The sequence below is a fragment of the Sebastes fasciatus genome, chromosome 3, assembly GCF_043250625.1.
Source record: "Sebastes fasciatus isolate fSebFas1 chromosome 3, fSebFas1.pri, whole genome shotgun sequence".
Lineage (NCBI taxonomy): Eukaryota > Metazoa > Chordata > Actinopteri > Perciformes > Sebastidae > Sebastes > Sebastes fasciatus.
The window spans coordinates 24,468,800-24,540,888 of record NC_133797.1 but is presented as its reverse complement, the minus strand read 5'-3'; the positions used below and the strand labels follow the sequence as shown (position 1 = coordinate 24,540,888).

General features: G+C 39.3%; 3 protein-coding genes and 1 long non-coding RNA gene across 5 annotated transcripts in view; 2 read left to right on the top strand and 2 right to left on the bottom strand.

Annotated features, from left to right (window-relative positions):
- The window catches only part of LOC141764487 (intercellular adhesion molecule 1-like), an 8,829-nt gene extending 3,243 nt beyond the window's left edge, over positions 1-5,586 (top strand). The window contains exons 3-7 of the mRNA XM_074629764.1: positions 561-636; positions 2,019-2,157; positions 2,240-2,572; positions 2,850-3,080; positions 3,279-5,586. Coding sequence (XP_074485865.1) covers positions 561-636; positions 2,019-2,157; positions 2,240-2,572; positions 2,850-3,080; positions 3,279-3,349 — 850 coding nt within the window. The 3' untranslated portion in view covers positions 3,350-5,586. The remainder of the gene's footprint in view (positions 1-560; positions 637-2,018; positions 2,158-2,239; positions 2,573-2,849; positions 3,081-3,278) is intronic.
- A 1,109-nt stretch (positions 5,587-6,695) lies between these two features.
- LOC141764486 (ubinuclein-1-like) lies at positions 6,696-17,502 on the bottom strand. Of its 2 annotated transcripts, none has more exons than XM_074629762.1 (14): positions 17,161-17,501; positions 15,644-15,748; positions 15,393-15,491; positions 14,801-14,935; positions 13,895-13,986; positions 12,698-13,298; positions 12,489-12,559; positions 10,980-11,109; positions 10,759-10,886; positions 10,088-10,213; positions 9,163-9,306; positions 9,004-9,054; positions 8,269-8,869; positions 6,696-7,092 (listed from the first exon to the last, which is right to left on the bottom strand). In XM_074629762.1, the coding sequence occupies exons 1-13, from the start codon at positions 17,383-17,385 to the stop codon at positions 8,284-8,286; spliced, it is 2,493 nt and encodes an 830-aa protein (XP_074485863.1). In that variant the 5' UTR covers positions 17,386-17,501; the 3' UTR covers positions 6,696-7,092; positions 8,269-8,283. The 2 variants fall into 2 exon arrangements, with proteins under 2 accessions (XP_074485863.1, XP_074485864.1); XM_074629763.1 differs by lacking the exon at positions 6,696-7,092 and adding an exon at positions 7,169-7,581 and having other exon boundaries at positions 17,161-17,502.
- Positions 17,503-38,982: 21,480 nt separating this feature from the next.
- LOC141764484 (homeobox protein unc-4 homolog) lies at positions 38,983-46,025 on the top strand. Its single transcript, XM_074629761.1, has 3 exons — positions 38,983-39,712; positions 40,831-41,006; positions 44,547-46,025. The coding sequence occupies exons 1-3, from the start codon at positions 39,445-39,447 to the stop codon at positions 45,663-45,665; spliced, it is 1,563 nt and encodes a 520-aa protein (XP_074485862.1). The 5' UTR covers positions 38,983-39,444; the 3' UTR covers positions 45,666-46,025.
- Positions 40,394-42,841, bottom strand: LOC141764485 (uncharacterized). The gene is made up of 3 exons (XR_012593269.1): positions 42,217-42,841; positions 40,733-41,070; positions 40,394-40,702 (listed from the first exon to the last, which is right to left on the bottom strand). It is a non-coding gene; the product is annotated as an uncharacterized LOC141764485 (long non-coding RNA).
- Positions 46,026-72,089: the final 26,064 nt, after the last annotated feature.

The window sequence follows — 72,089 nt, the reverse complement described above, 5'->3', positions numbered from 1 at the left end:
GGAGGAGATTTACAGTCCTGTAGTGTTTTGAGCATGTTAATGCCCCAGACACACCAAGCCGACATCAAATAACTAGCAGCCCCGAAGGCGTATGATACGTACATCAAACAAAGAAGCTGACCATTTGTGACCATTTTCACACCACTCTCGTTCACCACTTAGCTTCATTCCAAATGGCCATGTCATTGTGAAAATATCTGTTTGTTGGAATGATCAGGTGAGATGAAGAGTTTAAGCTGAACAGCCAATCAGAGTGATTTCACTCACCGAATGGCGGTGCCGCTAATAGAACATACTGAATCGGCCGAAAAACCTCCGACACTAGCGCCGACGGTGCGGGACACACCGAAAAAACAAGGGCCCAAACTATCCACCGCCGACCGTCGGCTTGGTGTGTCAGGGCTATTACCCTTAGAGCATTGGACTGCCTACATTGATAAGCTTAGCTTAGCTTAGCTTTCTTTCTTTGCTTTACCACGGACCTGTTTGGGAAGCGTACTTTTTCCCTGTTTCTGTGTAAATTAGTGACAACTAATTGTGTGTAAACTCTCCTCTCACAGGTTTGGAGATCCAGTCACAGCTAACTGCTCTGTATCAAGGATGGGTTTTTCTGCTCTTGGTTGGGAAGTCTCACTGGTAAGGGCATTAATGCTCTCTAATATATAAAAACCCTGTTGGTTTGAAGGGGACATATCATGCTCATTTTCAGGTTCATACTTGTATTTTGGGTTTCTACTAGAGCATGTTTATATGCTTTAATGTTCAAAAAACTAATTTTTCTCATACTGTCTGTCTGAATATAACTGTATTCACCATCTGTCTGAAAGGCTCTGTTTTAGCACCTGTCTCTTTAAGCCCCCATCCTGAAAAAGTCCAAACTGCTCTGAGTGGCTTGCGAGAAAAATATGGTGCACCTTTTTAAAGGTAGTTTTCAAGCTGTGGGTGATATATTCTAATGAGCCTGCATGTAACATAGGAAGGGGAGCCAAATCTGAATGGTTTGTGTACCTGAAGGCCAGCTGGAGAGTGCAAAACCGTGGTACCACCAGCGCCGTCTGACTTCAGTTGCTCCTAAAGTAGTGTTATTATGGTAAGGATGACCTCTGAGCAAGGCGAACATCGTAACCACGGTTTTGCACTCGGCGGCTCACGTTACCGCAGTCTTGGAAAGGGAGGAGTGAGCAGAGGGATACTCGGTTGGTTGCAATGTGCAACTACACCACTAGATGCCGTCAAACCCTACACACTGTACCTTTAATGCCTTAGCAAACCGCATGAGCAGCACGTGGCGGCTGCACAACCTGTTGTTTTCTATTTCGGTATCCATGTAAACAGGTTAGAGCAGCCACACAGCCGGCATGAGACGTGCAGCTCGGCTGCGTGGCAGCTGTGTCTCTTCTAGAGATTTGAGATCTCGCCTATTTTTACCGTGAGGACAGTGTTGTAGAACATGCAGTGACTTGCACGGATAGTACAAGGTTTTAATTGTGGATTATTACTATTTTTTTTACAAATTACCATGTTTCTTAACCTTTTCCTGTCCAAAATAAATATAAATGACATTTATAATGAAATTAAATGGCCATTATGAAAGGCAAACTCTATGTAGAAAGAAAGGGCTGGCAGCAGCAGAAACGCAGCTGGTAGGAACAACCAACGCGTGAATCACGCAGTAGTTCAGCGAGGCAGCTGTCAGGCGCTGCTCACGCGCCCTGTGTGTCCAGACCGTTAGGGAGTACGAAGGTGGTGCGCTCTCCGGGGCCACTCCCAGAGACTCCAAGAAGGCCGGATAATCTGAACAGCCAACGCTCTGAACAGCCACTCGGCACATAGTCACAGACATGATCATCATCAATGCCAACAAATAACCAACATTATAAGCTTCACAAAGATGGGATTTATTTCATGTGCAGGTTTATCTAATAAACTAGTGCCACCCACATAGCAATATTCTATAGTAGATACCATTTAAACAGAATCCTAATAGCTTTGTGATTTGTGACCTTTTGCAACTCCAGGCAGCTCCTGCACTCACGATGGATCGTTTTCTGATCTGGAGTGTGGACGAGATGACTGATTGGAGCATCAAGCCTACGTGCTATGCTCTGTCTGAACAGGGAGGCCAGTGCTACATTGATCTCCCTCTAATAGTCTACAGTGAGTTAATACGTTTGTCTTTCTGACATGTTAGAGAATGAATCCTTTTCTGTGTGGTTTATATGTTGATCTGTCTCCACAGAGCCTCCTGATAATGTGTCCATCAGCTTTGTTAATCTCACCGGGCAGATGTCTGAGGGTCACCAGTACACTCTGCAGTGTACAGTACAGGATGTGGCTCCTGTTGAAAACCTCATTGTGACCTTCTACAGAGGACAGACAGCACTGGGTCAAGGACAGTCCAAGAATAACACAGAGAAGACACCAGTGAATGAGACCTTCACTCTGAACATCACCCCGAGTAAAGAAGATGATGGAGCCCAGTACTGGTGTGATGCAAAGCTAGAACTGGGACCTGAAGGACCACAGCTCCCTCCAGTGGTGATGTCAAAAAAACTCACTGCCACGATCCTCTGTGAGTGTGTTTAATTTTTACCTCTATGTAATGGGGCATTCACACCAAATGCAAAGCAAACTTTTAGTGTGGTGCGATTACATACAAAGTCAATGCAAAGAGGCGAATATGCGAAATTTGCATCATTCGCAGGAGTTAAAAGCAAGAAATTCACATGATACCGATACCGGTATTGGAAAGGTTGCCGATACTGCCCAAAATTTGGGATCGGGTATCGGCGAGTACACCAGTCTATGCACTGATGCGATACCATAGTTTATTAACCCTTTTCTCTCAGTTGGTCCACAGCTCGTGTGTCCTACAAAGCTGCAGGTGAGAGAGGGAGAGAGCCTGAGCTGTGAGGTGAGAGGAAACCCTCAACCGTCAGTCACCTGGTTCAGGGATGGACAGGTGGTTGCTCTGCCCACTCACTCAAGCAGAAAGCATGCCGGGAAATACACAGTCTCTGCAATAGGACTTCTTGGACAGAAAAACTTTACAGTGGAGGTGGAGGTCCTCACTGGCAGTGGTAGGTTTGTGTTATCTGCAGTGTTATAAAATGAATGTTGTTGCATTTCAGGCTGTTCTCATACACCGTTCGTAGCTATACCTACGAAAAGTAATGCAATGTAATTCGTATATATCCCAAAAAAATCTAATCAGATGCAATCCATGTAATCGTGAGTTTTTATATGACCCATGTTAATTTGTCTCTTCCCTTTTCTAGGAACTACAAACAGCTGTAATAGACATTTCCTGTTGGCAGTCTTGCTCATTCAGATGATGAACTGGCTGTAAAAGAACTCTATACGTGACCTGGGATTCCTCTTTCCATGCTGTCTGGATGCACGGCTCCTGCTGCATCGTTTTGTGTCTCTCCATTTGTTCAAATGGATCAGTTTTGTATTTGTGTGTTATTGTGCATCTTTATTTTCAAAATCTCAGGTCTCATTAGAAACAGATAGAGTTCTCATTTTGAGCGCTTCTGCCCAGGTACATTTTCTAACACTAGGTCTCTTTGTAATCTGAAAGCTGCTCTAGAAAGAAAGTCACAAAGTCTTGTACAATTTAATAATCAAAAACCATACTGTTATAGGTCTGTGATGGTGGTATGCTTTCTCCCTTGCCTGTTTTTTTGAGAGGATGTTTATGAACTGTTTGAACCCTTTGCCAAACAATGTTACGGTGTCTGTCCTGTGTATTGTAGTAGAAAGAGCTACCACAGTGGGGTGTCTACACTTTTAACACTGCAAAGCACCAGGGGTTGTATTCATAAAGCTTCCTAGTACAAAAAGTTTCTCCTAGTGGTTCAATTCTAAGAACATTTTTAGAATTATGTTTTCTAAGAATTTCCCCTTACAGTTAAAACTATATCCTGGTAAAGAAATGTTATTTACAAAGCATTTTAGCCCTTAAGAGAGCTCCAAAGGTGAAACACTGTTAGGAGTAGGGAGTAGGACTTTTAAAGGTAGGGTCGAGTACACTTAAAAAATGATCCAACCGAAACACCGAGCCCAGTGTTGCCATCTCTTTTCCATCTATAGTAGCTAGCAGCACTAGCTCCAAAAGTCCCTAAATCTAGAGAGATTCGGCAACACTGTCCCTTCAGGCCTCCCTCTAAAGCCATTCCCCCAAAATTATCATTATGAACGTAAACAACAAACATGACTATTGTTAGTAGTCACAGCTGAGACAGGCACATGAAATGATTGGACAGCTTTACTACAGTCCTGCAACAGCCACAGATACTTTTAGACATTTCTTTTCTTTTGTTTCAGTCAGAGCATTTGATTTATTAATTGCTGTCGGGATGTAATGAGAATCTCAACAAATATATAACAAGACTCGCTCAAAACCGAGTACATGTCTGGACAGTCTGTGAATTTGTGGCTAAATTGTTCTACAAATAGTCAGTGGTCATGTCTATAATGTTAAATCCCGCGGTACGTGTCCACCAGGTCTGGCGAGGACACGCTGCTCCACTGAACTGGCCGTTCAAGCGGAGACGTACCCTTTCGTGGAATTCAACCGATTCGTCCCTGGTTTTCTGCTCGCCATTTCAAACAAGAAACATAAACGTTGTGTTATTCCGTCTAATCGATCCACCAAAATCTACTTCTGAAAACATTTTAGGCAAGAAATAGGCTATGCCACTGCTGAATATCATTTCATTTTAGAACTACATCGCCTAGTTTCACAGCTTGGTCCAAGTTTCATGGACCGGATGTGTAGCATTGGACAGGCTTATTTGCATAATAGACTGTTCCCGCCTTTTCATTTTGAAAGAGCAATGGCCAATGAGGAAACTCCAACACTCGGCCGTCCAATCGTGTAACTTTATCATGCAGTCACTCAATGACAGACTTTTGCGTTTGTAGGGCTGGCCCTCTGCGGTCCAACCAAAAACATGTACAGTATTTGAACATCTTTACCAAACCTACCTTTAAGAGGCTTAAGAGTTTCTTAAGAGGAGAAAATGGTGGAAAGATAAATGCTGAGTGACAGTGAGCTAAAATTAACGAGCATGGTAATAAATATAAGCAAATAGATATAACAACTATCAACATGTGAATAGGCTGCTCCACAAGTAGGCAGGCCTGTTTTCAACATACTTTTAAAGTATGGCTTACAGTTTATTCAGCAGAGATGTTCTTTACATAAAATATTAATAATTACACCATGTCTAAATACTTATTTCTATGATTATGCCTATCGATTTCACTGTCCATTCTAAGCCCATTATCACTAAGAGTGCGATTTTATTTATTTTTTGATCAACCAATCACACCTTTTTAAAAGAATACAGATTCAACCACACCTCCTCAATATGGTTAACACTTCTGTCCCCTTCTTGCTCAGAGTTGCTCTGATCATTTTCCGAAATCCCTCCTAAGATGGGACTCCTTGCTAGACATTTTTAGGCTGAATTAGGAGCTCTCAGAGAATATTCTCTGAATATTTGTGAATACAGCCCTAGGTTGTCTTTTCTTTCAACAAGGTTACGTTCTTCCTGCTGTGCATTAAAATGCTAATACCATCTTGTGTCCAACTGCAGCCCTTTCTTGCTTTAAACTTGAATCGCCTTGTTCATTCTATATTAACAAAACATGGTCAAAATTAACTGCAGATCAATCACTGATACGATGTCAAACATGAGTGGCAAACAGTTTGATTATAAAAAGTGTTGAAACTGGTAACATGTCTTAAAAGTGTGTAACTGAAACTTACTTTCTGCTGGCCGGAGTTCACACCAAAACCAAAACATTGATTTAGCAAGTAGCGCTTCAGTAATACAGACTAAAAAGTGGACAATACTCCGTAACTACAGAGAGGAAAGTCCCGCCCCTTCTGGTGCACCACCATGGGACCTTATTTCAGAAAATATATGAACAGTAGTCAACAGTGAGACAATTATTTTTTTTATCCTGTTTGAATTGCGCCATGAATCACACATATGATGTTTGTCAATTTAAAAGATGATTTTGCAGGTCAAGAAATTCTCAGTTTGTCGTAAAACCGTTTAAGTATCAGACTGTGAAAATATGTAATTAGAAAAACTACATACCCCAAATTCATGCAAGTTACATCTCCCTCTCTGAAGCTACGATGCCTGTGTGTTTCGTACTGGGATGTACTCACACCAGCAACAGGTCTGATAAAAAGACCAAGAGTCGCTGGATAAAACACATCAGGTAAGAATTAATTTGTGCGTGGAACATAGCTAAGCTAGCTAGCTAGTGTTGGTGACGTATATAGTGCGAGATGAGATGTAGTTCACTGAGCAGTTTCACACAAAATCATACGACAATCTGAAACTTTCTTGACTTGCAAAATTAGGTTTTAAATTGACAAACATGTTTGATTCATGTCACAATTCGAACGGGATCAAAAAAACGTTGTCTCTCACCATTGACTACCGTACATATTTTTTCCAAAATAAGGTCCCATGGGGTCCACCGGAAGGGGAGGGACTTCGCCTCTCTATAGTAGTCAGGCCACTTTAACTGTTCACACACACACATTTTTTTTCTAAAAACTAGTCTATTGGGTGCACTGCATCAATACTAAAACATAAGGCTCAGAATTGCTTCAGTCGCTCTACCTCACAAGACATTAAGCTAAAAACAAATAGCTACACAACATGTAAGCTCTATTATTATTTATTAATTCAAAGTAAATCAGTCACAAATACAAGTCAGTCAACGGGTCATCGTCACAGGGGATTTTTGATGTTTCTCATAAGGTTTGATCAGAAACAGATAAGTGGTGGGATGTCAGTTTACGTCTCATTGGTAAAAGTGCCACTTCTCCTTTCAGGGGTCAAAAACCACAAGTATTAATCCCTTAAATTACTTCCCATCTCGGATGACATACTCTTCTAAATACTAGTGAAGATGACAGAAAGCACATCTTCAGCCGAGTACCACAATTTATCCGATTAATATTAGCTCATTTCCACTGCTGACGTTGGTATCGTAACTGTTTGTGTTTGTTAGAATCCCATCATGTGTCCAGTGCAGCTCCAAGGAAACTGCTCCCATCTAGAAAGAAAAGACAAATGCATAAAAGTCATATCATTTTCTATTTTCCAAGTCTACAAAACAAAATCTTTGGGTTGTACTTCGGCAAAAAATAGTACCCTTCACTTGCTTTGCTTGTTGCATTGTTTTCATCTTAAAAAAAAATGTCTATTGATGGTAATTTAGCTGTTCGTCAGCTTCATGTTTTTATTACCAAAATGTATATAAAAAATATGAATTAAAGATTTACTGACTAGCTTTTTCTTGAGCTTTCAATCAAATCTAATGTAGGCTGGGAAATGTAGATTGCTTTGATTTTAAAGGTATAATTTGGATGTTTTGAAGTGGGGTTGTATGAGGTACTTATCCATAGTGTATTACCTACAGTAGATGATTGTCAGCACGCCACCAATTTGGAGAAACAGACAGGGGTACCAGCACGGGAGCAAAGCAATGAACTGCTGTCGACAGGGACAGCAGCAAAACGTATTTTAGACACCTAAAAGAAACCTAAAAAAAAAAAAAAAAAAAAACAGTTTTAGAATGTTTTTGCCAGTTTACCTTGTCGTGAGACAGCTATACAATCTATGTTTCCGACTGGGAACTGAAGCCGTCATCTATGCTGTCGCCAGAGCAACCAGACTCCATTGGAAAAAAAAACAGACCAGCAACTCACGTGTTCTGCGAGGTAAAATTACTGTTTTTTGTTTCCAATGGAGTCTGGTGGCTTTGGTGAGATTATAGATGGATACAACAGCTTCAGTTCCCTGTTGGAAAGGGCTGTCTGACGGCAAGGTAAAGTGGTGAAAATATCCAGAATATAGCATACACTGAAACCGATATGGATTTTTTAAGTGAGCCTTTCTTGTAGGTGTCTAAAATATGTTTTGCTGTTGCCCCCGTCCACAGTAGTACATTGCTTTGCTCCCATGCTGGTACTCCTGTCTGTTTTTCCAAACTGGGGGCGTGCCAACCGTCATCTGCTGTACGTAATACACTGATTATGGATAAGTACCTCATACAACCCCACTTCAAAACACCCAAACTATCCCTTTAATTGATTCGTTTTTTAAAATCAGTCTCTTGTAAGTCACCCAACTTTATAGAAGTGCAATACTAAATAACTGGAGTTCCCTTTTAAGGAAATAACTTTAAGGTCACCCAAAGTTTTAACAACAAAATAGGAATAAAACTTACTGTGTGTAAATGCTGTCATTGTATAGTGATGTCATCATCAGAGATGACCTGCACATGGTCAGCATCCATGTGCCTGGCAAAGTCTCCAACCGGCAGCAGCTGGGGCAAAACAACATGACACACCCCGCTCAGTGGGAACCCGACAGGGCTGGACTGAGGAGGCGGAGGAGGATGAGGAGGACTTTTGGTGTCCACCCCAAAGCTCCAGTGCTGAACTGAACGTTTGTATTTTGCAACGGCTGCTGCAAGGAGCTCCTGGGAAATGGAGAACGGTTGCTCCCGAGCCAACGCTTGATCGGCAAGGAGATCCAGGAGTGACTGAGATGGAGCAGATGTGGCGTTGACCTTCACAGGTGTAGAGGAACCAGCATCCACTGCCACTGTTTTACCCTCCGCTTTTTTCAAGGCAGTAGCTTCCTTCTTCTCAGTACCAAGCGACATAGAGTTGCAGATATTTGAACACACGATAATGACGTCGTCTTTTTCTTCTTTGGGGAGTCCTTTCGGTAATGGAGGGCCCTGGAGAACGCTGCAGCCATCTGACGTAGCAGGAGGACCACTGATGGACGGCTGCTTCTTCTCAGGCCGGGTCCTCTTTACTCTGAGAACACATCAAGTAAATTTGTGTTTGACTTCCTTTTACAAAAAAAAATAAGAAAAGAGCAGCAGCTTTTAACTGCATCTAGAAATTCATACAAATAAAAAGAGATAAAGTTACAGGTATATTGTACTCACGGTAATGTCGTAAAAAGGTTCAACATTTTCCTGCTCTCCCGTATCAGCACCCTGAACAAACAAATGTCGAGTAAGGGCATGTCTGAATGTACAATCAGGTAAAGAAGAACTTCTAAAAGTATAAAACTGAAGGTGTGAACTTGCACCAGTGTCACATACCTAGATTGCATCCACCCCTTTGGCCAAAGCGGTTGGATCTCATTGTCTAACAAGGTCTTCAGGTGGTTCTCCATCTCCCGACTCCCTTTACTTTCCTTTTTATACCTCTCCATTTTCAGCTTTAACACCTGACACAAGCTCTCCCTGTGTGAGAGAAAATATGATTATGTTGACACAAAGTAAACATGGTATAATGTGCACTAAAGCAGGTTACTTAATTAAAGGGTGGGTCCATCTGTGTTCCTTTCTGTTTTTTCAGCTGTTGGCAAAAAGCAGTGATGTAGGTTTCCAAAGTAAGCTAATCAATAAGGTTATGAATAATGTAGACGCTAGCACTAGCTGAGTTAATGTTAGCTGTGCTATGTTTGGAAATAACTGAAAGGGTTCGTTTTTTTAAGTGGGGTTGTATGTATTCCCTGTCGGAAAGGGCTGTTTGATGGCGATGTAAAGCGTTGACAATATTCTAAATATAATGTGCACTTAAACTGATATTTCTTTTACGTGGCTAAAATAAATCTTTCTGCTGCTCCCGTCCAGAGCTACTTTACCTCACTAACGTGGCGTCCACACAGCGGTACATTGCTCAGCTTCTGTGTCGGTACTCCTGTCTGCTTCTCCAAACTGGGAGCATGCTGACTGGCATTTAAGTTGCTGTATGTGACATTAATACACTGACTAAGGAGGTATATATACTGTATACGTAGCAGCGTCATCATTTAGAAACCTACGTCAGGTCACATGGGAAAAAGTTTGTAGAGGGGCATGGGAAAATAGCATTTTGACGCTAAAACTTACATACTTCAAATCCGAACATTCACATTTTGGTCGAATACATAAGGAACACCACTGGGAAGCTACAGAATGATATATAATGGACCCTTTAACTAAAATTTCACATAATCTAGTGATCTTCATTGTATCTGACCTGATCTCTTCGTTCCATTTGAACGACTTCTTAGGACCTCCTCCTCTTTTCCCACCTTTCTCCTCCACATTGTCCTCTGGGCCAACATTCACTTTCTGTTTGCCTTCTTTCTCCTCCTCTGCTGCCCTGAAAGATAAAGATACATCTCCAATGTGCCCAAACCCTATTCGAAAAGAGGCACACTGCATCAAATTATGTATAGGCTACAGCAATTTTTGGATGCACGGACATGTTTGTGCATATAAAAGGAAACAAATAAGGCTTTGAAATTTCAAATATCACCGATTCTTCTAATAAGATCTAGAAGATAAAACACACACTTCAGGATTGAAACCTTAAGAGGGTGTCACGGTCTCGATTGAAGGAGGATCAGTAGACAGATTTTACATTAATAGATAAATGCCACCTAGTGCAGTTATTCCATCACATGTTTTTGGCAACCTCAATTCAAGTTAACGTTTCTAACGTCATGTCAATCAGTACGAAATAATTGATTTCTGGCATTTTAATTACATTTTTTTTTTTGGAAGAGAACTCCCTACAATGTTGTGTTTTTGAAGTGGCGATTCAAGTAAAAATGACCACTAGCAATCTAACAGTACGCGTCAAAACAAGTAAATTAAATTATCTTTTTCCATTACGCAAGATACAGTATATGCTGATGAACTTACTTTGAAGCCTTGACTTGCTCGTATACTTGGCAGTTTTCATTGAAACATGCAATCTGCTCGGGCATAGCTCTGCCGATGGCCTCCTTCAGTTTCTGCATGGGATCCTCCTCATCAGTGGGCTCCTCCTCCTGGTCAGTGTCACATTCAAGAAGCGAGTCACATGCAGATATAAAACTTGAACAACTACCTGTAATGGATTCAAGCATTTAAAACACACTCACCATGTATGCGAGGAACAGTTTCTTTACGCGTTTGAGGAGTGTGTCTCTGCTGCAGGGCAGGAAAGACGACAGGTGTGTGTACACCTTGGAGCGCAACTGGACGCCCTGTTCCCGACACTGCACCTCAATACTGGATCAAGACACAGCGAGAGAGCTGAACTACGCACGTAAAAACTGTGATTAATATTACTATGGGCAGCTAAAGCAAGGAACACACGATTCAACGCCTGATTTATAACCTAGATGTGTTTTTGTTTTTTTCACCTTTACTTATTCATGGGAGGTCCACCTTTTTCAGGATCACCCTGATCACATTCACATCTGCCCAGTACAACCACATTTTGATCTGCAGGTAACGGAGCAGCGGTTGGAGTTAAGGGCCTTGTTCAAGGGCACCTCAGTGGTGGTAATGAGGGAGGGGCAAGTGCTTCTTTTCTTCACTTTCCCCGCCCAGATTTATCCTGCCGGTCCGGGGGATTGAACCGGCCACGAGCTCACTTCTCTTCACCTATCCTTCCACACCTTTAGGCCACCACTGCATGTGAGACGGTAGTTCTTGACCTTGAGCAAGACACTGCCCCTAATGAGCATTTCATCATCGTATGAATGCGTGTAGGTATGTAAAAGTAGTATTAAAAAGGGACAGTTCACCCCAAAATCTAAAATCTTAAGTTTAGTTTTTTAGCATGATAAAATTTGCCAAGTAGCAGTAAACACACAGTACAGCTGAGGCTCATGGGAATGTCATTAGTGTTGCAGGTATTTGATCATAAACCATAGTATTGGAAAAATGTTGGCCTGACGATGGCATTAAATCAAAAATGAAATCATCAAAGTTACTACAATTCATCCGGAGGGGACATGAGGCTGTGTACCACATATTTCACTAATATTCCCGTTTACATGCAGCCATGTGAACACAACCTTCCTCTTTCATTCCTTCAACCGCAGTTGAAAAGGTCGGCATTGCGATATTTGTGCATATCCAAAAACCTGTTGACATGAAGTCTTTCATAATGTTTAAAAGTAGTGGCGTTTCTCCTTCCTACCAGAAATATGGGCTTTTATTTTGGGCATGCATCTCTACAAACTGTCGGCTAGTTGGTTTGTGTACAACGCACAGAGGCCGTGCATCACAACCCCCCAAAAAACACAACTGAGACGCATATTCTGAATGCGCTGTATACATGTCCAAAGAATGCTCCTAAAACCTGAATAATATCAGCATATCTCACATGTCTGAATGAGAAAATGCTCCATTCTGAATAAGACCTAATTCAGAATAGCCAAACAGAATATGCTGTTTACATGACTCGTATAAAATTTTGATTATTGTCATATTCAAAATAATAGTGGAATATTAATGTGCACGCATCTTTGATATCTACAACTGGATTCCAGACAAATCCGATCTGATCTTGAAGTCTAAACTGGTTAATGATTCCCAGAATGCTGCTGGTTTAAGACAATAGTTGCCAAAATGCAAACATGTGTTTTTGGATGACTCACTCTAGCAAGATTGAGTTGATTTTTGGAGTGAAAAACTTGAGTTTCGACTCTCCCTCCGAGGTCTTGGCAACCTGAAAAATGAGCACACGTCATCTGTGCATCCATCCTGCAATTTACCATTTACAATTAATGGTATTCACAGGTGTTTAATCTGTCAACAATCTGAAACATCCTCGCTTCAGCATACTCTAATAACAAAATGACCTTACCACCATGAGTTTTCTAATGCTGTCTTCCAGTCGTGGTGGAAGTCCCTCTGGCAGCGGGACACACTGATGAGCTGAGGTGGAGCTGGTTTGTGACGGGAGCTGGATTTGCTCTGACTGAGGCTTCAGCTGCAGATTGGTCTCTGTATTTGGAGGTTGGACTTGAGGAGCAGCATCAGACGCGGTCAGATCATCCGTTTTAGGTCTGAAAAGCTGCGCTTCTGTTGTAGGTTGAGGAGCCATCTTTGGTGACGAAGTCTCTTCAGTGACATCTAATAAAGAGTCTAAATCGATATCAAAATCCACCGCGTTGGCTGCTTGGATCAGAGTGTGGTCATTGGTGGAGCCAATTAAACTGAGGAGAGGGTCGGTCAGTCCTGAGCCGCCACCGCCGCCTGCGTCTGCCGGGCACAGAGGGATTGTGATGGCACCCAGGAGTGCAGCGCTCCTCTGATTTGCTTTCTCTATCTTCTGTTGTTCCTTCTCCTTCTCTCTTTGGAACTTTTTCAACATGCTGGTGACGCTCAATGTGCCAGCAGCCTTTTTCTTCTTCTTCTTCTTCACTGTCATCATCTCGTCATTCGGTCCAGTTTCAGACAAAGTGCTACAAGATAAATATGTTACGCTTATGAGAAAATCATTTTGAGAATTTTATTAAAAGGTCCAGGGTGTAGGATCTGGCGGTATCTAGCGGTGAGGTGAGGAGATTGCAACCAATTGAAACCTCTCCCGTGTGCCGAGCGTGTTGGAGAGCTATAGTGGCCGACGTGAAAACGCGAATGTCCCTCTCTAGAGCCATTTCAGCAGAGCCAGTGCGTATTGTGTGTGTGTACGAGGGAAGTGAGTGGTGAAGCGAGAGAGAAGGAGCGGTGGCGACAGGAGCGAGTAACGTTATCGCCTGCGGCCCAAGCAGGAAAAGTTAACAGAGTTTGGTTCGTCTGTTCTGGGTTACTGTAGAAACATGGCGGACTTCGTGAAGAGGACCTACTCCTACGTAGATAAAAACGGCTCATTCTAAGGTAACGAAAATACGATGATTCTTATCAGGTGATTATACACTAAAGAAAGCATACTTATTAATATTCTATTCTATTTATGCTAATAGATCCCCCTAATTGTTACACACTGGACCTTTAAACAAACTGTTCTAGCATCAGTCAAACTGGCTCTATGCAAGAGGTAACATTTGGTAAGCCTCACCTTGACTTAGGCTCCACATTGGTCATCATCTCTCCACCTTCTCTGCAGCGCTTCTTCTTTGGCTTCTCTGGTACGCCATTAACTTTACGTTTCTAAAAAAATCATGTTTGAAGGTGTTGAAAACTTTGGTACAAAGAACAGTTTTGGCAGTCATTCACTTATGATACATTTCTGTCTTTAAGAGGTCACTGTAAGCTGTAAAGCTGAGACTCTTGTGGATCCAATGAGCCCAATTGTATTAATGTGTGATGATGTTAGCCTCCATAGTAGCCATTTAATTGTAGTGATACCCGTTTTTTTTAAACTTGACCTCACTGTATAAAATGACCTGTGGTGACCTCTAGGATAATCACAGCCTCATGAAACTTTATAACCACAAACTAGAGACCTAGAGCATTCAGAGGATGGATGGCTTTCCTAGGTAGATTGACAATAAGGGGGTTTCTGAGCAGTTTCCAGAATAGAAGTGCTCGCCATCCGATCAACAAATATGCAATTCTTGCAGAAATTTCCAAATATCAAACGTTTTTGAAACCAAATCACAGCATGGGTTTTTCTATGGTGTTCCTCAAGGTCTTGGTGTCTTAATGTGGTCTTTTTGAGGGATTATTGAGCATTGTTATCAAACTTCTATCCTAATGTTCTAAGCCCGTATACACAATTTATTTGAATTAATTAATATTAAGAGCTGCATCTCAAAATAATCTTCAGGTTCCCAGCTTTCAGGTGATGTACACCACTTCTATGTGACATCTACTGTTGACCTGCTATCTCCCCCTAAAGACCCCCTGTACCCCCCTAAAAAAGACTATGTGGGTGTTATGGTTTAAATTGAAATCTGATCCATGAGAATATCAACACATCCATTACAATGCTTTGCATGTTTTTTTTAGATGCACTACTTACTTTTGAAGGCTCAAGTGTTTCCTTTTCTTTTGCGAGGTCCGCCGTCTCTGAAGCCTGGCGGAAGTGCAGCACGCCCGAATTTACATAGAATCCACCAAATTTGGTTGTGATGGAGGCCGGCACAAATTCGTCGTACTACAGAGACCAGCCAGACGCAATATTAGAATTTGATTATAATAGATTGTCAATTAGAAAAATATTAAGATAAGCCAAAGAAAAGTTTGAGGAAGATTGATGGGCCTCTAAATGACAAAATTGGGGACAAGTTTGAAGGGAAAGATAAAACACAGGGAACACATTTCTGAGCAGAGGACAGTCAGACCACTTTTTTTTTTTAGAATAACGCATTTGGATTTTGAGACTTGAGTGAACTGCCTTCACAATGAGTCATTGCTCGAGCAGAGAGGATATCGATCAGGGATTGAAGTAAACTGCTAAAAAGCCCCAAATTCCTAATTCCTACAGGAAAAAACAAAGACCTAGACACAGTATATCAAAACTATGTCTTTGTACAACACAACAGGTCTTCAAAGATGCTGATATAACAAATATATGATGGGTTATTGAAATGTGTGATTTGACACTGACTCACAGCCTCAGAGTTGTCAATGAAAGAATCCTCTTCATCATAACCGAATCCGATATCAATCAAGTCCTGAATGCGGTCCTTCTTCTCCTTCGGTTTGTCACCCTGCAACAAGAGGATACTTAATATTGTTGTGCCATTTGACACCATTTTGATGAAGAGTTCGCACGCACACTGGTCTTCATTTGACTAAAGCGTCCCTTGAGAAATCGGTTATATTGACCAATAATTCAGGTTTGCAAAGAAAAGCCACTCACATATTTTTCTTCCAATTTCTTTGAAATAGCAGCGACCTCATCCTCCTCTCTCATTTCTTCCTCCTCAAATCTGCTTAGTGGGATTTCATCTTTTGTTTGGTTGATCTGAAAATATGTAAAGTCTCATATCAATCACACATTTTACACAAAATAAAAACAGTTCTGTGTCTTATAGTCACACTTTTAGCTCAGTTCAAAATAATCTAGTCGCTTTAGTTTTTCATGTCATGGTTAAATGTAGTGATGTCATATTGTAGCCAGCTTTGTGTGCCTGGTTTTCCAGCAGGGCCTTTGTGTGTTGTGAAGCCATTTAGGGCAAATAAACCTTTGATATGCTGAACTTCCATGTGACATACTGTAGGGATGGGGGAAACCAACACAAACTCAATCACAGAAAAGGCCAAACAATCTTGAGTGAGTTGAAAGAAAGCGTGTAATTTCTAATACAATAAGTATTAATTGCAAAAGGATCCTCCATGTTTTAATGTACTAAAATAAAACTGGTGATGTGGGAAAAAAATATTCACAAAAAAAATTAAATGTGGATACATTTTGAAGTAGTGCAATACTGGAAAAATTTAACTAAAGTCACTGTGTTTATTTTATTTCTATTTTGAAAAAAAACAAACAGTAATCTTAAAAAGGTAAACCCAGTCAGATATTTTTTTTAAATGAATAAAAATAGTATTTGGCAGTATTTAGTATTAAATAGCAGAAAAGCTTTAATGTTTGATATTAATCACTTAGTTCCGATTTTGACTTTTTAATAAGCTGTTTTTCCTACAGATTTCTTATTTAAAGTATTTTCATTATGATTAATCATCATATTGATGTGAAATGCACATAAAGAGAAAAAGCACAGCTGTAACCAGCAAGTGTTTGCTAAATTATATTTAAAAAAAATCGAAAATTGGAAAATGTGGTGATGTGGGAAAAGAAATCTTCACAATTTGTTTTAATGTGCATACATTTTTAAATAGTGCAATACTGGAAAAGTTTAACTAAAGTCACTATATGTTCATTTTATTTCTATTTTGAAAAAGTAAAACAGTTAAATGGTTAAATAAAAAGGTAAACCCAGTCAGATATTTTTTTAAATGACTAAAACAGCATTTGGCAAAGTAGTTAATAGCAGAACATCTTTAATGTTTGATTTTAATCAATTAGCTTATTAAAAAGTCAAAATTAGAACTGTTATTCCTATGAATTTCTTATTTAAAGTATTTTCATTATGATTAATCATCATATTGATGTGAAATGCACATAAGGAGAAAAGTGCAAATGTGCTAAATTATATTTTAAAAACATTCTAAAAATGGACAGATTGTATTTGTTAATTGATAAAAGTCGAGTCATGACCCCTTTAAACATGTTCATACTAACAGGTTACAAGTTAAGACATGTGAGGTAGCCTGTGGATTGATTTCTTTGTTTGTTTTTAAACCCTAACCTATATATTAGCTGCAGCATATTGAAATTGAAGTCCTACTGGAGCAGAAATCAGAATAAAATCCCACCTGGTTGTCAACGAGCTGAGTGTAGCTGAACTCCGGGAAGCGGCTGTCATCAGGCTCAAACAAGCTGAGCAGCAGTCTGACGGTGTCGGTGTCTGAACCTGTGGTGTGTTTCTGCTGCTCAGCACTACTACACGGAGGTTTGTGGGCCGAGGCCGGCTGCTCAGAGGATGAAGGTCCATCATCACAGGACAGCGTGGTCAACTGGACTCTCCGAGACTCAGCCATCAACAACAGGACAAACACAGCAGCAGCAGACTCTCTGTGTGGCTGCGTGTGTTTCAACGAGACATGAAGGGCTTCATTAAGAACAAGTTGATGCAGGTGTGTGTGTGTGCGCTGACGTCACCAGGTGAATCACCTCTGCACTGAGCTGCAGCCAATACCAGGTGAATATTTGTTGAAATACCAGTCATACATAATATCAGTTTAATAGGCCTATAAGAGTGTATTCTTTTATCGCTGTTATTTACATTAATTAAACACATTTAAATAAGCTTAGGCTACTAACACAATTAAAATGTTGTTTTTAACTGAAAGGAAATAGACCTTCTCAAACTTGACAACATAACTAAATGGGTAAACTTTGTATTTCCATGTTTGTTAATGCAGCTGACAGACAGGAAGTAGCTAAAGAGGGTTGAGTTGAATTCAGCTGGTTAGCTAGTGCAGGGGTCAGGGGTCAGGGGTCAGCAACCTGCAGCTCTGGAGCCACATGCGGCTCTTTAGCTCCTCTCTAGTGGCTCCCTGTGGGTTTTTAAAAATGGAAATGAATAACTGTGTTTTGTTTACATTTTTATTTTTATGTATTATGATTGTAGGTCTATGGTACGACGGAGTATTAGGGCCACATTGAGGAAAAAAAATAAATCTGAGATTTCGAGAATAAAGTCATAATATTACGAGAATAAAGTCATAATATTACGAGAATAAAGTCATAATATTATGTGAATAAAGTCATAATATTACGAGAATAAAGTCATATTACGAGAATAAAGTCATGATATTATGAGAATAAAGTCATAATATTATGTGAATAACGTCATAATATTACGAGAATAAAGTCATGTTATTATGAGAATAAAGTCATAATATTATGTGAATAAAGTCATAATATGAGAATAAAGTCATAGGTTTACGAGAAAAAAAGTCGTAATATGATGATAATAAAGTCAAAGGTTTACGAGAAAAGAAAGTCGCAGTATTACGAGAATAAAGTCATTATATTATAAAGTAGTAATTTTACGTGCTATTTTCTTTTTTTCTCGTAAAGTTATGACTTTTTTCTCGTAATATTACATCTTTATTCAGTAAAACCGCAGATGTTTTTTCCCTCAATGTGCCCCTAATACTCCGTCGTACATTTGCTCTTTGGCCCTCACTGCATTAGACTTATATACTATATACTTAGACTATAAACTGTGTTACCTTCATCACAATGCTCAAATGTTTTGCGGCTCCAGACAGATTTTTTTGTTGTTGTTTTTGCCTAAAATAGCTCTTTAGATAGTAAAGGTTGCTGACCCCTGGCTTAGACGAAGGACGTATATTGCTAGTCAATTGTTCGTCCCGTTGTAATGTCAGCTCCCAGCAGCAGAGGTACGCTGCTAAAACAAAATTATTCCTATTCTATAGTCATATTCTACCGAAATTGCCTGTGTTGAACAATAAAATATTATAAATAAAATAAGCGGTTTCCGGTAAAAGAAATGGCGGCAGCGGCTCTTTAAAAAAACAACAACAACACCAGAGTTAGTTTAGCACAAACACTGAAAACAAATCCACCTACCTGTACCTCTAAAACTCACGAATAATTAACATCTCGTTTGTTCACACAAAAATAGAAGAATAAAACCGACAGTTTGCTGTTTGAAGGACTTTTGGTGCAGTAACGTTAACTCACTTTCTGGATGCTCTGGTTGCCTGGCAACTACCCAGAGTCCAGACTCACTTCCTGGATGCTCTGGTTGCCTGGCAACTACCCAGAGTTTCATTCTTTACACTTCAGTTTGTGTACAGATTAAACAAACAAGATTTAAGGTGTTGTTTAAAGAGCTTTAGATGTGTTGGTAGGCGGATTTTTGTTACCTTTGTAACAGAGGTTATCTAGCTGTTCCCCCTGTTGCCAGTGTTTGTGCAAAGCTAAGCTAACCGGCTGCTAGCTTCATTATGTTTATAGAAAGATGAGTCAATAAACCCATTTATGTCATTCTAATTCAATGTGCATAATATGCAGCACAAAGTGCTTTATAATAATGCAAAATAAACATAGAATGAACATAAAACAGGGGAAATAAATCAGTTGATAAAATAAGATGAAAATGAAAAATAGGATGAAATAAAAAACACAAAGCATAACATAAGATGGAAAATAAAACACCTAATAAAATAAGATAAAAATAAACAATTAGAAAAAAATAATATGACATAGAATACATACAATGCATAACATAAGATGGAAAATAATCACTTGATAAAATGAGATAAAAAAGAAACAATAGATAAAAATAATATGAAATAGAATACATATAATGCATAACATAAGATGGAAAATAAAACACTTAATAAAATAAGATCAAAAATAAACAATTAGATAAAACAAAACACTTAAACAAAACTAATGAATTAATCTTTAAATTAGGAAACTATGCATAAAAGTAAACAGAGGGACTCCAACAGAATTCACATTTTCACTGTGTTTTGTGACCCATGGTGACTGACGGGCCCTAAACAGAAAATGCTGGGTCACTTTTATGTACTTTTTCATAGATTTTTGTTCTATTTTGGGATGAATCAGCAGGTTGTCTAAGATTGTCACATGCCACCTCTGAAAGCTTCACCATTTTTTTTTTTTAAAAAGAGGAACTGTTAAGCCATCAGGGTAGTGATGTCTGCTCAGTGAAGGAGAACCAGCAGATGTTTAAAGATACAGCTGTAGTGGATTTTCGATAAAGCCAGAGACTGCTGCCACCCGTCAGGCTGAGGAGATGGAAACTATCCTACAACCACGTCGACGTGTCAGAAACACACTTTTATCTTTGAGGATTTTAGAGCTGAAGACTGCACTCAAAGATAGATTAGACTGCAAACCGTCAGGGTCCTCAAAAGCCCTGCAGGGTTACTGTAGGTCAGTTGCTTTTTAGTAATTTGATTATTTGCAAATTAGTTTGCAAATATTAAGCACGTCCTGCGTTATATGTCATTTTGTGATCCTGTCCTGTAGAGGGGGCTATCACCTTTATTATTTTTGTTTTATTTTGCCCTCACATGGTGCATTTTACTAAATACAGTTGTTTTTAATCAAACAACTACAAACTGTGCATAATAAGGAAGTCGCCATCTATAGTGTGATGTGTGCATTGCACTGTTATTTTTGGTGGTGTGAAAAGGATTGAGGCAAAACATTTCATTCTTTGTATTAGTCAGTGCATACCTTATGTTTTTATACATTCAATGATAGTAATAATGAGAGCATGGATAAAATACTGTAGGCAACATACTTTGCTCAGCAAGTAGTCAGCTGCTGTCACTAACCTGTTCCCCTCTTTCTCTAGTTGATGCTCAGTGAAAGGAAATGCTGTGTTGTTAGGAATGAAAATGTCTTTTGCTTCTGCTCATAATCCAGAATCGTCTATGATAAGATGGCCATATTTAAATTATTTTGTTACTGTTAAATTACTGATATATTTAAGTATATAAATACAATTATTCTTATTATTATGCTGTTGTTCTTGCAGTGTACACAGAGATGCAGAGAGTACCTGCTCTGTGCCTTGTTCACCACACAGGGGCGCTGGAGGTCCATGAGGATGAGCGGCGCATACAGTAAGTGAAAACACTGAGATATTTTAGGGGCCTTTTAACTCAATGACCTCCTCGTCACACACATACGGGATACTCAGTATAGGCCCATAGCTTGTTTGACAACAAGGCAAAAGTGAGCAGGGGTTATGTGAGCCATGCTCACTGCTTGAGGGCCAAAGGTTTTGCCCTTTTGGAAATAATGGAATGAGTTCTAGTCCGGAAACGAAATTGAAGTCTCAAAACACAGTTTTTGGCTTTCAAAAATGTTGGGCACCCTGGACTTCTAACCCCCAAAAGGCACAGCAAGATCACAATGTCAACCATCATACCCAATTTGAAGTTCCTAAGTTAAATAGTTTCCGAGTTCTGCTCCAGAAACGAAGGTGTGACACGTGAACGGACAGAAGGACGAACGGATTGAAGTATGGACACGCGGAGCGCTATAAACCATCGACTATGTTGTCGCGGGGGTATAATTAAATAGAGATAGACTATTATTTCAGATAACTAGCCTAAGTCTTATAATAAGGATGTCACCCAACACTGCAGGTCAGTGGTGACATTTAAACTCACAGTCAACAGCTTTATCATAGATTTACTGCATATTTTCAGCCAGTTAGTGCAGCTGTTTTGCAGAATCTTCTCTTAATAGGACAAAAAATTTAAATCATTACTTTTACCAGATGCTAAAATGCATTATGTTCATTTCATAACAGATAAAATCTACACTTATTACATCATTAATAAATAAACAACCTTCATCATGTCATCGTCTATCCTGAGGTGACAGCCAGATGTGTGTTTGTTAAAGCACAGACTGTTTTAAAACTAGACCTAAAGCAGCAATAGGTAGAATTGGAGCAAATATGATTAAAAAAAGTTACTTTCATAAAACGGTCGCTACATTCTGACAGTAGTGCATGAGACAGGTAATCTGAAAAAAATCATGTGTCTCTTTGTCCTCCGGTGTCCTCCGATGCTCCTAATGGCATCTGCAAGATTTCACAGACCGGAGGAAAACAACCAATCAGAGTCGAGCAGGAACCTGTCGTCTCTGAGCAGCTGTCAATCACTCACAAACTCCGATCAAACGGTCAAACTAGGCAGCGAGGATCAAATATGAATTAATATTCTGTTACTGTAATGCCTATTTCTGGCCTCAAATGTTTTCAGAAACATCTTGTAGTGTTCTGTTTAGCTGTAAAATTAGAAAGTTTCTGACCCGGCAGCAGTATTGAGATCAGTTGAGGAAATATCGAGCACCGCCCACCAGCCGGATCACAGCCAATAGGAACGCTGTGATTGGCCAAAGTCTCCCATCACAGCTATTTTTTAAAACCTGTAAACCATGAGGAGGTGCAGAAGTGTAGTTATCTCTCAGAACACTTATGCTGAAAGGTTATTATGGAATTTTTGCGCACTGATGCCAAAAACATTCTGCCTACTGCAGGTTTAAAAAAAATGGTCAAATGTGAGTCATATGTAAATCCCAGGTCGTGTTCATGCAGCCTGCAGTGAATTGACTTTGACAATTACAATAACGGGATAATTGCAATCTGTCACCATACATTCCGTGTTAGCATATCACAAAATAACCAATCCGAGCCATTCACTCCACACACACACACACATGTCCCTGATCTGCATAACACACACAGCACCCCGCTTTGTAATTATAAATGAATTTCACGGCGCGAGGCTTTTAATGCAAATAATATGGATCTTTTTTTTCTCCTCTCTGACCAACAGGACTGTGCGTGTGCGTGTGTGTGCGTGTGCGTGTGTGTGTGTGTGTGTGTGAGGATCAGATTGCGGCCCAGCTTTGTTTGACTAGCCTCCCCTCTCAAACGAGTTAATGGGATGGAAGTTATTTGCCACCCTGAGCTGACGATGCGAGGTCGAACAGAAGCGTTGAATTAAAAAAAAAGGCGTCAATAAATGTGCTGGAGACAAAGAGCTAAAATACACCCGAGCAGGACAAAGACAGACAGATGGAGACGGCAGGGGTAGCCTCGGCCTACGTGTGTGTGTGCGTGTGTGTTTGTGCGTGTGTGTGTGTGTGTGTGTGTGTGTGTGCGTGTGTGTGTGTGCGTGTGTGTGTGTGTGTGTGTGTGTGTGTGTGTGGTGGTCTGGTTGGTGACAGGGACCCCATCAGTGCAGGATCAGAGTGGGGAAATTGGAGGACAATGTCGGCAGAGGGGGTGCGGGGGATAATTTAAACCGATCGGGGAGGCGGTGTCCCAGAGGTGCATAATTCACTCATTCATTAACTCGACCAAACAAGAGCCAATATTAATTAACTCGTTCCTCGTGCCGAGGCGCCCCGAGAAGCGCGTGCTGTTGACAATTGGCCAAAACAGTTCTTGGAAGTGAAGAGCTGACGGGGTAGAGCAGAAGGTGGAGGAGGGTCACACCTCCAGCCACTGTGTGCACAAGGGGAGATTTTTATGATGGCTTTTGTAAAAAACTATATATTTAATTGCTGGAAAGTAACTTTTTACTCAAGTACTGCACTTCTAAGTATTTGAAGTATTTACTTCAGTATTCCCATTTTCTGCTACCTTGTACTTTTACTCCATTAGGCCAGAGGTTCCTACCTTACAAGATAGACAATATACCGGGGACCTCTTCATGTATGTCCCGAGGAATAATTTGACATATACTTTTTACACTTCTATTGGCTCAGTTATATGAAAGAACAACACAAGATAAATATATTAGAAAGATATTAGACAAGTATTAAACATATTTGCAGATTCTAAGAGTTATACATTTGTTACATTAGAACCATGAACCACTATACCAACCCAGTCGTCATAAAAATGTTTTGGTATTGTACGTTTCTGCAAACCACGGGATACGTTGAATGTCAATGTTTCTGAATCAAAAAAAGTTTCATAATTACATTTCATATCATCCTCGTATCACGCTCAATGAAACGTGGGTAACGTTGTGAAACGATTGGTTAGGTTTATGCAACAAAACTACTTGGTTAAGGTTAGAAAAAACATCAAGGTTTGTGTTAAAATAATAACGTAACTACGTAACTACGTAACGTAACTACGTAAATAAATAACAACCGCCCTTAGCAGACTCTCTTTCTTCAAACAACGTTGCATAAAACAACGTAAGGTCAACGTTTAATTTTGTTTTTACACGGGACATGAACAGCAGTGTCCTTGTTGAAAGTGTAGATTTAAATATTATTTGTTGAACTATGAAGCCTTTTGTAAAAAGAAAAAATTACATGATAATTTAAATGAATGGATCTGAAAGCTTCTCACAGACCCCCTGGCAGATAGATAGACAGACAGACAGACAGACAGACAGACAGACAGACAGATAGACGGATAGACTAAAATACTGTACTTCAGTACACTTTTTAAGACAGAGGGAGCAACTACTACAGGGCCCCATAGGTTCATTGTGTGGTAATTGTTTTTCAGTTATTTTATTAGGGTAGAGTCTGGTAAGATAAAGTAACACATCAAATTCTGGGTGTTGATATATTGATACCAAAGCTTGAAACGTTTAAGTTAAGTTTAGGTCTGTGACATCATCAGCCTAACTGACACACTGGTATTTATTAACTGTTGTTTCCATACACCTTTACCTGCACCTGGTCATAGTTTTAAAGTAAAACTAAAAAACTTGAAACTACAAGTTTGGAGTAACTTTAATGTTTTACATATCAGTGGATCTCCAGGTAACTTTATTAACTGTCACTTTTTTGGGAATGTGCATAATGTGTGTATTACCAAATCAAAATATCAGCTGATAAGATTCATGTGGGTCCAACTTTATCACCCGACCTTCAGGCCCTGTCTGGATCAAAATCTAGTCTCATTATTTCAGCTGATATTGTGCTGAAACTGGCACATTTTCCCACTTTAATATGTTTATGTTAAGTCAAATTGCCTCATAGCAAACCTTGGGCCATGTAATGTTCCCATATCCCCCAGATAGTGGGAGGACTGGGGGGTTAATGTGGGGCCCAGGGCCCCCAGCAGGTTAACCTGGCCATGCTTTACTTTAATATTTCCATTTGATTGAAACACTGAAAGGAAATAATAATGCACTTTTTACTCTTCTACATTTATTTGACAGAATAAGTAAAATCGTATCGTCTTACACATTAGTCCATCAACAATAAAATAATAATATTTCTATAATAATATTTGGAAAGGCCCAATCTGAGTACTTTTAATTGTAACAGATCACTTATTTTGAAGTATTATTATTTTTACTTCGGCAAAGGATCTCAGAATTTATTTTTCTACTACTACTTCTAATAATAATAATAATAATAATAATAATAATTGGAAAGGCCCAATCTGAGTACTTTTACTTTTAACAGACCATTTACTTTGTAGTATTACTGCTTTTACTTCAGTAAAGGATCTTAGTACTTCTTATAATAATAATAATAATAATAATAATTATCATTATTATAATAATAATAATAATAATAATAACAACAATAATCATAATAATCATAATAATGGGAAATGTAAAAATGAAAAAGCCATTAATTCTTACTCTGAACAATACAATACAAAATAAAATACAAAATAAAAAAATAATAAATACAACTGAAAACTGTCACACACGCACGCACGCACGCACACACACACACACACGCACGCACACACACACACACACACACACACGCACGCACACACACACACACACACACACACACACACACACACACATCCCTCTCCTCCACTGGGGGGCGCTCCTCCACTGATCCCTGCTCAGCTGTCAGGCCCTGCTAACTTTGATTAAGGTTTAAATTGGCTGAATTTAATGAACGTTGCCTAATTAGGCAGGATAACAGCTTTAATTGATAAGTAATTATCTGCCACAAATTGTTATTAATTCTGCGGCTCTGTCTCATAGTGTACTGACTCCCCCCCCCCACCCCTTCCCCCTCTATCCCTCCTCCCCTGTAACATTTTGTATTTATGTAAACAAGCAGTAGTAAACAATTAGGCATATGTTAGGATGGGATATTCCAGAGGGTATCATAAGGCTGTGCTTGGTGGACTGGCAGTTTATCTGAAATGAGTTCACTCACTGGCTGATATCTTTGAGCATTAATTGCTTAAACTGTCCTGTCATTTTGGCTGCGTGCCATCGGCTGCATGCTGTCATGACTAACACAAAAAAGGCTGCAAGAAAAATGGCTCTAAAATAAAGAGAATTGAACTTTAACTGTAGAGTAAATGAGAAAATGCCTTAATACCACGATCATTTTGATTCCTCCAATAATATACCAACCACAATATTGAAGTTTAAGTGATTATCCACAGTTCAGTGGCTCCGTTACTGTATAGTGAGAGTGTAATAAATGTTATGTTTAAAGGGGATCATGCTTGTACACATACATTTGGGTATCTGAAGTTCCTACCAACTCACAAACTGTGAAATAAGACAACCCAGTCAGTTTTTTGTGGGCTGTCTAGATCAGAAAACATGTGATTCAACAAGCCATTCAGATTTGGCTCCCCTTCCTATGTCACATGCAGGCTCATTAGAATATATCGCCCACAGCTTGAGATCTACCTTTGCAAAGGTGCACCATATTTTTCTTACAAGCCAATCAGAGCAGACTGGGCTTTTTAAAGAGACAGGCACTAAAACGGAGCGTCTCAGACAGAGGGTGAATACAGGTATATTCAGACAGACAGTATGTGAAAAATTTAAAGCATGTAAACATGCTCTAGAAATACAAGAATGAACCTGGAAATGAGCATATGTCCCCTTTAACCGGATTTTATTGAATATCGGAGCTGTGTGAAAGGTTATCCACATGAGTGTTCATCACTGAAAACAGCTTTAAGAATCAATTCCTAAAAGAACTACTGTATATCAATGATGTTCACTTCTGGATGAAAAACTGTCAGACTTTAAAAGGGTTCTTGTAGCATCATAGTTCCTAAAAGAGGGGATTTATTAAGAATACACTTCTGACTTTGAATCACCTGAGCATCTAAATAAAACATTTAAAGAAACAGTGTGTAGAATTTAGGGGGATTTATTGGCAGAAATGGAATATAATATTAATCAGTATGTTTTCTTTAGTGTCTAATCACCTGAAAATAAGAATCATTGTGTTTTTATTACCTTAGAATGAGCTGTTTATATCTACCTAGGGAGCGAGTCCTCTCCACAGAGCCGGCTGCCATGTTTCTACAGTAATGATAATAATAATAATAATACATTTTATTTGTGGGCGCCTTTCCGAGACGGAGGTGGGCGGGAGGGTGGAAATAGGTTTGGTTGACAGGTAGAGCTGGGTGTCATCGGCATAGATATGAAAATGGATGTTAAATTTACGGAAGATACGGCCAAGAGGAAGTAGATAAATGATAAACAAAAGGGGCCCCAGGACAGATCCCTGGGGAACACCGGTAGTGACTGGAAATGGCTGGAATTTGAAAGTTTTGAGTTGGATGAGCTAAGTGCGAACAGAGAGGTGTGATTTAAACCGGTCCAGGGGTGTGTTAGTGATTCCAATAGATGCTAGTCTGTCGAGGAGGATGTTGTGAGAGATGGTGTCAAAGGCCGTGTTCAGATCAAGGAGGATGAGAATAGATAACAGTCCGGAGTCAGCTGCCATGAGGAGGTTATTAGTGATTTTTACCAAAGCTGTTTCTGTGCTGTGAAGGGGGCAGAAACCAGACTGGAATTGTTAATAAAGGTTATTGTCAGACATGTGAGCATGAACCTGAGATGCAACTGTTTTTTCGAGGATTTTAGATAGAAAAGGTAGGTTCGAGATAGGACGAAAAAATTACATTAAGGTGTTACAATAAGCAGTTGAGTACAGATAAGGAGCAAGAGAGTCCGGTGGTCGTAGTATGTTGTTAACCATGGTGAAAAGGGCCCTTGTGTTCCCTTCACCTGAGCTGATTAGACCTGCGTAGTAAGTGGATTTTGCTGTAGAGAGAGTTATTATTATGGTAGGGGAGAGTGAGCAAAGATGGGTAAGAAAAGCATCACATTCATTAAGAAAATCCTTATTGGGCTTAGGTGGACGATAGACAGTGGCAACTATAGTAGGGGTAGGCCCATTCAGTTGTAAGGCAATGGATTCAAATTAGACGTGAACTGGCAGAGAAACAGGCAAGACTTTCCACTTCTCGCGATAGCTTATCGCAAGACCTCCCCCTCTGCCAGAGGCACAGGGTTGACAGATGTAAACAAACCCAGGAGGAGTAGATTCATTCAGTTGTGAAAAGTCATTAGGTTGTTGCCACGTTTCAGTCAAACACAAAAAATCAAACTTACGATCGATCAGGAGATCCTGAAGGAGAGGACCCTTGCTGGTAAGAGAGCGGATGTTGAATAATCCAAAGCTGACAGTAGATGGCGTTGTTCACGTTTTCGCTTTCGGCCACCGTAGTTCTCCTACGCGCTTGGCACACGGTTTTCAGTTGGTGGCAATCTGTAAACTCACCACTAGATGTCGCCAAACAGACACACTGCATCTTTAAAGTAAAGTGAGTCATAGAAATGTAGGATATAGGAAAGAAATCGTAAAATCAAAACCCTTTCCACTCCTCTGTAGTTATCGGGATGATCCACTGTGGAGATCAAGAGCATCACAAATAAGTAAAGGATAATGTACAGCGAGCCGCTCATGGTTGTGAAAGAAACCCTGTTACAGGCATACACTATCTGCTCATTGAATACTGGACAAAAAGTGATGAAACTGCTGCCGATGCGGTGAAAAGATGTCCAAAAAACTGATTTACTTTGCTTTGTAGACTTTACATTTCTCTAACCAGTGTCATCCCTCGCTATGATCAATACCTTAATTTGTGAATTATATGTCAGAATACAGAGCATTTTAAGGATGGTTTTACACATCTCTTTCAGGAACAATTATGCATGAATCAACAGATTACCTCTACGGAAATCAACAATAAAAGGGTTAAAGAGCCTGATGCTACTATTGTTTTCTCTTAACACATGTGATCATTATACTGTATTGGGTGTTCTGGCTGAATATACTCAGGGTAATCTAAATGTTATTGGACACACTTTGGAGGAGAAAGAAACAACAGTGTTTGTATTAGATTACATATATTTAAATACTAAGTAAACTGAAAGGGAGCTTATACTGTGAATTGAAATTACAAGGGTTAGGAGGACTTGAGAAAACAAAACATGAACCAAAGAAAACACCTTTGTTTCAAACAGCATCCGTCCTTTCCTTTCAGTGCACACAGGCCACTCTGACTGAGCTATTCATTAAAGTGATTTAAATGAGACGCGCGTGAACTTGCTTCCTAATTAAAACATCTTTCCTCGTTTACAGAGCGGCTTTAAGCTGGGCTCTTTGGGTGGGGGTGGGAGGAGGGGGCTTTCTCCTCCTTCCTTCCACCCCTCCACCGCTTAACTCCCGGCAGATGGTTTTGTTGGGCTCCAGTAGCCAGCCAGTGGCCGAATAGGCTGATCCATTCTTCCTCTGTGCCCATCAGATCTGAGCATTTGTTTTAACACCCCCCTTCCCTCCCCTCCTCACACACACTCACACACACACACACACACACACACGCACACGCACACACTTTTCCAGATGATGAAGAGATGAGAAGAAGAGTATTGATTGGGCTGCTAAAATGTATATGCAAATACTTCCAGCCAGTGCATGAAAAATTGGCATCACCATTTCTCAAATCATATCATTACTATATTTTGAAAATGTTAATTTGCATAGCGGATTTCCCTGTGGGGTAGGGGGGTTAATTAGGTCTATTTCCGTGCGGCTTGTGCCAAGACAGCCAAGGAAAAAAAAGGGGGGGTGATGGTGGGCAGAAGAAAGCGAGAAAAGAGGGAGAGTGAGGGGGAGATCCGACTCGCTGATAACAATTAAAATGGCATTTTGGACTCTTTCAAGCATAGAACATTTTTGGCATATTAAGCACGCTTTAGGAAAAGGTGATAAGCTACTTTTAATTGAAATGGAATTATGGCTCCAGAGGAAGTTTGGCATTGTTACTATACTGTATATATCTATCTATATATATATAGATATACATCTATACCTATATATATATTCATACACTATGTGTACACTTATATATACATATATATATATATATACAGTATATATATTTTCATATAGAGGTGACTTACAGAAAATAACTATAAAACAGTCACATTTTTCATTTCCTCCCAATATTCTGTCAGAGGCACAGTTACACTCATTATTAGATGGAGGAAAAGTTTATAATTGCATGGAGAGAAGGAGCTAAAACACACTGTAAATGGGTCCTTTCCTTTTCTAAATTATCAAAGCTTCCATTATGTGTCAGGAAAAAGATTTGTGGAGAAAAAAAACTAAACATCAATACATTAAATCCCTTCACTTTTAATTGGAATGGCATCCTCTCCTGGTTTTAGGCTGCACAAAGCACACTGAAGGATCAAAAACCGCCTCCTAACAATTCATTTAGATTAGACTCTTAATTATCAACCAATCGCCTAAATAATGACTGACCTCATTTCAGATAGTTAAAAATTAACTTGTACGCAGTAATTGAGTAATTAACTCTCCACTGCTTCACCTTAGTTTGCTAATTAAAAAATAAATATGACTTGATTCCTCCTCTCAAGAGGCATATTGAGGGTTTTGTGGCTCGAAAGTGATTTTTAATTCTTCAATAGTAACCTACAGTTTTATTTTTTTCTCTAAGAAAAAGAGGTTTCTTGAGCACAAGGAGAGTTTCCTCTAAATGTTCAAACACAGTGTCTCCATGTCCTTATGTGAATGTAACTGACAGACCTACATTTGATTGTTAAGGGCATGTATCCCCAGAGGACAGGTGACCTCAGGTGAAGCACAGTACTGTTAACTGGCTGCCTTGTTCTATTCAACTTTTCCTGGACAAATACAGACAGTTTTGCTGAAGAACACACCTGAAATGAAGTCTGAAGTGAGCTTAAAAATAAATGTATTCAAATAAATTCTGACCTAAACCTTAAATACTCACAAACCGTGTCTCAAATTAAACTTGGTTAGAAATTGGCTAAGTTTAAAATGGTTTTATTTTGGGAGCTTATTTGCTCATGTGTGGTCAAAAGTGTAGCTTTGATCGTGAAACTCACCCCTCCCTCAGTACCCAAAGTTGAGGTGCTTTTGAGCAAAGATTAAAACCGCAAACTGCTCCTGTGGAGCCGCTCAGTGGCCGACAGTGTGAGGCTGTGGTTATACAGCACAGCCCCTCAGTACAAACTGTGTGTCTGTGGTCTATCCTGGTGTAGGCCATTACTGGTAAATGACTGATAGCTTGCACTGTAGATAACCTATCAAGAGTTGATGCTAGCAGCTCTGTGTGGCAATGCTAACATGCTGATGTTAAGATCACTTGCATGAAACACTGCTGAGGCTGATGGGAATGTCAAGTATTTGGTGATAAACCAAAGCAGGGTGCAACAATAAGGACTGCTCGCTTGTCCAGGGCAAGTAAAATGCCATGTCGGGATAGTAAATCTAGCAACTCTGAATGAAAGAATTAATGGTTTTTTTTCTAAGCTGATGATAGAAGTAGCTAAGGAGTGAGCCACCTCGTTTTCTTCTCATCTCTATTGAAAGTTGCACATGTGCAGTATTGATTCGGCACTCATGAGAAAATGGCAGTGGGTAAAGACAAAAGTTCATGAGCTGAAGCGCAAGCGGGCATTTCAAGTAACCTGGAAACAGGAGTTTAGTTGGGTGGCGTTAGAAGGTGTGGGTAAAACTCTAGATTAATTTACATAAACAAAGATTAAACAAGACAATGAATTTTGGTCTTTGTTGTTATTTGATAACCGCTAATAAATAAAACAATTTGTATAGGGGCAAGTAAAGATTTAATTTGGGCAAGTAGATATCTGACCAAAACACATTAACGTTGAACCCTGCAAAGTCTTGTACAACTTAAAATTTTGGCCTAATGATGGCGCTAGATGAAACGTTAAAGGATCACAAACGTTATTCTAAAGCACCAAAGTCATCAGGACACATCGTCTGGGGACCATGAATGTTTGTAGCACATTTCATGGGAATCCATCTAATAGTTGTTGAGATATTTCAGAACAACAAAACAACAAACCAACAACTGTAAAGACCGTATACAACAAAGATTAGATAAATCATCTTGTTGGCCCAGTGTGCCGCCTGATAATCTGTAAACCATCCCCATGTACATAACGGTGACAACAACAAATATCTACATCTATGAAAATTCTGACTTTCTGTCTCTAATCTCAGTCTGGTGGCTGTTTCCTAACTAGCCAGTCAGGAAGTTCCCAGTCTCAACGCTGTACATGGTTGGCTATTAATTATTAATGGCAGAATGAAGGATCTAGCTTATACAGTAGCCTAGCTGTTTGCTGATGCAATGCCAGTTTGTTGATAAGCAACACAACTTAATCTAAACCCATCGTTACTATCTTAGTTTATTTCAAATTTACCCTCAATATGCAAAAGTGAGAGCTGTGTTAAAAGTTTCAAAATATATCTGCAAATTTCAGTGAGGTTAGAGGTTAAAATCAGACACTTCTGAGAGGAGTGGGTAAGTTTAAGTGCCGGTTTTCAGATCAGAACTCACAGCTTCACAGTGGATGAAGTCAAGGAAAACAACTGAATAAGTATTAATTTCAAAAATCCTGTCCCTTTCTTAACCATACTTAAATACCATACTTGTCAAAATATCACAAGAACAAAGTGCAGCTTTTCAAAAATGGAGCATGTCTAAGGTCATTAGCCGCATTTCCATTCACATTTTTATGCGCATTTTGAAGTATTGCATTCAAAAAGCTGTATGGAAACAAACAAATTTATACAAATCTTCCTCAATTGCGAAAAAAAATCTTCACACTCACTTGAGGTGGTTTCTCCCTTTAGTCGAAAAAGAGTTGATGCGCTAAATGGATTATGGAAATGTTTGCCAAATAAATTCTGACGTAGCGAACATTTGACTCACATGACGGATCAGCTGTCTCTGCTGTCGGCGTCTTCGCAGATTCTCCGATAATGCACAAATACTTCATCTTCTTCATCTCCGGACAACATGACACATGGCCAACACTGGCTGACATGAAAGAACGATTAAAACTTGCCCAATTGAAACAAATTCTTGAAGACCTCTCCATTTTTCTCTCGTAGATGGTTAGATGGCCTAGGTGACTTGTTTTGTTTCTGGTCTGAAAAGTGAAGCCAATGCAGAAGTGCCTTAGACTTGCATTATTTCTAATAGCCAGCAGGGGGCGACTCCTCTGGTTGCAAAAAGAAGTCCCATCTAGAAGTATGGTCCCAGTTAGACTCAAATAGACCATAAAGCAGGGTATGGACGTGCTACCTTGTGATTGACAGGTCGCCAACATGCCGTTGTCCAGTCTGAGATTGTCCGTGTTTCAACTTAGAACTTTAACTCTTTCACAGTGTGTTTTCAGTTCATCAAAGTTTTTCAAAGACCTTTTTTGGCCACCTAAAAATATCTTGTTCAGAGTTCAGTTGTACTTAGCTCCACCCTCTTGTGTCACTTCTGATTGCAAAAAAACAAGATAGCGATGGCAAAAACCAAGATAGTGACGGCCAGAATGCTGAACTCGTAGCTTCAAAACGGCAGTCCACAAACCAATGGGTGACGTCACGGTGACTACGTCCACTTCTTATATACAGTTTATGCTTCAAATGCAAATGTTTAACAGGAGCGCCCCCTTCAGGTTGTTTTAACCATGGATGTATTATATTTTTTATCCCAGGAAGACCACTGGATATACAGCACAGGCTTTGGTTGCATTACTCTGTGCTGAAGTATTGTGAATAACACATACCTGGGTCAGACATTATAATAGCCTTTTCTTCGCTTAAGTGTGTGTTTGGTTGTGTTGTCTGCACAGAGAGACGAGAGAGGGGAGGAAGGCTGGAGGCGAGGCAAGCCGAACCCTGGCTTGTGTGCGAGTCGCCCATCTTATTATCAAATTAATTAAAGCTAACATCTGACAATGTCACTCGTGCCCAGCAAAAAAAAGGGAGGAGGAAGGAAGAAAAGCAAATTTAAATGCTGCGGTCTCTTAGGACCCCATGTCAAGGGCTGCTTTTCATCGAGCACTGCATGTGTTTGGCTCGCACCGCCAATGGGAAAGTGGAGAGAGGGGGGCTTTAAAAAAAAAAAAAAAAAAGAGCTTTTATAAGCAAATGACAAGAAGGCGCTGGATTTTGATGTTCAAAAAATGGCAGCAGGAAAATAAATACACATCAGAAAGAGCAGCAAAGAAATAAAGAGGGGATGGAGGGAGCAGAAGAGAGAGATAGAGACGGGGCGACATCAAAAGCGCCTCTCAAGCCGTTCAAAGTTGCACTGAGATTGGGGGAAAGGGGGTTTATAACCGCCCGACGACCAGCCGACATTAAAGAGTCCATTTAAAAACTAGACATTGAAATGCAGAAAGCCTGCTCGTGTGTGGACTCGGGGTCAAGTAACGGAGGGATTATATGGTTCTTCATAATAATATTAATTAAACAATTTACATGCTAATAAGGTAACAATTATCGGAGCTTCTGGTGAAAGATTCAGGTTATTACAACACGCCAATCCCAGGGCTACGGGTCACAGGCAGAACAGCAGAGAGAAATCTCAACTCAAATTAACATTCTGTCAGCTCCAGAAATTGGATAAATAAAGTCGAATTAATTCACAGTAATGGAAGAGGGAGGGGGAGGCACTTATTCAACCAGCTCTGATTACCATTCAGTATTCACCAGCACGCGGGTGACTTTCTGTCAAGAAATTTAACACAAAATGAAGCAGTCACCGCCTCGGGCAAGATTTGGCCCCTGCGACACCGCTTACAATTTATATGTATAATCTCTCTCTCTCTCTCTCTCTCTCTCTCTCTCTCTCTCGATCGCTTCCCCAAAGATGTCCACCTGGACACCCAGTTGCTCCTGGCCTGTGCCATGATTGTAAATTTCAAAACCTTTCATTTTCCAATGCACACTTCAATTGGAGCACCATTTCCCCTGCATTAGACAAGACCCTTAACTCGATGGGATAACTTGAAATTTTAATTGCAGTAATCTTCTCCTCTTTTTTTTTTTAACCTCCACCAGACGGACACGACATATTGCTCAAAATTTCTACATGCTTTATTCAGTTTTGTTAAATTGTCTTTGTTGGTGATTGAAAAAAGCAGTGCCCATTATTTAAAATAAAAGCAAAAAAGAACAGTGTTTAGCATTTTGGGGGATCTATTAGCAGAAATGGAATATAATATTCAGAACAATGTTTTCATTAGTGTAAAATCACCTGAAACGTAGAATCATTGTGTTTTGTTAGCTTAGAATGAGTCCTTCATATCTACATAGGGAGCAGGTCCTCCGTAGTTCCCTGACATGGTTGGAGAGGGAGGTGAGCGGAGGGGTATTCAGTTGTTTGCAATCTGCAGCCTGACCACTAGATGCCACTAAATCCTACACACTGCTCCTTTAAACTTATTCACTGGAGGAGAACCAACCAAACATATAATTTCATGGCATTATGAATTCTTCAGTTCTGTTTTTAGTAAGGCCAGCTAGGGATGGCAATGTCAGCCAGCCTGCCAGCCAGTCGGTCGGTCGGCACAACATTTTTCCACAGTCATTCATGGTCTCCAGAGGATGAACCCTAATGACTTTGGTGATCCCCTGCTTTTCCTTTGGCACCACCATGAGGTTGACTTTTGTGCTTTTGAGTGAAATGTCTCAACAACTATTGGATGGATTGCCATGAAATGTACATCCCCCACAGGATGAACTATATTAACTGTGGTAACTTTTCATGTAGCACCATCATCAGGTCAAATTTTTAATCTGTCAAATACTTTATCACCAAATACCTGCAAAATTAATGACTTTTTTTAGCAAATACACCAAAACATTCAGCCTCATACAAAAAGGCGTGTGAATTACATGATAATTCACAAGGCAAAAGTGGTAATGAGAACGCCTTCCTTGCTTTAGGCTTGTCATTTGGACGCCATATAATCTGTACTGACTGCAATGTTAATGCATCAGAGTAAATATGCTACGCCCACAGCTGGTGACGTAGAATAAAAAGTGAGAAAGACTGCTTATGGCGGGTGGGAAGGGAAGTGGATAGGTCCAACAAACGAGACCGGTGTTTTTGTAAACTATGTCGTATTGTCTTTTGTTTACATACTTATTTTAAGGCCAACCATGACATTTTTCCTAAATTTTACTAAGAGGTTTTCTTGCCCCCTGCTTGTACCTTCATACACATGTGTAATATTCACGCCTCGGCGAAGCAAAACTTGAAACTGACACGCTGTCCTCTGGTGGACAGGTGGGTCTGTTACATGCTTTGGCGTGATACCGGGCTGGAACATTATACCTGCTAAACATCAGCATGTTAGCATGAAATGTTACGTAGCTCAAAGCACCAATGTGCCTAAGTACACGCTAACAAAGCTACTAGTTGGGCTCTTATGCTGGAATTCTGCTTCTTTGAAGATACACGTAAATGTCTCCGCAGACCTACACAGAGAAGGGTGCTATGGGTAACCGTAGGTTGCAGACGCGTATAGGTCGTAGCTGAATGTCCTAGATCAAAGTAAAATTAAAAAAGCATTACCACTGAAATTGTTAACACACCCTCTATACAGTAACTGAGTATAGTATCTTTGGGTTTTCCCATCTTGAGGGCCCACAGATGCCAGTCCCCTTGCATCTGTGTGAACTCTGGGTCAAATTATTCAACGCTATCTTTAAGGGTTCTTCAAATTGGCCCGGTTTGCTCTTAGGTGTGATTTTGTGCCCTTTCTGGGAGATTATTATGGAGAATACTTTTTTTATTAGAGTGTCTATTTTAGGAAAAGATGTCCAAAGAAAGAAGTCCAATATCAGGCTTGTTCTGCTCGCTGTTCTGACCAACAAGCTCCACACGATGACTGGCGGTTGAAAGATTTCTTAAACTGTTCATGGTGGAGCAATAATAGTGGTTGACATAATACCACCGGGACCAACTAACTCCATTAGCAGTGTTTTCGTTTCTCTATTGCGATTTGTTAGCCAAGCCACTGACACCCTGTGCCATTTAAGGCTTTGTGTCCATTGTGTGGTTGGTTTTATTCAAAGGAGATCATCATTCAAGGAGGACGTCGTTAACCTCAAGTACCACTAATAAAGGTGGCAAACTAAGAAAAGGATCGGCTCACCACAAAGAAAACCCACCAGGTACATAACAACAGAAACGTCTTTGTGGAACCTGTTTTTTACTGTATTGTAATATCTGTCCATTACATCCACTCAAATGTACCATATCTATTATATGACGTGTTCGACATAATATGGTGTGCAACATTAGTGAGCATTTCATTTCATTGAATTTTCACTGCTCTCTACTTTCATCCATTGGTGGAAGAAGAGAGCTGTGGATTTTACTCATGGGGGAGCCAGAAAGTAGTGCTGAAATTAACTGGGTGTCCATTTGTTTTGGGTCTCTGATAGTTAATAACTGAGTTTTAAAGTTCATTCTTGACCTTAGAAACATAGATGACAATACAAGATCCATAGTGTGGAGTTTTCCATCTTATCACATGATCTTCATCAGCATATGGAGTTGTCATGTGATATGAATTAAAGCTACAGAAAAGCTTGTAGGTGGACCTTGAGGTGAGGTTGTTTTGTAAATAAGTTAATAATAAAATCTCATAATTTATATTCTGTGTTACATTTAAAAGCTTATACATGTTAATTATATATGAATACAAGTTTAGTTTATTGTCCTATTTTCTTTGGTGTGTTTTTAAAAGTGCTGTTTTATAAATATTGCTTGTTTTATTTTTATTTTTTGTAAGTTATTTATTTTTGCTAGTTTTATTTTTTATTTTATTTTTATAATTTATTTATTTTTGCTCTTGTTTTATTTTTGTTTCATTTATTGTAATTTATTTATTTACTTATTCTTGCTCTTGTTTTATTTTTTATTGTATTTTTTTGTAATTTATTTACTTTTGCTCTTGTTTTATTTTTTATTTTATTTTTTTGTAATTGATTTATTTCTGCTCTTGTTTTATTTATTTATTTATTTATTTATATATATATATTTTGTAATTTATTTATTTACTTATTTTTGCCCTTGTTTTTTTTTTTTTTTTTACCCAACCTTGTTTGAGGAAAGCAGTAAAAATGCAGTAGTTGCAAAGGCTTCAAACTGTCCAAACAATAGACTCAAGGGTTAAAAAAAAAAAGAAGCCTCATCGTTAAACTCAATGCAAAAAAAAAAAAAGAAGCCGCCTAAGCAACAACATGGTCCAGTAACGACATGCATAGTCCACAGTGAAGGCTGCTTGGAGCCTCCATGTGCGGATATTGGATTCTTGGAAACGTCACATCATGCAGGCTACAACCCACTTTGTTCGTCATTTACAACTAAACATCGGTGTAAGCTGTTCAGGTGAAAAATCGAGATAATGACGCGGAGTTCGGCTCAGTGTGTGTGTGTTTTGTGTGTGTGTGTGTGTGTGTGTGTCTGGGAGATGGAGAGAGGCTTGTAGTTTAAAATGCGATGTGACAGCTCAGGAAAAAGGGGGGATGATAAAGGCGCTGTTATTGGATCAATCTGGCCCTGAATGCCCCTGTAAAACACTTACACACACACACACACACACACACACACGATGCGGGAGCGCGCGCGCACGCACGAGGGAGAAGAGAAGGAGACGATGAGACAGGAAAGCTTCATTTTTATAAAGTTATAGAAGAAAACGTGTTTTCTCATAATAATAATAATAATAATAATAATAATAATAATAATAAAGATATTCCTGAGAATTTCATGGAGTCGGCCTATCTATCAATCTCGTGGCTATTTCCACGCGCCAGTTTATAGGCTCGCGGTCCTTGTTTTGACAAGGCTGAATTAAAGGAGCGCGCTCAGGTGTAATTAGCGATCGATCCGGGAAACTGGAAAAAAAACGCTCTCTCTTTCTTTCTCTCTCTCTATCTCCCTCTCTTTCTCTCTCTCTCTCTCATCTCTCTTTATCTCTCTCCCTCTCTCTTTTCCTCTCTCTCTCTCTCTTTCTCTCTCTTTCTCTCTCTCTCTCTCTCTCTCTGCCTTCCTTTACTCCATTAAGCGCGTCTCTGACGTCACAGGGCGATTAACGTTCCTGATTGGTCCCGCGAGCAGATGGAGGAGTCCTAATGAGCATGGCTCGCGCAGAGAGAAAGAAGCAGGTTGACATCTCGGCTGGACGGTAAAACGTGAAACAAACAGGCTCCAGGTCTCCGCCGCTCTCCTCTTTCTACAGACCGTATACCGTGGCCGCGGGAGACGGTCTGTCCTCTCCTCTCCAGCTCTTCCTCCTCTTCCTCCTCCTCCTCCTCCTCCTCTCCCTGACTTCTCCTCTCTTTGACTGCATGTTGAGCCACACTGCCTCCCTCTGCATCTTCACTTCGGCCCCGCCGCAGCCCGGGCGAGCAGCATGGACAGCCGGGTACTCGAGCATCCTCACGCCCAGTTCGGAGGCTCCCTGGGCGGGCTGGTGGGCTTCCCCTACACGCTCGGTCCTCATCACCACCACCACCACCATCACCAGCACCTCTACGAGCTCGCCACCGGCGGACACCAGCTGCAGTCCGCGGCCGCCGTGCCCTTCTCTATAGACGGATTACTTAACGGCTCCTGCTCGGCCTCGGTGGTCGGATCCAACGCGCTGCTGTCTCCGGACAGCCAGCAGTACAAACTATCCGGTAGGCCTGGCTCTGTTTCTCTCAGTGATAGTGTGGAAACAATGCATGTATGGGACAAGTATAATACATGTAAATGCTTTGTTGTTTGGCCACATAAGACCATTCTTAGTAGACTTTGAGGCTGAATTAAAAAATAAATGTAGCCTCTGAGGGCAGATTTTAAAACTAAAAAGTCAGTCTGCAGACAAAAACTTAAAAGTTTTGGAGCTTGGTGAATTTAAAAAGAAACGAAAAAAGTGAATGTGCAGGCTCATTAATAGTGTGGAAACAATGAATGCATAAGGACAAGTGTAATACATGTAAATGATTTGTTTTATGGCCAAATAAGACCCATTCTTAGTAGACTTTGAGGCTGAATTAAAAACATTTTTTAGCCTCTTAGGGCAGATTTTAAAACTAAAAAGTCAGTCTGCAGACAAAAACTTAAAAGTTTTGGAGCTTGGTGAATTTAAAAAGAAACGAAAAACGTGAATGTGCAGGCTCATTAATCGTGTGGAAACAATGCATGTATAGGGCCAAATGTAAATGCTTTGTTTTATGGCCAAATATGACCATTCTTAAATTAAAATTACACATTTTAGCCTCTGAGGGCAGATTTTAAAACTAAAGAGTCAGTCTGCAGACAAAAACCACGTTGTTTTAAAAGTTTTGGAGCTTGGTGAATTTAAAAAGAAACGAAAGTTAATGTTGCAGGCTCATTTTAATAACTTTACTGTACTGTAGGTTTAAATAAACTCAACAATTTCTCATTAATCTCGCTGAAATTGACATTTGGCTGCTGATTATTGAGTCAAAAACTGAATTTTGCAAATTATTAATAATGCTTTGAAAATGTCAAATATAGCATTAAAGTGTTTCTTTTTTAGGCCTATATATTGTGGGACGTGATTTATCACGAGCAACACAAATATAAAAAAAAAGAAAGGGGGTCACAGTAAAGTTAAAGTGATGCTTTACAAGCAGATCCTGCCATGACAGTCTCCTCTCTCTCTCCTCTCTCTCACTCACACACACACACACACACACACACACACACACACACACATATATATAAACACACACCTGGACAAACACACACACACACACACACACACACACACACACATCGACCTCTGCAGATTCTGGAGACCCGGATAAGGACTCTCCCGGTTGTAAACGGAGACGCACGAGGACGAATTTCACCGGGTGGCAGTTGGAGGAGCTCGAGAAGGCGTTCAACGAGAGTCACTATCCAGATGTGTTCATGCGGGAGGCGCTCGCGCTCAGGCTTGACCTCGTGGAGTCCAGGGTTCAGGTAAAGACACCAAGACATCAGACATCACATATTTTAAAGGGAAGCATTGACTCATTTGTTTAGTCTATTGGAGGAAAAAACTGACGGTTTGGAGTTACTGTTCTGATTTTTTAATCATTTTCAATCTTTACTGTCAAAAACTACAAAACATTATGAAGAAAATGTGATTTGTTTAGTGAAGGGCCACCACACACAGAGATAGCTATTTGTCAATTATCAAGGCATCGATAAAGGGACTCTTGAATTATGCATGGAGGGAACCTATTGATTTATGGGTTAATAAAAACAAGGCTATTTACTGAGCAAACCAAGGGGTGAAAATGGCAACCTCCAGTTATACATTTACCTCCATATATATATATATATATATATATATATGAATATATATATATATATATATATATATATATATATTTATATATATATATATATATATGAATATATATATATATATATATATATATATATATATATATGAATATGTAGATAAAATAAAATTATATTTACAGAATACTACTTTTTGAGCTGGGCACAATTCCACCCTTATTTTTTATCTACAATTTTAATGTACAATTTTTTGGTGATTCAATTTAAGGTTTAAGATCATTTAAGCTAAATCAATTATTATTATTAATAATAATAACAATAATAACAATTATATATATAATTATATATTATATATAACATAATTATATATATATATATATATAATAATAATAATTATTATTATTATTTGTATTATCATTCTAATGATGGTATTTTTTATTATTATTTGTATTATTATTATTGATAAAGACAAAAGACATACGTTATTTTAAAATAATGCTCTTTATAGTGGTATAAATATTAACAACAAAATGATTTACATACTTTAATTAATAATACAAATAGAATATTACTAAAAATATGAATTTGAAATTATTTAACAATAATTCAAGAGCTTAAGAGAATGTCTGTTTGAGCAATTACTTTAAAGAAACCAAATACATATCATTATGTTAAAGGTGACGCACCATCTTTCACATTTCATATTTAATTTGATAATAATAGCTTAATAGTAAAATAACAATAATAATAATACAGAAAGACATAGCTTTAGTACCTATTATTTGCTCAGCATGTAGCAGCTGTGTATTCGTTTATATTCTATATTGTATTTTAACGTATATATATTCATGTATTTCTAAATGAGTCACATATACACGCATACACGGTTGGATGGAGATAGAGATGGAGCAGAAGCGGGACAGAAGCGGAGCTCCGTTTTGCTGGATGTTGTTTTGGGGGGATTTCGCTCCTAAACCTCAGATTATTGTTCCCTCAAGCTGCTTAGCGCTCCTTTATCACCAGGTTTTTGCGGAGGAAAGATATAAACCAACATTAACAATTCATAAGAAGCTCCATTGTCGCAACATGATGTTGGTGCGTTCCGTTCTTTATCATGCGACGTTCTCGAACCCTGCTTCTTGCATTCTAAACTCCTGGTTGTTATCAGCTCCGAACATACGGCCCTGAGCGCGCCCAGAGGCCGGCCAGCGAGCGCTCTCAGGCGGGGGAAGCTCTCTGTCTTGGCTCGATGCGGAGGGAGGAGAACCGGAGTGGCTGGGGTGTGTGTGGAAGAGACGGGATGTGGCTGATTTAGCTACGGGTACAATTAAATGTAATTGGCGGAGACTCATTGGTAATTAACACCGGCACATCTGTGCATCTGCTGGTCCACCGCTGTGACCTATTAACCTAATGTACTCTGCACTAAACAAAGACACAGGCAGGCATGGCACAGGACAAGGATTTCAAGATTCAAGATTCAAGATGTTTATTGTCACGCCGGTTGTACAGGTACAAACGTGTGAAATACTTTGCTATGCTGGGATCTCCATTAAAATAATAAGTTATATTACATTTACATTACAATTACATTTACATTACAATTATAAAGAAGAAATACTTTGTACAACGGCATATTAAGAATATATATACAGGCATATCAAGAACATATTTATTAAGAACATATACAGTATATACAGTATAAGATATATTTTTGTGTCAAATGGTGTCTTATGAATTATCTATTTAAAAGTCTGATGGCCTGGGGGAAAAAAATTTTTCCTCAGTCTGCTAGTGAGAGCCCTGGGGGTCCTGATTTCACTTGTTTCAGGGCTTTGTGGAATTTGTTTGGATTTGTTGGCAATATGGTTTTGTCCTTATACCATCTGATAACCACCCTGACATTGATTTATTTATCACTATTGTTATGGCAGGTGTGAACTCTGCTATTATATGTGAAGCCTGCTTCAATGTATTCATCTTCTTGAAGGGGGGAACAACACTTTAATCCAAGAAAATAACTCATCCTCAAAAATGGCCACAAATTTTAATCTAATCATCAAATCGTTTTGTCCTTACCATCTGATAACGATACGATACAACTTTATTGTCAGTTTGCACTGAAATTCATTTTGCATCCATAGGCAGCTCAGTTTGAAAAAAAGTACACATACATTAGACATACTGTTACCATAGACAGACAGACAAGTAAGACCCATCAGACAAAAACAAAACACATCACAATTATTCATACATAACCCATTACAAAATTACCATCTGTCCTCTGGATTTACATGTTCTTTAGGAGCATACTAATTGTTATTTAGCAACAAGATGGATTGATGGACAAAAGCGTTCTTTAGCCTGATGCGGTTAAATGTAGGGACTCTAAATCGCCTCTTGGAGGGCAGAAGTTGAATAACCGCCCTGACACTGATTTATTTATCACTATTGTTATGGCAGGTGTGAGCTCTGCTGTTATATGTGTAGCCTGCTTCAATGTATTCATCTTCTTGAATGGGGGCACGTTATAAGGAAACACTTTAATCCAAGAAAATAACCTCAAACTCATCCTCAAAAAATGACCACAAATTTTAATCAAATCATTTCTGGTCAAAAGGTGAACATTATAGTGTCCAAACAGGAAGTATTTATTGCAGGGACATTGGACTGAATTGCATCAGATTGTGGAGGTGTTCATGATGTTCAGCCTAAAATAAATGAACACCCTGTTTTATAAAACTTGTATAATCATTGTTGTCCCAACCAATGAAACAATCATGTTTATTGTTGATTAATTGATCCATTATTTTATGCTTATTTAGACTGAAAAATGTCCACAGAGCCCAGGGTGATGTCCTTAAATTGCTTTTTTCTTGTCCACCCAACAGTCCAAAACATGAATGTATTTGATTTACTATGATACAAATTCGAAAGAAGCAGAAAAAAACACCATAATAGAGTAGCTAAAACAAGCAAATCTCTATCAATTAATCATTGAAGTCATTTATCAAGGAAAAATGCTAATCAAAATTGTAGATGATTAATTATCTGGTAATGGATTATCCATTAATCAACTAATTTCAGCACTAATCCCCAACTAAACTCCAAAACCAAATAGAATATTCTGAGATGTTTTGACAGATGTTCACATGGAAAGAAACCACTACCTGTGTATGCATGTATTTAACGTCTGTGTGTTTTTGTGCTTAGGTTTGGTTCCAAAACCGACGTGCTAAATGGAGAAAGAAGGAGAACACAAAGAAAGGGCCGGGGCGGCCTGCTCACAACTCCCACCCGACCACGTGCAGCGGCGAGCCCATGGACCCCGAGGAGATCGCACGCAGGGATCGAGAGCGGGCCGAGAAGAAGAAGCGGAAGCAGGAGAGGAAGCTGCTGAAGTCTCAGAACAAACTTCTCGCGGGCGACAGCTTCCACACACCCGGAGGTTCAGAGAGCGACAGCGGCGTCTCCCAGTTCACCGACAGCGAGCAGCAGTCTTCAGGGAGTATTCACCTTGAACTGCCAGCATCAAAGGGTGCAGGAGGACACCAAACTGAATCCAGCTGTGACCAAACACGACACGACTTCAGCCAACTACAAAACCACCAAAACCAAAGAACCGCGGGAGAACCGGAGCAGGTTTCTCCAGGCAGCACGCACAGCTCCAGTCCTGGAGGCCCGAGGTCCTCCGCCCTGCAGAAACGCAACCCTTTCAGCGTGGAGAGCCTCCTCTCCGACGCCACGCCTCGACGGAAACCTCAGCTGGACTTCCCCTCGTTGCCCAGTCAGAGGACACTGGTGGGTAAAGGTCACTTCTTGCTTTACCCCATTACCCATCAGCCCTTGGGCTTTCTAGTGCCCCAAACAGCCCTGAAGGCCTCACCGTGTCAGGACGTTAACAGGCTCAGCCTGGGACAGAGGAGCCCCGCTCCCTCTGACCTCTCCAGCTTTGTCACTAAGCCTCTAAACTCGGATCATACGGAGCACAACACGCAGCACCACCACAATCACATTAGCAATAGAGTGGATGGAGCAGACACGGAGGAGTGTGGTGGTGACTGCAGCGACGGACGACTCCCCGTTTCTCCTCCGCCAGGAGACAGCGTGTCTCGGACCAGGCCGAGCCCCGGCGACGGCAGCAGCGAGGAGACGAGTTTGAAAGTTCTAACGGAGGCAGCGGCCGACGGCTGCCAAGCCGCCGAGCTGTGTGCTAAAGAGAAGGGTGTAAGAGAGGAGCGAGCGTCTCCAGACCTCTCCGAGTGTCTCAAGGCAAACACAGACTGTCAAGAAACACCCGGAACAGATGGAGAGGATGTCGATATGGACTAACACTTTCCAAGGAGCAAACATAAACAAAGGACCAGGAACACCGCTCAGACTATTCAAACATTCCCAAAGCTCTGCTGAGACACTCGAAAAACACATATCAGGAATCAGGAGACTTAATTCTCATCTATTTTTTAATCATAATGTGTGATCAATCCAGATGGCCCCCCAAAAAAAGCTGTCCTCATATTCAGGCGTTAGGCCTCAACACCTTTAGAAGCAGCTTCTCTTTCTCCTTTACGGGGACCAACTTGTAACAATAAAACATCTTACACACAACAAAAATCCTCAGATATTGTAAAAAGGAGAAAATGATATTTATATGTAAACATTTTGATAAATAAAGTTATTGTTTAAATTGAATCACTGTGTTGCTGGGGGGGGGGGGGGGGGGTTGGAGGTTGCTGTGTGGCATAAACCTTGGATCATGGCTGCTGGAGTTTTGTCATGTTACAGCAGATAAATCCTCCTTTTTTTCTCTGTGTAGTGAGCCGGAGCTGGGGCTCAAGTCCGTCTGGCTGTTTGTATTTATTGCTTTAACAAATTTATTCATTTGAAAGGCCGAGCTGGAATGAGGTTAGTGGCCGCGGGGCTATAGGACCCTGCGCCTCCTGCTGAGTTTTGATATGAAAGTAATTATTTTCCCACTGGCTGCCTGCGAGGTCTCCAGGCAGTTTTCTTTTTTTTTTTCTTCCTCCTTTTCAGCCCAAAGGGTTATTAGACATTACCGATTTCTAGTGATACGGAATCACATAAACTTCCTACAATAATAGAATTAGCATGAAAGGCAGGGGTGTCAAATTGAAATGGGAAAATAATAGCCGCGCCAGCTGCATCGTGCGCGTGTGTGCGCATAGTCTATTGAGGAGGAGGAGGAGGAAGAGGAGGAGGAGGAGATGTGGGAGATTCGTGGGGCGGAATTTTCATGAGCTGCCTCGGTTGTCAGACGGCCCTTGTAGTCGGCTATATTAAGATAGATGTTCGATGATATCCCTCATTGTTCTGTCGCTTATATTGATGTTGCTGCGTTATCGCCCTATTGATCATGTGTCGCACATAATAGGACAGGCGCGCGCCCGCCTGCCTGCGCCCTTTTTTTTTTATACAAAAGCGCACGGGCCCCTCGTCATTTGTTCTAATAGGAGCTGGAGTCCCTCGAGGGGGGAGACAGATAAAGATATAGGAGAGGCAGAGAGAGGGAGAGAGAGGCAGAGATGTGCAAGGCTCACTTGCATTCATAATTTTTGTGACCAATTGTTGGCTAAGAAAGAGAAAAAAAGTGTCTGAATTAAAGGTGTCAGAATCAGAATGGTGTTTATTGCCAGGTGTAAGAGGTATACACTAGGAATTTGCTTTGGTGTTGTTGGTGCAAGTTAAACAGTATAATAACAAAAGAATAGATAAAAACGCTAGAATAAAATAAGAAACTAGAAAAAATTGAAATTCTAACCAATATACAATATACAAAATAAGCTATAAATAAAAAATAAACATGATATTTTTTTATTTTTTTATTTATTTAACCTTTTTTTTAACCAGGTTAGTCCCATTGAGATAAGACCCTCTTTTCCAAGGGAGACCTGGCCAAGACGGTCAGCAGCAAGAACACAAAGTTGCAGACACAAATAGAGATAAAATACAATTCACAAACACTAAAAGCACTAAAATTTGCGTTAAAAGAGAACTATCTAAAGACAATTAGGGGGACAAAAAGGAACTTTTCTGGGAGTCAGCTGTACAACAAGGGGGCTAAAAACAGTGGCATGCCATAGGGTCTGCTTCTAAAGCCTTCATTTTAGATATAAACATATTTAAACAGATATATAAACAGATAGTGAAAATAATGTTTAGGGACAGTTTCCTAAATGTGCAGGTGTGTTGCCCACTGTGCAGGAAAAAAAGAGTGTGTTTAGCTTATAAAGTGTAAACGCCACCAATTCCCTGGAAAGTGAAATCCCAATTATTAAAACCATTAATTCTGTGGAGGCAGGCAGCGCGCGGAGGAGAGGAGCGCGTGTTGACAGCGCGCGCGGCTAAATATCCCTGATCCCTCCAGGTCACCTCGCCTTTATTTGCAAATAAATTGAGGGGGATCCGAGGGACAGAGCTTTACTCTGCTTGCACCGACCCTAAAATGAATTTCCGTGCCTGAGTCCCTTTAATAATATTTACATAATTTTTTTGCTGGGTGACTGTGCTATTTGCGCTGTAGGAAGCAGGAGGGCTTATTATAGGGAAATAATTAGACAAGAGGACGAAGGAGGAGAGAGAGAGAGAGAGTGAGAAACAGCAGGAGAAGGAGGAGGAGGATGGGTTAAGACCGGAGCATGAGCACTAAATTCCCAGACAGCTAAAATCAATGAAAGTAATAACCCTATTATTTAATTCATAAGGACATTATTTCCCCATAAGGCCTCAGGAAACGTCCCCTTCGACCGAAACAATCACATTAAATCGTTCATTCCGCGTGCGCTTGTGTGAAATTTCTTACTTTTATTCTTTTTTTTTTTTTGGAGGAAGGGGGGGGGGGGGGGGGGGGACGCTTTATTATAATCGGTTAGTTTCAAGAGTGCGATTAATTAGAAAATATAGGTCTGATCTCTCCTTTCAGCGAGGCCTTTTATATGGGAGTGAGTGTGCGTGTGTGTAGACACAATGAGATCATAAAAATGCGCCTTTGTTGCGGATTAGGGGCGATTTTTTACCAAATAATTAAAGAAATTAACTGAAAAATAGGGTTTTTACTGTGGAACAACTTTGGACATATAGGCCTCCATATTATCAGAGGCAACATAACTGATCCTTCACAACCAGAGTGTGTAATCATAATATTTATCTTTATCTATCTCACTATATATGTTCATTTGGAACATTTAATTAAAGGCCTCACAATCAGGGAAGTGCAGCCTATATAGCTTATATGTTTGTAGGAAATAAAGATGATCTCATTACTCCAAACTGCATCTTAGAGGTAGAAATCTAACAGATTATAGTCTTGTAGTGCAAATCAGCTCCAGAAACAGGCTCTTGTTTAGCCTTTATATGATTTTAGTTGCTTTTTACATCGTTTTTTAATCAGAATCAGGTTTATTTTGCCAAGTATATACATGCAAGGCAAAATTTGACTCTGGTTTTTATACAGCTCTAACAACTAATAACAGAATAAAGAATACAATAATAAAATGTCTATACAAGTCAAGTGTTAGGGAGTTGTAAACAATACAAATATTGCTAAAAAGTAAATACTGGATGGATATACGTGGATTGGATGGTTATGTGGAGATGTATATATACATTGAGTAGAAATTTGATTCAAAAAGATGAAAGACATGCATTCTGCAAGTCAAAACAAGAAGGAAATACAACTTTTTCTGTCAATTTTCGGAAGAAAATGCCTGTGTTTGCGTTTTATTGCACAAATGTGATCTATCTGATTATAGTTATTCATTAGTCTATCTATCTATAGTGCAAATCAGCTCCAGAAACAGGCTTTCATTAAGTCTTCATATGACTTTGGCTGCTTTTTACAATATTTTTGAATCTGAATCAGGATCAGAATCAGGTTTATTTCGCAAAGTATATACATACATGGAATTTGACTCCGGTTTTATGCAGCTCTCTCAATGTACCTACACAGAAGAGAAATAACACAGTAAAGAATACAATAATACAAATAAAAATAAAATGTCTATATACAAGTCAAGTGTTAGGGAGTTTTAAACAATACAAATAGTGCAAAGAAATACATACTGGATGGATATACCTGGATTAGAGGATTATGTGGAGATGTCTATATACTGTATGTACACTGAGTAAAAAAGATGAAAACATTCATTCTGCAAGTCAAAACAAGAAAAAAATACAACTTTTTCTGTCAATTTTGGGAAGAAACTACCCGTGTTCGCGTTTAAATGGACAAATATGATCAACCTGAGTATAATTATTCATTAGTCTATCTATCTATCTATCTATCTATCTATCTATCTATCTATCTATCTATCTATCTATCTATCTATCTATCTATCTATCTATATCTATCTAGATTATCGTCTTATAGTACAAATCAGCTCGAGAAAAGGGCTCTCAAGCTGCTCTTTACATTGTTTTTGATTCTGAATCAGGATCCGAATCAGGTTTATTTCGCCAAGTATAAACATACAACGAATTTGACTCTGGTTTTATTCAGCTCTCTCAATGTACTTACCCCCACTATAGACATAACAGAATAAAGAATACAATAATAAAAATAAAATGTCTATATACAAGTCAAGTGTTCAGTATAGGATACTGGATGGATAGGTGGACTATAGAGGATTATGTATAGCATGTATGTGGAGATGTCTATACCCTGTATGTACACGGAGTAGGTTTTTTGTTTAGGATTTTTAAATCCCAAATAAATCTAGTATTTGGATTTCTGGTATTGGAGTAACAGTAATATAGTATAATAACAGCTGGATAGGGGGCTGCATTTATTTATTTAAAGTGCAAGGTTTAATAACGCGTTAGCGCAAATTTGTTTTAACGGCACTAATTTCTTTAACACAACTTGTGATTTTTCAGGTTGTTGCGGGCTCAGTTTTAAAGCTAGAGTGAACATACTGGTATCATATGAAACTAGAAGACCAAAGGAATCCATTGGTATCAACCATGTCATACTAGTTTTTCATGAAGGAGGCTAAATAATGCGACTAATTTTGGTGAGGAAAAACTGGCATGGCCATTTTCAAAGGTGTCCCCTGACCTCTGACCTCAAGATATGTGAATGAAAATGGGTTGTATGGGTACCCACGAGTCTCCCCTTTACAGACATGCCCACTTTATGATAATCACATGCAGTTTGGGGCAAGTCATAGTCAAGTCAGCACACTGACACACTGACAGCTGTTGTTGCCTGTTGGGCTTGAGTTTGCCATGTTATGATTACAGCATATTTTTTTATGCTAAATGCAGTACCTGTGAGGGTTTCTGGACAATATTTGTCATTTTTTTGTGTTGTTAATTGATTTCTAATAATAGATATATACATACATTTGCATAAAGCAAACATATTTGTCCACTCGCATGTTGATAAGAGTATTAAAAACTTGACAAACTGAGTAGGTATTTTTTAGGATTTTGGTTCAAAAAGATGAAAACATTCATTCTGCATGTCAAAACAAGAAGAAAATACAACTTTTCTGTCAATTTTGTGAAGGAAATGCACAAATGTGATCCATCTGAGTATAAGTATTCAATTGTAAACAAACTATCTATCTATCTATCTATCTATCTATCTATCTAGATTATCGTCTTATAGTGCAAATCAGTTCGAGAAAAGGGCTCTCAAGCTGCTTTTTATATTGTTTTTGAATCTGAATCAGGATCCAAATCAGGTTTATTTCGCCAGGTATATACAACCAACAAACAACACTATAGATGATTATGTATAGCATGTATGTGGAGATGTCTATATACTGTATGTACACTGAGTAGGTTGTTTTTTTTAGGATTTTGGTTAAAAAAAAGATGAAAAAATACATTGTGCAAGTCAAAACAAGAAGAAAATACAACTTTTTCTGTCAATTTTGGGAAGAAAATGCACAAATGTGATCCATCTGAGTATAAGTATTCAATGGTAAACAAACTATCTATCTATCTATCTATCTATCTATCTATCTATCTATCTCTAGAGAGAGAGAGAGAGAGAGAGAGAGAGAGAGAGAGCGAGAGAGACAGAGATGTTTTGTTGGCACCATCCCGACCGACCGATCGATCACACCGAGCCGGGGACCGGACAGGCCCTCCCGCGGTGTCCGTGCCTCTCATGCATCACACTTTATGAATTCAATTTCAACCGGAGAGAAATTTTCAATTTGAGCGCGCGATCATTACGGCGTGGGGGGATAGCGTAAATTGTTTTTGCTCTATTATGCATTCGGACGCCATCATTTTTCTTTCTAATTACCGAGGTGTCAGTGCGGCCTGTCACCCGGGCGCTGATTTTCAATTTAACTGATCATCATACATTCATTTTCCCATTTGATAAATCTGCTATCTAGACGCGCCCGCCATGCCCGGAATGTTAAGCGGCGCTGGGGCGCAGTAATAGGGGGATGTGTATGCGGCAATGAGCGCGGATCAGCCAGCTAATTTAGCACCTTCCACATTCCCCGTCTCCATCCCCCATTTCCAATCCTCAAGAGGAGGCAAGGAGAAAAAAGAAAAAAAAACAGGAGAGGAGAGGAGAGTCCAATGCTGCCTATATAACCTCCAGGAGTGAAAACCCCGAGGTTATAGAAAGAATCAGAGAAATAATGTGAGAGAAGAAGAAGAGAAAGTCCTCCAATCTGATGCAATTTAGAAGCAGGATTAATTAACGCTAATTGAGTTCTTCAATCCGTGTTGTTCTTATTTAATAGAAACAAATTTGCACAATTAATTATCAACGTAATTTCAAGAAGCTATTATAACCTTCTTCACCTCCTCTGTGACTCTCCATCACCTCCCTCATCCAACACTGAGTAAATGAGCAGCTTTTGTCATTTAGGCGTCTTTGATCCGGACTGGGAGGACTAGGAGGGCCTGCAGCCAACAGACAGCAGGATCCTCTGGACTTATTTCATTTACAAACCACTGATACACTGATAGCCTATATAAACCCCCACACTAACAGACAACACTGGGCCTTTTGAGACAATAAGGTGGATCAGTTTGATCAACATTCATAGTTATTTTTAAGGTCTATGACACTAATGATAGTATATTATTAGTATTATTCAGTTCAAACAGAGACTTATAGACATAATGCATTTATACCAGTTTGACAAAAAAAAAACCCACAAAAAACAGGAGAGGAGAGGAGAGTCCAATGCTGCCTATATAACCTCCACGAGTGAAAACCCCGAGGTTACAGAAAGAATCAGAGAAATAATGTGAGAGAAGAAGAAGAGAAAGTCCTCCAATCTGATGCAATTTGGAAGCAGGATTAATTAACGCTAATTGAGTTCTTCAATACGAGTTGTTCTTATTTAATAGAAACACATTTGCACAATTAATTATCAACGTAATTTCAAGAAGCTATTATAACCTCCTCCACCTCCTCCACCCCTCTGTGACTCTCCATCACCTCCCTCCTCCAACACAGAGCAAATGAGCAGCTTTTGTCATTTAGGCGTCTTTGATCCGGACTGGGAGGACTGGGAGGACTGGGAGGGCCTGCAGCCAACAGACAGCAGGATCCTCTACTGGACCTGTTTCATTTACAAACCCCTGATACACTGATAGCTTATAGAAACCCCCACTAACAGACAACACTGGGCCTTTTGAGACAATAAGGTGGATCAGTTTGATCAACATTCATAGTTATTTTTTAATTATGGCAGGTCTATGATACAAATGATAGTATATTATTAGTATTATTCAGTTCAAACAGAGACTTATAGACATAATGCATTTATACCGGTTTGACAAAACCGGTATAAATGCATACTCTAAAGTACTGAAAGGTGCTATATAATTACATTTATTATTAGGGCTGTCAATCAATTAAAATAGTTAATCGCGAATTAATCACACATTTTTTGTATCTGTTCAAAATGTACCTTAAACGGAGATTTGTCAAGTTTTTAATACTCTTATCAACATGGGAGTGGGCAAATATGTTTGCATTATGCAAATATATGTATATTTCTATTATTAGAAATCAATTAATAACACAAAACAATGACTATTATTGTCCAGAAACCCTCACAGGTACAGGTATGCTCAAATCATAACATGGCAAACTCAAGCTCAACAGGCAACAACAGCTGTCAGTGTGTCAGTGTGCTGACTTGACTATGACTTGCACCAAACTGCATGTGATCATCATAAAATGGGCATGTCTGTAAAGGGGAGACTCGTGGGTACCCATAGAACCCATTTTCATTCACATATCTTGAGGTCAGAGGTCAAAGAATCCCTTTGAAAATGGCCATGCCAGTTTTTCCTCTCCAAAATGTAGCATCAGTTTGGAGCGTTATTTAGCGTTCTTCACGACAAGCTAGCATGACATTGTTGGTACTAATGGATTCTTTAGGTTTTTAGTTTCATATGATGCCAGTATCTTCACTCTAGCTGTAAAACTGAGCCCGCTACAACCTAAAAATCGTAAGTATGTATTAAAGAAATTAGTGGCGTTAAAATGAATGTGTTAACGTGTTATTATCGCGTTAACTTTGAAAGCCCTAGTTATTATTATTATTATTCATCAGTGGTTCATTGATCAACACTGATGAAGACCATGAGATGTGGATAAAAGCTCTGGAAAAGTGGACCCAAAGTTAAGTTTTTGTCAAACTTCTACTTCCAAGGTCAAGAATGAAAAGTGGTAACTCGTGTGACAGATTTAACAAAAAATAATTTATTTTGGTAAATCACTCAATCAAATTTATTTATAAAAAGAAGCACCTACTCCTTTTCAAATCAATTTACACTTCCTACACATTAAATAGAAACTTAATTTTCTCAAAACTAATTAGAGTTATTAAATTAAAGTAAATTAGAACTTATAGAGAACTTATAAGTTAAATACTTTAGTAGCCTGTCAGCCAAACTTTTCTCTTTGACATCCGGAACTAGTTGGTTTATTTTTAACCCTAACGTTGTGTGGTCTCCTGGAGACTCAAAAAACATATTAGCATTTTATCACCTTGATACTTGATGACTTTTCTTAATTCTATAAGAATTGCTCATAAACATGCAACATGCATTTTAACCTGCAGTCACCTGGAGGACATGTCACATTATTTCTGTTTGGGGTCTCCGGCTGTAAAACATGCTTAAATATAGTGGATTTTCATAAGCTCTATGATTTGGTGTTGACGGTAATTTAAAGCCTACCCTCCTAAATCCCAAATAAGTCTAGTATTTGGATTTCTGGTATTGAAGTAATAGTAATATAGTATAATAACAGTTGGATAGGGGGTTGCATTTATTTATTTAAAGTGCAAGGTTTAATAACGCGTCAAATTTGTTTTAATGGCACAACTTTTTAAACAGTTTTAAAGCTAGAGGGAAGGTACTGGTATCATATGAAACTAGAAAATCTAAGGAAGCGAAGGAGGCTAAATAACGCTACTAGTTTTAGTACTACTAGTTGCAAAGAAAAACTGGCATGGCCATTTTCAAAGAGGTTCCTTGACCTCTGACCTCAAGATATGTGAATGAAAATGGGTTCTATGGGTACCCACGAGTCTCCCCTTTACAGACATGCCCACTTTATGATGATCACATGCAGTTTGGGGCAAGACATAGTCAAGTCAGCACACTGACACACTGACAGCTGTTGTTGCCTGTTGGGCTTCAGTTTGCCATGTTATGATTTAAGCATATTTTTTTATGATAAATGCAGTACCTGTGAGGGTTTCTGAACAATATTTGTCATTGTTTGGTGTTATTAATTGATTTTCTAATAATAGAAATATACATACATTTGCATAAAGCAAACATATTTACCCATTCCCATGTTGATAAGAGTATTAAAAACTTGACAAATCTCCCTTTAAGGTATATTAAGGTACAAAAATTGGTGATTAATTTGCCATTAATCACAATTAACTATGGCCAATCATGCGATTAACTGTGATTAAATATTTTAATCGATTGACAGCCCTACATTTTAGCAAACAAAATGAATATATATTTGTTCAGGTAGAGCCCATAAAACATGAAATCGTTCCCTATTTGGTGTATTAACAATGCTTTATGGTAATTTCTTGCATATCGTCTCCTTCATTTAATGTGCAGTTTGTGGCAAAGCAAAAGAAGGATTACAACTTAAATACTTCTCTGTTGGGTTTTAATAAGTAAATAATAAATAAGGAATAAAAGGAAAGAATAAAAGTGAACATGTTTGATTATTATTAATAATTTTCCACTCACAGCTTTGTAACCTCAAACAAAGAGGAAGTAAAATCAAAGCCAAAATAAACACAAGGGATATTTTGCACTTAATAGTTTTCTTCAATATGTACAAAACCCCCTTTGGTGTTTGTAGATGCTGACTGAGACACACACATCCCTATAAGCCCACCTTGTTTAAATGCCAATAAGTACAGTCAGAAGCGGTGTGTGTGTGTGTGCGTGTGTGCGTGTGTGTGTGTGTGTGTGTGTGCTGTAGTGTAATGAACGTTTATGGGCACAAAGCAGCTTTGGTTTTGTCGTGTTCTTTGTTTCATTAGCCCAGTGGTTGTAATAAATGCCAACGAGCCAACGGGATAGATTTTAATTAAGTCAGTGAGAGATGAGTGGAGTGACACAGAAAGCGGGGCAGGGCGGGGAGAGATGGAAGTGGAGGGGGACAGCTTTTCAATAAATCGGTTCGCTCAGGGGTTAGTCGGTGATTTCCTCGGCAAAGTGTTGGGGCCGAGCAGGACTCGCAGTAATTTGGTTGATAAATCAGCGGCGTTAGGGGCATGAAGCTTGCCGCTCGACCGGTTGGTTCTGCGTGTGATTTATGTGTTACCCGGGGGTCGTACACAAGCCCATGACAGTCCAGGATGAATTAACCAGGAGCCCGCGCGCTCCTAATGAGCGGGTATTATTTCGCTCACACCCCTTCCTTTAAAAAAAAAAAAAAAAAAAGTGTGAGGAACGAGCCTGGCATACGACCCTCCCCTCCTCTTCCTCACCCCATCCCCCCTCCTCTCCCCTCCCTCCCCCCCTCCACTGTGCCATCCCCGAGGTGTCGCATTGATTCAGCATCAGAGAGTTAAACACACACACACACACATAGAGCGAGAGAGATGGTGTGTGTTATTTATCTACAGTGTATGAGACAAATTGTTCAATAGAGGTCTGGCACCAGCCGATTGGGGTTAACTGAAGCGTAGAAGTGACAGACACACGTCCCGACAAAAGATTCAAAACACTAAACAATTTCATCACATATCGATCATCAATACTAACCGTGTATTTTAAAAAAGCTCATTGGACCTACAGTACACACAGTGATGGAGGAAGATGCTTTACCACACTACTCTGTTACTAGTAAAACTGTATTTAAAATGAGACTTAGGTAGAAAAACATAAGTCATCAGCATACGTGTGCACTATCATAAATAGTAACTGCAGAAAAATGGCCAATGGTTCTCGGATCCTTTACTTAAAGGTCCCATATTGTAAAAAGTGCGATTCTCATGTCTTTTATATTGTAAAGCAGGTTTAAGGGGTATAAAAATACTGTGAAAGTATCGAAACGCTCAATCTATGGAGAAATACACACAGCCCGTATTCAGAAACTGTGAGTTTGAAACACACTGTCAGGATTTCTGTCCATTTGTGATGTCACAAATCTGCAATATATAGACTAATTCACAGTTTTAAACGTAACCATTCTGAATATGTGCCAGTTTATTTCCGGTTGCAGTTTATGTGAATGACATCAGCTGACAGGAAGTAATCATGGACCCAAACTGTTGCCTAGCAACGCAATTCTGTTACAATTCCGTTGAATGTGTTAAAGCGAAGCGTTTCACAGAGAGGGTAAATACAGGCATATTCAGGCAGACAGTGTGGCAGACAAAATAAAGTTTTTTTGAACATTACAGCACGTAAACATGTTCTAGTAAACTGTGAAGGTAGAAAGTATGAACCTGAAAAGGAGCATGATATGGGACCTTTAAGTAAAAGCAGTAGCCTACCACAGTGCACAAATGGGCAAAATAGACCTGAAATGTCAGATGGCTAGTGGTTCACACTTATAACAAGCGTCAAATCAGAAAGCACAGTTGCAATGTCAAACATTTGTACCCGTCTATGTGAATATAAAACAGCCACAAACAAAAACAGATGAAGGTATGGTAAGACTAAACCAAGCAGAGTTGATAGGCCCTCCTGTGTACTTGAGAAATTGATCTTATAGCATGTCACCCCTTCTGCTCACTGCTCACAAGTAAGTAAAAGTTAAAGGTGCAGTGTGTAGGACATAGCGGTGAAGTTGCAGATTGCAACCAACTGAAACTTCTCCCGCGTGCTAAGCGTGTAGAAGAACTACGGTGGCGGACGTGAAAGTGTGAAATTGTGAAAGCGCGAATGTCCCTATATGAGCCAGTGTTTGGTTTGTCCGTTCTGGGCTACTGTAGAAACACGGCGGCCGACTCTTTGCAGAGGACCCGCTCAGCATATAGATAGAAATAATTCTTATCTTTCAGGTGATTATACACTCAAGAAAACATACTTATTAATATTATATTCAAGAATTCAAGAATATTGCCAATAGATCCACCTAAATGCTACACACTGTTCCTTTAAGTAAAAGCAGTTAAACAACGGTATATATTATAAGTTAAAGTCCTGCATTCAAAATGTTACTTATACAGAAAAATTAGCAGAAAAAAAGACAAAGTATTAAAATAAAAGTATGCATATGTCAAAAGAAACATTCCCTGTGATTTTTATATCATTAAACATTCAATTATGGTATTATTATAAGTGATGTATTAATGTGTATGTAGCATTTTACTGTTGTATCTGGAGCTAATTTCAACTACTGTTTGGTAGTTTATTTTTATGATCACATGTTTTGTAGGTAAAAGCGTCATTTGCTGAGTTGTCAGATAAATGTAGTGGAGGAAAATTACAAAATAGCGTGAAATGGGAATACTCAAATAAAGTACAAGTACCACAGAAGTGCAGCACTTGAGTAAATGTACTTAGTTATTTTCCACCACTGCCTATGTTATCTTATTGAATTATGATTACTGGTGCTTTAATATGTAAGTAGCATTTTACTGTTGTAGCGGGTGGAGGTGGAACTAATTAAATTGATTCTATATACTGCTGGGTCTTCATACAGTATAACAATACATCATATCTTATTTGTTGGTAAAATCTGAATCTGCAAAGTAACAAAAGCTGTCAGATAAATATAGTGGAGTAAAAAAGTATTAATTAGCATAACATGGAAATACTCAAGTTAGGTACACGTATTGTTCTTAAATTCAGTACTTGAGTAAATAGTTACTTTAGACCACTGAATATGATCTTACAGATCCAATAATATGTATGCAGCATATTACTGATGCTGCTGGTTGAAGTGGTATTATTATACTTTATACACTGTTGGGCAGTTTAATCACATTGTATTAGCTTATCATAAATTATCATGTTAAATCTTAATTTGTAAATCCACAAAATGTAGTGGGGAAAAATGCAGGGCAGTAGTATTTTCCTCTTAATTGTTGTGAAGTAGTATAGGTATAGTAAGTACCCAGAATTCCTACTTAGACCTGGTACTTGAATAAATTTGTGCCTGTATGACTCAGAGGTGAATATTTGAAATGAAAATACAGACTTACTTCCTCCACTCAGCATTGGGACAACACAGCGGTCATATTTGACATGAAGGGTGATTTATTGAACCCCAGTAAAAAGTTCTCAAATGCATAATTGGTTAGTAATGTGTCCTCAGTTGCCAAAGAAGAACATCTAGTAAATCAAAGCCCAGCAGTCAATCAGTGCTGACTCGGTTGTTTTTAACCAGGAAACTGGATTAATATGTGGTTGAGCTGAATGTACGCTGGATGCAGCAGAAATACAGTATATTTATATTCTATTTATACAGCAGTTATATGTATTTTACTGTTAGTGGTTTTAGGATGGGAAACTTAAATAGCACAGAAGAAAAATAACTTAAAATGGATCTTTTTCAGGGTAGTGTGTTCAGAGTGCTGCATGCTGGATTCATGAAGACATTCATCATGACAGACAGGGTTATTTGCAATGCCACAAATAGTGTGTCTGGACCTCGAGGTGAGAGATTCAATGTCAAAGTAAGAGAGCAACCAAATATCGTGTTTTTTTTTTCTGCAGCCTGTGACAAAGTCTATTTGTATTTTATTCATGGTCCAAACAATCACTGTCTGTGTGCTTAAAATGTCAATTTCAGGCCTGATTATTGCTGCTTCCTCATAGGACACTTTGCTTGGTATCTTTAAATTGGTTCCATCATAAATAACACATTATCTATAAATTAAATACACAGTAAATTAATGTATAAAGTGACAAAGGGAATTTAACTTGGGTAGGAAATGAAAGATTTGTATGTTTTATTGATCATTGTGAATGCGGTGTAGGAGTTGTGTTTCCCTGAAGTTGCAAATTATGCAAAAACAACAACAACAACAACCTTTTATAATGACAAAATTGGAATAGAAAGTATTTTGCCAAGCTCAACCAACCAATTAATTATTATTAATAATAATAATAATAATAATAATAATAATAATAATGATAATGATAATGATAATGATAATGACATTCACAAATAAGCACCTGTGTTCTCTTAAACACTTCTATTTGGGGATAATCATGCTCTAAGTTCCCTTTATTTGAGGGCCCCTCAGGGGATGTAAACAGGAAGTATTATGTTACCAGTTAGCTGTCGGCTACAACTTGAGCCCTGTTTTTCTTTGGCCTATTTGTTTACATTTTGTCAAATTGGCACCATTAAAAGTGTGCCGAATTAGCTATGTCTGCAATGTATGTATGCACAGACAACTGGGTAATCACTGGATTACTTTGATACTGAAGAAAACTTTAAAACGTGATGATTTTGAGTCCAGTTCTGGAGTTATAAAGAGCGTTTTTATGATTTCCAAGAGGACTCAGGAAATACTATTTTACTTAACATATATCTGTTATCTGGCACAAAATATCATTAATTTGTATGTAAACTATGAATATGCTGAATATATATTTACTTATAAAGAAGTGAATATAGTTGTCAAAAAATGTAGCGGAGTACAACGTAGGTGATTGCATAGACTGTAAATAAGAAGTGGACGTAGTCACTGTGACGTCCCCCATTGGTTTGTGGACTGCCCTTTTGATGTCTCGAGTTCGGCATTTTGGCTGTTGTCATTTTGGTATTTTGCAACCAGAAGTGACACGAGAGGGTGGAGGTGAGTACAACCAAACACTGAATAAGACATTTTTAGGCGACCAAAACAGTTATAATTAAGTTTCAGGAACTGAAAACACACTGTGAAAGGGTTAAAGTTTCTTACTTGCTTTTTCGTGAGGGGGTCTTAAAGAAACAGGCGCTAAAACAGAGCGTTTCAGACAGAGGGTGAATACAGGTATATTCAGACAGACAGTATGAGGAAAATAATGTGTTTTTTGAACAGTAAAGCATGTAAACATGTTCTAGTAGAAACCCAAAATACAAGTATAAACCTGAAAATGAGCATGATATGTCCCCTTTAAAACAATTATTGGTCATTGTCCCCAATCACTTACATTGAAATAACTTTAGAAAAGTGTTCTCTTTGTAACCAGTATGGACGTGAGGACCAATAAGTCTTTCGGTGCACAAATGGGCAAAATAGACCTGAAAAAATGTAAGATGGCTAGTAGTTCACACTTATAACAAGCGTCAAATCAGCAAGCACAGTTGCAATGTCAAACATGTGTACCCGTCTACGTGAATATAAAACAGCCACAAACAAAAGCAGATAAAGGTATGGTAAGACTAAACCAAGCAGCGAGTTGATAGGCCCTCCTGTGTACTTGAGAAATTGATCTTATAGCATGTCACACCTTCTGCTCACTGCTCACAAAGAGAAAGTCTCTCCTGTGGAGCATGACGTTTCCTTTGGAATTGTGAAACAGCATCATAAAGGCTGAAAACGTGGATTTGTTGGTCCGTGTTGTTTATAGGGTCACAGTCAGCCGAACACATTACACAATGCAGCCGCTGCTTCTTGTGTGTTATCTGTCGTACTTACAGAATGCATATGATGCCGTCATGTGACCTTCTGCCGGTGCTGTAAACCGACAAACTGTTCGCTCTCAAGCATTAATTTATTAATGGTAGAAGGTCATGACTCCTCAAAGTCGCAATAAACGTATGTGGTAACATAGTCTAACCATGATATGCACACAACAGTGTTCCCAACCATGAATTAATACTTTGATTGTAGCAAAAACGTATATCTGTGTCATCTTCAGTTCCCCGCATTCATTCCAGCCCGTTCTCATTCTCAGGGCGTCAAATACTGACGCTTTGTCACGGCTGTTGGCATTTGATACGGCCGCACAAGGCCCCATTCCTACCAGGTTACATTTGTGTAGACAACAAGTCACAAAAGGGTGAGATTTGATATCATACGAACTGTTGTATGAGGATACGTTGCACAAATATGTCCTTATTTGCCACCATATTCATTGGTTTCTTTGAAGCCACTAAGGCTCTCCATTGGATTACTTATGAAGACATACTGTATATAAGTCTTTAAGAACTACCCAAATATCTACTTAAAGTTGTTATGTATTGGTATGCCTGTCTGACCATGCAGATTATGGTAGTGTTGATTCTTTTCATGCCAGTAATGGGGTTACGCTGGGTGGTATATTATTATTAACCCCGTATAGAGATGACTTGTCCGGGCACAGATTCTACATGTTTTTCATTATCTTATGATGAATCATTTCATATGGATTTGGTTTCTCTCTGCAGTGTGGGTATTCAGCAGTTGTTGAGTATAAACTCTTAATATAGAGCTGATTTTGACATCTGATTTAATAAAAAAAAAAGAAAAGTGATATAATGATATAAAAGGAGATAAAGAGGAGATGCTCTTAATGTAAGCAGTGGGGTCAAATATCGTATTTTAGAGATTATGTTATGATTGATTGGGAGCAATAAAATATATGCAACACACTGTGTGCACAAGTAATATTAACCAAGGTTACAGTATAATAAGTGCAGTATGAGACTTGATGCCGGCAAGATGTTAATGTGCATGTCAAGATTGTTCAGTATTTGTCACACGTTTGTTAGCACAAATGTACCCACATAACACACGATGACAAGGATATTTGTGTTTATATGTATGTATAGAGAATAACATAATACATATATTAATCCCACCAATATTTGCATTTACATCACAGTTGTGGCAACTCTGCAGGAGTGATTTGTGTGGCGTAAAAATGTAAACCTAACCAATTTGTTTTGTTGCCTAAACACTGCAGGTTGCTTGCGCAGGTGAACTGATCACTCATGCTGCTGGACATTTGTAGGAAAACGCATGACCCGTTGTGTGAGGATACGTTGGAATTTCTCAGAAACTTTGGTCCTGACAGCTAGATAAAAAAGGACCTTATAAATCCAAATAACATTCTGTCTGTGTTCAATGAAAACAAAACTAATACATGGTGTCTGGTGAGTGGTTATAACCCGGTCTCACGGGAAGTACGCATTTTAGCCTTTATGTCCACAGTTAGGTTCAGGCAACAAACCACTTAGTTATGTTAAAGAAAATTGTCATTGTTGGGCTTAAAATAAGTACGTAAACTAAGTAAAATACGTACAGAAACAACATAACACAACAACGGCAAACACGTCACAAACGTCACTAAAAAAACACGTGACATTCGTAACATGACAAACAGCACTAACGTTACTTACAAAACAAAACACTGGTCTCCTGCTTACAAGTCCTGTGTTTGTTGGACCCATCCACTTCCCCACCAGCCCGCCATAAGCGGTCTTTCTTGCTTTTTATACTACGTCACTAACTCTTACTGTAGCATTTATACACGGATGCGTTTACATTGCAGTCAGTACAGACTACATGACATAAATGACAATCAAGAATGGCGTTCTTAAAGTACTCTAAATGTCTTACGCATTATCGTGGCATTCATACACCTTCTCGTGTGAACGAGCTGGTGGTTAAGATATGTGCCACATAATCACAACGGTTGTTTGTTTCCTGCCTGTATCTCTACTGTCACTTTCAAATAAAGGCAAAAATGACAAAAACATAACCTCTAAAAAAAACATAAAGAAAATATTTGAAATAGATTTTTCTACAATAATATTCTAATCTTAGAAAACTACACATTTTAAGGAACAGCTGTCTCAGTACATTACCCATACACAATAACATCAGTCCCAGGCCCTTCTCTAATGAAAACAGCTATTTTGGAGCTCCTCATTCAAACTGTCTGCGATGGTAAGTGCTAAGATATTAAATCCTTACTGAAACATGGAGGGGCAATGATAACAGCAAAAGTGTTCATAGTCTGTGAGAGTGAATGCACCCAAAAAGGACATATACCGTTGATGTGAACATGATGTGAACTATAAATTTGAAGGTTTGATTTGATTTCTATTTTAAATGGCATCATAAATTTGCTCTTTAGCTGAATGCCTCATGTGTTTTCCGTGTGAAATGGGAGTACAGTGGATGAAAATGTGTTAAAATACTTTGTTTTATTTGATCTTTTTGCATGAAACGCAAAAAGAAGTATTATTTCTGTCAGTAAGGTGTGGAACCAGCAAGGCACAAGGTATGGATAGTCATGTACCAAATCCCAGAGGGTGGTAATCCTTGAATTTTAAAAGAGTTCTGAACAGGCAGCTAAAGCCACCCTTAAGTAGAGTCTCCAGATGCTACTGTTTGTAAATCTGCCAGTTGGAAAACATTATGGACGTCTATAGAAATTACAGAAGACTCAAAATCTCATCAACAGAGAGAGCAGGACAAACAGAGAGATTTGCTTACACCATGTGGAAAAGTCTGCACGTGCTACAGGAGCAAGGGCATTTCCATATTTCCAAAAAGGCGGAAAAATCTATTAAACCAAAGAATTAAATACTTCATCTGCCAGATCCCAGCGCACACATGCCAGGAGTTTGTATTATAAACGCACCGGTAGCTGAAACTTTTGTTTTACTCATGTGCGCTAATCTCCACCCTATCCTGCTCCTACTATAATTTTGTTAGACTTTTTTCATATTTATTTAATAAATGCCCACAGTGCAAACTGTAACTTTGTGTGTCGAGAATTAATGGGAAAAGCCCCGACTGTTAAATCGTAAAATTTGAATTAGAAAGTTCCCATGTAATGCATATCAAACATTTATTAAAGCCACGCAGAATAATTGAATTGTTCTGCTGGTCTAGGTCTGATTTGTTTAACTAAATTCTTTGGCTGTCGAAGTGTGATACAAGATTTCCTGCGAATCCCATTAAAGACACAGGTATCTTTTGTGTGTTTGTGCATCTCCAATACATATCGAACATTTACCATCTTTCCTTTTCCTCTCTTCTCCCTATCTAAGCCCCGGCTCTGCCACTGCTTATCCACATCTTCACTGCTTATCTGCATCGAGCCCCTCAGTGAGATTTCAACCACTGTGACATGTAGAGAAAGCAGAGGCTGTCAGTCAGCTGTGCCAAAGAGATTGAAATCAGAGAAGGAAAAAGGGAATGACAAACCAAAGGGAGAAGGGGAAAAAAGTTAATATAATTTCATTTTTTGACCCTCTGCGACAGAAAGCAGCCTTCACATACAGTATAGAAAGTGAATGCATTAAATCAACTCATGTAAATGTCAGCTCGTGTATCCCTGCAAAAGAAAAATACAAATACATCTGGGAGAAGGTCTGCTCCAACTTATTGGGCTGATTATTAAGCTTTTAATGTCAGCCTCCCGTACACACACCATGAAAGCGTGACACACACACACACACACACACACACAGAGTAGCCCGGGAGGAACTTTGTGTTTTAGTAAGCTAAGTTTCACACATTCACTGGAGGTGTCCTTGCTTTCTACTGGTGTAATTATCACTCCGGGAAAAGTGTTTCATTAGGAAAGCTCCTCTTTCAGACACATTACTCACAGAGGGCTGGACACAGACACCCTGGACAACACACACACACACACACACACACACACACAAACGATCCAGTCCCTAATTCATCACCCCTCGTTCTTGTCCTCAGTCCGATCTGTTTTTCTGGACTTGTTGGCACCTCCTCCTGTTTGTCTTTCATATTTGTTCTTTGACGTTAACTCCTCTGACTCAAAGACCTTTCGTTATTCTTATTAAAACTGCCAGTGTTTTAAACCGCCACCAACCAATTAAAAGAGACTTTTACTAGGGCTGTCAAAGTTAACGCAATAATAACGCATTAACGCAATAAACGGGCTCAGTTTTAAAGCTAGAGTGAAGATACTAACATCATATGAAACTAGAAAACTGAAGGAACCCATTGACACCCACCATGTCGGGAAGGAGGCTAAATCACGCTCCAAATTTGCGCTACATTTTGGTGAAGAAAAATGGGCATGGCCATTTTCAAAGGGGTCCCTTGACCTCTGACCTTAAGATATGCCCGCTTTATGATAATCACATGCAGTTTGGGGCAAGTCATAGTCAAGTCAGCACACTGACACACTGACAGCTGTTGTTGCCTGTTGGGCTTCAGTTTGCCATGTTATGAATTGAGCATATTTTTTATGCTAAATGCAGTACCTGTGAGGGTTTCTGGACAATATTTGTCATTGTTTTGTGTTGTTAATTGATTTCCAATAATAAATATATACGTCCTTTTGCATAAAGGAAGCATACAGTATTTGCCCACTTCCATGTTGATAAGAGTATTAAATACTTGACAAATCTCCCTTTAAGGTACATTATGAACAGATAAAAGATGTGTGATTAATTTGAAATTAACAATTAACAATTTTAATTGATTGACAGCCCTAATTTTTACTGGTCTGGTCTTACTGTTTGGTGTCTAAATGTGCAAATTCAACTTTCACTTTAGCTGAGCTCGAGTGCTCCATTTTCCGTGGTTTCAAACTCTCCTTCAAGCCCTCCTCCATCATGTCTCTTTCCTTCCTGTCTCCAACCCATCATCCCCCTATCTGTCCTCCCTCCTCCTCTTCCTCCTCCACCACTCGCTTCCCCCGCTGCCCTCTCTCTCGCAGGTCTGCAGGTTAATGAGTCGTGAAGTGTGAAAACTTCCTGAGACTCAACCGGAGCTAAATGCTGTTTCCAGATGTGAGTCTACAAACGTCTGGATGTCCGCTTGAAATGAGTTAGAGGGGTGTGGGTGGGGCAGTCGGAGGTGGAGGGGAGGTGAAGAGGAGAACAGAGTGGCACAGAGAGGTGGTGCGTAGAAAAAGAAGATCTGAAAATGTGAGAGAAAGAAGGAGAGGAAAGAAGGGAAAGTGAAAGAAACAAAGAGACTAGAGGATTATTAAACTATTTCACATACACACACTGCTGGTCATTAAACTGGTGCTGAACATCATATCATGTACTTGTCAAGTGACTAATAAAAGCAAGTGTGTGCACTCAGTGTGATGGTGCTCTTGAGGATTTTATTTCTTTAGCAATGATTAAAATGACAGTTTTCTTTTGTCAGATTTGCAGACACACCTCGTAACCTTTGAAAAACTAAACATTGTTTTAACCAAAGTGAAAGGAACTGAGGAGCTGCGTGTGTGTGCATCCTGTCGTTTTCCTGGGAACGTGCAGATAAATATAAAAGACGAATAATGTCATTTTTTAAATATGATTACGGCCACAGAGGAGTTTTACCTTTTAAACAATAACAGTCTGAGCTGCAGACGTCCTACAGCATCTATGATATGATTGACAACCAGTCTCTGCTAACCCTCAAACATCTGGGTAAATCCAAACCCACTATAGTACTATAAATAAAGTGATTTCCAGACTTACAAGGAAATTGCCTTTGTGTTTTGGTGCATAACAATAAACCTTGCAAGAGAAAATAAAAATAAAAGCAAATACTACAATAGTCAGGAAAAATAAATATAGGATAGAAAAACAGCAATAACAATATGAAAAAATACTATAAAAATGTGTACAATATATCAATTTTAAAATGAAAGAGCTGTACTAAAGGCAAAATGTGTTCACAACTCGGGGCTAATCTCATGCTAATCTGTATGCTTTCATACAGATTTAAACCTGCAGTAGGCAGAATATTTTTGGCATCATTGGGCAAATATTCCATAATAACCTTTCAGCATATTGTTATTCAAGTGTTCTGAGAGAAAATTAGACTTCTGCATCTCCTCATGGCTCTGTTTTCAGGCTTTAGAAAGTCTAGACCGTGATAGGAGACTTTGACCAATCACCGGTCATTTCATAGAGAGCGTTTCTATTGGCTGTGCTCCGGCTGGTGGGCGGTGCTTGGTATTTCTTCAACTGTTCTCAACATGGCTGCCGGGTCACAAACTTTCTCATTTTACAGCTAAACAGTACAATACAATATGTTTCTGAATAGGCATTATAGTGACAGAATGTTGATTCATATTTGATATTGATTTGACACCGGAGGACACACATGCACAGGATTTTTTTCAGATTATCTGTCTCATGCACTACTGTCAGGATACAAAATAACTTTTTTTAATCATATTTGCTCCAATTCTACCCACTGTTTTCGTGTGATTAATTCATGTCGATATATTTTTTCGAACTGTTTCTTTCGTGAATACTTTCACACAGAATGTGAATATTACGCAACAATAAAGCGTCATACTTTTTTTCGGGAACAAGGCCGATTTTCTGAGCTTCACACCGCAAATAAAGACATCAACCGATCACGTTGTGCGGAACAGGTTGAGTTGCGCAAATATTTATGAAACAACAACACGGAGGCTCCGTAGTCCGAACCAACACGGCAAACTTTATGACTCCTTTCAACCTCGAAAAAGGCAGCGCAGACCAGATTTACTTTCATTCTTCTCTTTCACAACAAAAGACATAGTATTTTCAGGCGAATATTTCGCATTTTCGTGTCGTATATTCATCACGCCGCAGGTGTGTAATGGCCTTTAGAGTCTACAGTCACGCTGGCAGCTCTGTGAGGCTAAAGGCTACTTCAACACAACAGTGCTTTGTGCTAAAATGCTAACATCCGGATGTTAACATGATCACAATCACAATGACATGGTGATGTTTAGCAGGTATAATGTTTACCATGTTCATCATCTTAGTTTAGCATGTTAGCATGCTAATGTCTGCTAATTAGCACTAAACACTAAGTACAGCTGAGGCTGATGAGGGTGTTGTTAGTTTTGTCTATTTAGTGATAAACAAAAGTATTGGACAAATTTAAGTTTCGACCTGATGATGGCGATAGATGAAAAGTAAGAGGATCAGCAAAGTTATTACAAATCACCCTCTGGGGGACATGAATGTCTGACCCACATTTCATCACAGTCTATTCAATAGTTGTTGAGGTATTTCACTAAAAATCGTCATAATGGCGGCCCTAGAGGAAAAGTCAGAGGATCAACAAAGTCAGTAGGCTTCATCCTCTGGGAACCTCGAATGTACTAAATTTCACATCAATCCATCCAATAATTGTCGAGATAGTTTAGTCTGGGCCGACAGACAGACGGACGTTACCATTCCTGGTGCCAATGTGGCTAAAAATGGAGGAAAAAACTTCAAGAGCAAACCAGTGAACATCGACAGCGTGTGAAGTGGACTCTGATGCATCTGAAGGCAGCTGCCAAATCAAAAGCTGATCATCAACCACATCTGCAAACACGTCTGTGTGAGTATGTACTTACATGCATGTGTGAGTCAATGTGTGTGTGTCTATAATCTGGCGTAAATAATGATATCTGTGCCCTGTCTTCTCTGCTGCCAACTCCACTAATTATTTATTCTTGGACGCTACGAGGGTGTCAAAGCTCACACTACAGAGATCCCCTCTGCCTGACTGGCAGTGAGGAGTAATTGTGTAACTCTGTCATATTTACTTGTAAACTATCATTACTCAACAGGTTTGATTTTCATGCCAATTCTTACATATTTCCTCAAATTTCTGACCCAATACAGTGGAGGTGTTTGTCATGCTCAGAGCATCAGAAACGATGTCCCCGTTACTTTGCACAGTTTTCATAAGGGAGTATTTCTTGATTTGGTAACACTTCATTTTACAGGTCCACAAATGTCATGGTAATTAGGTGATGATTAGCATGTAACCTATTTGAAATTTCTTTGGAATTACTGCCCAATTACCACAATATTTACCTCAAAATTTATCAAAAATGACTTACAGGAAGAGGTTGTAAAAATAATGAAGTTGCCTTTAAATTAAAAAAATTTTTTTGATTTACTTGCCAGGTTCAAATAAAAACACTGAACCTGTCGTACCGTTCAGCTGATACAAACATCACTGTAGCGGGTGGAATTAAACCAACACGGATCGACTCAAAGCAAAGACAGCATGTCGCCTCAGTAAGAGTGGCTTCAAAAGTGAATAATTCAAGTCATCGGTGGAAATTTTCCATCATCTATTTTTCATTTGGGGTCGATAAATAGCATTCACAACAGTGCTCTGTGTTGGCTCTTATGAATACATGTTTGTGTTTGCATGTGGGTGTGATTTAAGAGACTCTCCACGCTCGTCACTGAGTGTGATTGAGCTCTGAGGGGTTATAGGGAAAATAAGTTGAAAACAGGACACAATCAATACCGTTTACCCAATAGCCTCGTAGCATGTGTGTGTGTGTGTGTGTGTGTGTGTGTGTGTGTGTGTGTGTGTGTGCGTGCGTGCGTGTGTGTGCGTGCATTTGTCGTGTGTGTATTTGTGAGCATGCCTGTGTGTGTTTACCTTAAAGTGTGACTGCATTTAACGTGTCAAGTTGAGGAAAAACAACCAATTGCCTCTTAGCACACGCTTTATTGACCAGTGGAACACACACACACACACACACTGCAGGCGTATTGACTGGTTGAAGGGAGAAACAGGTTTAAGGCAATTAGAGTAGTGTACTCTCCGCCAGAAACCCACTATGATCCTTTTCACTGCAGTTAGCCAACTCCCCCTAAAGTGTGACTAATATTACATCAATGGAAGGAAGTAAAACACAGATGCTGTTTCGTTGTCATTAACTGGAACATACCAGAAAATGTAAGGTTTACAACCTCTTAGATTATGTGAGGTACAAAAAAACCCACTAATTTCATCTGAAAATATATTTCTACACTGGGTGCAGTGCGTTTTAAGTGTGTTGTGTAACTACACCAGTGTAAATTGATTGGTGGTTATGAAGGCACAAGGTTGTGCTTTTGGGAAATCATCAGTTGTTGTTTTTTTAAGCCAAATGTTATTGTTTTTTAAGTGTAAATTCTCTGGTGAGTTAAGCCAGTTTACCAAGCTCATTGTGGGCGTCAAATACCGAGGCTTTGTCACAGCTATCGGACAGTTTGGGGCCGTTGGTGAGCGTCCGTCGGCCTAGTTTTTGCAGTATGTCCCGCACCGTTGGCTCTAGTCTGCCCGTGTCCGAGGCTTTTCGGTGAGCCCGTCGGTGAGAGAAATCACTCTGATTGGCGGTTCAGCTTTAACGAATCAGTGCAAGAGAAAAGAAACGGACGTGAGGAAAGCAAGCCGACGAGTAAAGTGAAGCTAAGTGGTGAACAAGAGCCGTGTGGAAATGGTCGCCAAACGCCGCTTTGTTTCATGTACGTATTAAAACTACAGACTGCATCAGAATCAGTTCAACTTAAAGAGGACCTATTATGCTTCTGGCCTTTTCCCCTTTCCTTCAGTGTGTTATATAGTTTTTGCGCTTGTAAAAGGTCTGCAAAGGGAGTTCCTCTCCCCAACAGAAACACTGATCCTGAACTGCCTGAGGAGTTTCAATAGCAGACTGAACACTAAAGATGTTGCTTACTCCCATCAGCACTGGTTTATCCACTGTGAGTGTGGTCATTACAGTTCAGATTTCAGTTTATTGGCTACAGGGTTGACAGGAAGCCCCCCTTTAAAATAAAGAATGCTTTAGGAAGCCTCTTTATTTCTTCTCCTTCCTTCTGTCATGATTATTTAATCCTGCGTCAAGTCAACAACAAAAGCCTTCTCCGATTCGGCTCCCAAACTCCTGTTAACAGTGCAAACAACACAATCAACAAGTCACTACAAGTCCATTAATTTCCGATTGAGCTGAGCGAGCGATGCGAGGAAGGTCGGAGGGTTAACAAGCTCGTCGGCTGAGAAAAGTTCGCAGACAAGTTGGCTGAACATTTTGTATTCACTCAGCCAATCACATTTTCACGCTTTCTTTGTTTCTGTGATTTAATGTTATGACACAATAGCTCTGCTCATTCAAAATCATACATTTATTTCTCTTATTTGGAAAAAAGTATTGAGAAACAGATGCAAGAATGCAGTTTTAGCTCACTGTTTGATTACAGTTTGCTAAAGAAGACCGTATCAGGCTGTACTACTGCTGTAAAAACACTCGACCACTACGCTGTTAAAATCAGAGCCTCTCACGCCGGCTGGTCAGAACAGAGCAACCCATCAACCAGGCTGCTGACATTATGAATGTGGGGTAAGGACACAAACTTGTGAAAAGGGGGTCCGTGATCAAATACAGAACTATTTGGGGTGCTTGACATAAAACGGTCTGGGAGCTCTTCATGTGGAGTGCTGCGAGTGGTACACAATCATTTCTCCTCCTCTTTCATTTTCATCTCTCCATCTGACAGCACGTTCAAGTAGCTTTATATTACTCAAACATGTTCACTGCTCAGTTAGAAACATACACACACACATAAAGAGAGAGAGAGAGAGAGAGAGAGAGAGGGAGAGGGAGGGAGGCAGAAAG

What these genes read in the sequence shown, in the direction of transcription:
- LOC141764486 (XM_074629763.1), bottom strand. Translation starts at nt 17,385, where the DNA reads ATGGCTGAGTCTCGGAGAGTCCAGTTGACCACGCTGTCCTGTGATGAT. An exon ending in TCATTGACAACTCTGAGGCT is followed by an intron (nt 14,936 to 15,392) that starts GTGAGTCAGTGT and finishes TGGTCTCTGTAG; the next exon opens with TACGACGAATTTGTGCCGGC. An exon ending in AAACACTTGAGCCTTCAAAA is followed by an intron (nt 13,987 to 14,800) that starts GTAAGTAGTGCA and finishes TGATTTTTTTAG; the next exon opens with AAACGTAAAGTTAATGGCGT.
- LOC141764484 (XM_074629761.1), top strand. Translation starts at nt 39,445, where the DNA reads ATGGACAGCCGGGTACTCGAGCATCCTCACGCCCAGTTCGGAGGCTCC. An exon ending in CCAGCAGTACAAACTATCCG is followed by an intron (nt 39,713 to 40,830) that starts GTAGGCCTGGCT and finishes CGACCTCTGCAG; the next exon opens with ATTCTGGAGACCCGGATAAG. An exon ending in TCGTGGAGTCCAGGGTTCAG is followed by an intron (nt 41,007 to 44,546) that starts GTAAAGACACCA and finishes TTTTGTGCTTAG; the next exon opens with GTTTGGTTCCAAAACCGACG.